The sequence below is a fragment of the Anomaloglossus baeobatrachus genome, unplaced genomic scaffold (assembly GCF_048569485.1).
Source record: "Anomaloglossus baeobatrachus isolate aAnoBae1 unplaced genomic scaffold, aAnoBae1.hap1 Scaffold_41, whole genome shotgun sequence".
Taxonomy (NCBI): domain Eukaryota; kingdom Metazoa; phylum Chordata; class Amphibia; order Anura; family Aromobatidae; genus Anomaloglossus; species Anomaloglossus baeobatrachus.
This window is the reverse complement of record NW_027443435.1, coordinates 255141-315000: the sequence shown is the minus strand read 5'-3', so window position 1 is coordinate 315000 and position 59860 is coordinate 255141. Positions and strand designations below refer to the sequence as shown.

Genomic DNA, 59860 nt, shown 5'->3' with positions numbered 1-59860 from the left:
GCCCCCACAATACGCACCACTGGCCCGCGAGAGCCCCCCACAACACGCACCACTGCCCCGCGAGAACACGCACCACTGCCCCGCGAGAGCCCCCACAACACGCACCACTGCCCCGCGAGAGCCCCCACAACACGCACCACTGCCCCGCGAGAGCCCCCACAACACGCACCACTGCCCCGCGAGAGCCCCCACAATACGCACCACTGGCCCGCGAGAGCCCCCACAACACGCACCACTGGCCCGCGAGAGCCCCCACAACACGCACCACTGGCCCGCGAGAGCCCCCACAACACGCACCACTGGCCCGCGAGAGCCCCCACAACACGCACCACTGCCCCGCGAGAGCACCCCAAACGTTCAGCGTCGCCCTCCGCGAGCCCCCCCACAGACGTGCAGCGTCGCCCTCCGCGAGCCCCCCCCCCACAGACGTGCAGTGTCGCCCTCCGCGAGCCCCCCCTCCCCCCCACAGACGTGCAGCATCACCCCCTGGCCACTGCGAGCCCACCCCAAACATGCAGAGTCGCTCCGTGGCAAGTGCGAGCCGCCCAAAATGTTCCACATTTTCCTCCTGCAAGCCCCCCAAACATGCAGCGTCGCCTCCTGCCTAGAGTAACCCCCACATTCCTTATGAAACCTCCACAGCATCGCCCCCTGCCCTGTGTAACCCCCCATATCCCCCTTCCTTATGGAAGCCTCCACAGCATCGCCCCCTGCCCTGTGTAGTTCCCCATATCCCCCCTTCCTTATGGAAGCCTCCACAGCCCTGTGCTGCAGCTTCAGCCCCTTCCCTGTGATATATACACGAGCTGCAGCCCCCAGTAGTGACAGGAGACACTTTTATTTCTTCCCCCAAAATCCAGTGTGACCTCAGCTCTATAACTAATGAGGAAAAGCTGAATCTTCCCCACCTCAGGGTCAGGATCCGTCCGCTCTGCACAGGAGCCCGAGCACTGCTACTTCCGGTCACAGATCAGGGGAGATGCTAGAGAATACAGGCTGCTTGCAGATTATGACGTCACTTCCGGGGCGTATTCAGGTACTGTTAGGGGGCGTGTCCTTTATTCAGCGCGGCCTGTAGCTCTAGGCTCAACCGATCTGGATTTTGGGGTAAGAAATAAAAGTGTCTCCTGTCACTACTGGGGGCTGCAGCTCGTGTATATATCACAGGGAAGGGGCTGAAGCTGCAGCACAGGGCTGTGGAGGCTTCCATAAGGAAGGGGGATATGGGGGGGCTACACAGGGCAGGGGGCGATGCTGTATATTGGGGGCTCAAGGGGAGAGAATGCAAGTCAGGGGGGACTGTAGGATGGATGGGGCACATTGGGGTTTATAATTCCAGTGAATAAAGACCACAATGTGCGTCAATCAGTGACGTTTCGGTTCTTCCTTGGACCTTTATCAAACTCACACTATAAAGATACATAAGAAAAATACAAAGTGAATATTCTCTGAAAGGTGCATGAATATTAGAGGCAAACATCATACATATTACTTGTGGAAAGATCCATAGAAAAGATTTATCTATATAACAGAAAATGGGCACAATTGGAACATGGCCTCGTCCCCAGCGGCTGCAATATCCCATAATATTCACTTTGTATTTTTCTTATGTATCTTTATAGTGGGAGTTTGATAAAGGTCCAAGGAAGGACCGAAACGTCACTGATTGACACACATTGTGGTCTTTATTCACTGGATTTAAAAAATAATTTTTTGGATATTTTGAGTGCCAGATTTATTTTTTCACTTTATTTTCATTTCATGTCAGATAGTGAGAAAAACCTGCAAATGTGTCTGTATAGAGATCGGAGGGAAAAACCTGCAGATATGTCTGTATAGAGATCGGAGGGAAAAACCTGCAGATGTGTCTGTATAGAGATCGGAGGGAAAAACCTGCAGATGTGTCTGTATAGAGATCGGAGGGAAAAACCTGCAGATGTGTCTGTATAGAGATCGGAGGGAAAAACCTGCAGATGTGTCTGTATAGAGATCGGAGGGAAAAACCTGCAGATGTGTCTGTATAGAGATCGGAGGGAAAAACCTGCAGATGTGTCTGTATAGAGATCGGAGGGAAAAACCTGCAGATGTGTCTGTATAGAGATCGGAGGTAAAAACCTGCAGATGTGTCTGTATAGAGATCGGAGGGAAAAACCTGCAGATGTGTCTGTATAGAGATCGGAGGGAAAAACCTGCAGATGTGTCTGAATAGAGATCGGAGGGAAAAACCTGCAGATGTGTCTGTATAGAGAGCGGAGGGAAAAACCTGCAGATGTGTCTGTATAGAGAGCGGAGGGAAAAACCTGCAGATATCTGTATAGAGCGCGGAGGGAAAAACCTGCAGATATGTCTATATAGAGAGCGGAGGGGAAAAACCTGCAGATGTGTCTGTAAGGAGCGGATGTAAACTTCTTGTTTTCTTACCGCCTCCTCAGCCCTGGTGTGGAGGTAGTCACTGTGGAGGTATCATACAGTGCTTGTATTATACATTATGGGGCAGTGAAAGGGGAATCTTTGGGCTTTAAGAGGAAAATTACTTTGTAAGGGCTGTAAAGTTGTGAGAGGTTCTTATATGACCCAGTTGAATATTAATTACATTTTTATTTTTTGGGGGAGGGGTACCAATTAGAACTTCCGCTATGGGGGCCAGTGGCGTACAGTCAATAGAGGCAGGCCACGCGACTGCTATGGGGCCTGTGAGCTAGACGGGCCCGTGGACGGCTGCCCGCGGTATCAGCTCCAGCACCGCCCCTCCTCCCTGATCGCACTTTCAAATGTATCAGCATCTGAAAGCGACGGTGACAGAGTGCAGCGCGCCCTCTCATCATTGTCCCGCTGTGCTCTGACAGTTCTTCAACACAGCGGTGATGTCACTAGTAAGCGCCAGCCGCCACTGTGTTAAAGTACTAATCAGAGCACAGACATCTGTGAACTAGGAGCAGCGGCGGGGGACCGAGGTGAGGTGAGTATGCAGGAACAGCGGGGTATCCACCGGAGGGCCCCGGGTCCTCAGTGAGGCCTCCCCCGTGCTTCATACTGTATGGGGCTGGTTATCTGGCCTCTGCTATTGGCTGGCTGGGCTAGGGCAGGGGGCCTCATGCGGCTTCACATGTCGGCCAGATCTGCACTGCACCTTCAGATGTTCTTCTGGAGCCCCAGGAGTGTCACGGTTAACAGACGCTGCCGTGTCTGCACGCTGTGCGCCCTGGACTCCTGCTCCCTGCCGGAGAGAATCAGTGGAGCCTGCAGACCAAAGACAAGCCAGGGGAAGGTAAGAACTCTGTGTGTGTGTGTGTGTGTGTGTGTGTGTATATATACAGTTTATAGCTCTATTGTGTGTGTGCGTGTGTGTGAGATGTGTATATATACAGTTTATATATCTATTGTGTGTGTGCGTGTGTGTAATATATATATATATATATATATATATATGTGTGTGTGTGTCTGATACATATCTAGTTTGTGTGTGTGTGTGTAATATACTGTATATTTAGTGTTTGTAATATATTCAGAGTGTGTGTGTGTGTAATATCTGAGTATATATGTGTGTGTGTGTGTATGTATGCATTATATATATATATATGTGTATGTATGAGTGTATATGTGTGTGTGTTTATATGTTTGTGTGTGTATGTATGCATTATATATATATATATATATGTGTATGTATGAGTGTATATGTGTGTGTGTTTATATGTTTGTGTGTGTATATTTGTCTGTTTTTGACTTTTTTTGTATGAATGAGTATGTATCTGTGTACATGTGTGTATGTACAGTATATGCCTGTGTGTCTGTGTATTTGTGCTTGTCTGTGTATGTGCCTGTCTGTATTCTGTGTGAATGTATGTGCCTACGTTTCTGTGTCAATGTACATATATCGCATACTGTCCACATACACACACCACATACAGTGTGTGCAGGCTTGTGCCTGTGTCTACATATGTGTGCGTGTCTTTGCCCTTCTGCATGTCTACATATCTTTGTGTGTATCCGTGTGCAGGTATGTGCCTGGCTGCATTCTTGTGCATGTCTGCATATGTGTGTGTGTGTGTGTGTGTCTGTGTGCGTGCATGTTACTGGCTGCGTTCTTGTGCGTGCGTCTGTTTGCCTGATTATTAGTGTGTGTCTGCATTCATGTGTGTGTCTATGTGAATATGTGCATGTGTGTCTACATGCACCTGTCTGCATGTATGTACATTTTTCTGTATGTGTGCATATGTGTGCCTGCCTATGTGTATGTGTGCCTGTTATTGTGTGTGGCTACATATAGAAGCGTATTTGTGTGTATGTGCACATTTCTTTGTCTGCATATGTGTATCTGAGTGCATGTCTTTGTGTGTTCAGGCCTGTGTGTTTACGTATGTATGAGTGTGTGTGCTTGTCTGCATGAGTGTTCATATCTGTGTGCATTTGTATGCATCTGTCTGTGTGCCTGTCTGCATGCATTTGTCTGTCTTTGTATATCTGTTTGTCTATGTATGTAAGCGTGTGTGCATGTATGTGTGTCTACATAAGTTTGCATGTCAGTGCATCTTTGTATGTGTGCATGTCTGCATGCATGTGTTAGTCTGTGCCTGTCTGCATGTGTATGCATGTATGTGGGCCTACATCACATCTTTAAACATCGCTGCTATGCGCCGCACTCAGATGTCATTGCATGGTTTCGGATGGGTGGGGTGGCCATTTGACCACACAGGATATGAAGCCGTAGGGTGGAGGGGGGGGGCGCAGACAGGTGAGAAGAATCTTGTTGTTCCTCCCTCTGTGAATGGACAGAGTAGTGCATATAGGATCCCAGGATGGGGCAATTTAGAGGGCCTGGGATGGAGGAAGATAGGGGCCCAGGATGGGGCAGTTTAGGGTCCTGGCATGGAGGAAGATAGGGGCCCAGGATTGGGCAGTTTAGGGTCCTGGGATGGAGGAACATAGGGGCCCAGGATGGGGCAGTTTAGGGTCCTGGCATGGAGGAAGATAGGATCCCAGGATGGGGCAATTTAGAGGGCCTGGGATGGAGGAAGATAGGGGCCCAGGATTGGGCAGTTTAGGGTCCTGGGATGGAGGAACATAGGGGCCCAGGATGGGGCAGTTTAGGGTCCTGGCATGGAGGAAGATAGGATCCCAGGATGGGGCAATTTAGAGGGCCTGGGATGGAGGAAGATAGGGGCCCAGGATTGGGCAGTTTAGGGTCCTGGGATGGAGGAACATAGGGGCCCAGGATTGGGCAGTTTAGGGTCCTGGGATGGAGGAACATAGGGGCCCAGGATGGGGCAGTTTAGGGCCCAGGGATGGAGGAACATAGGAGGCCAGGATGGGAGACATTATTAACTATAGGGGGCCAGGAAGGTAGACATTATTAAATAAAGGGGGCTAGGGTTGGAGAGACATTATTAAGTACAGGGGGCCAGGATGGGGGACATAATTACTATATGGGGCCAGAGTGAGGAACATACATTATTGGTTTATGCTGGCAAATAGTAGAGATAATTACTGTCGGGGCAAATTAGGGGACATAATTACTGATGAAATATAGTTTATTTTTTATGATACTATCTTCCATGGTGGGAACAAAAGTCTGATGTAGTGTAGAAATTGGGGAAACAGTGTGGAATATGCTCTGGGAGGGATCAGCTATAGTGACTGTGTGTTATATTCTGCAGAGGCATTTTCTGGCTGGAAGAAATGATGGCGGTCAGCGCCAGATGGAGAGGAAAAGCGAAGGTGAACAACGTCAGCTAGAGACATCACTGGTAAGTCAGTGTATTACATGTCCAGACACACACTATACACTATATACAGAGCTCCTGTGTATAATGTCACTGGTGATCACTGTATTACCTATATACAGATCTCCTGTCTATAAAGTCACCAGTGATCACTGTTTTAGTTGTACCCTATATACAGAATTCCTGTGTATGTCACCGGTGATCACTCTGTTACCTATACACATACACTATATACAGAACGTCTGTGTATAATGCCACTGGTGATCACTGTATTACCTATATACAGATCTCCTGTCTATAAAGTCACCAGTGAGCACTGTTTTAGTTGTACCCTATATACAGAATTCCTGTGTATGTCACCGGTGATCACTCTGTTACCTATACATATACACTATATACAGAACGTCTGTGTATAATGCCACTGGTGATCACTGTATTACCTGTACACTGACACTATATACAGAGCTCCTTTTAATGTCAGATAGATCTTTTGCCAGAGGTGCTAAGGCTGTTTTGAGTATTCTGGTAATAAATGCCTGGAGATTGGCTTGTCTGGGCTATCAAGCAGTTCTATTTCTGTGTCAGAGACATCTGAATTGTGGTTAGGTGTATGTTTTCCTCCTTTGCTCTGCTCTGTGTGTTGTTTATTTTTCTGTTGCTTGTTAACGAATTTGTCCATCTTTCTTGTGGGGTTTGGATACGTGATATACCTCTGTTGATGCGGATTTCTGGCCAAACTTACCGTATTTCTCGGACTATAAGACGCACCAGACTATAAGACGCACCCTGGTTTTAGAGGAGGAAAATAGGAAAATAAAACTTTAAGCAAATAAATCTGGTCATGACACACTGTTATGGGGCGAGGATCTGCTGCTGACACTGTTATGGGGGTAATGCCCCCAAATTCTCTACTAAGGTACCCCATCCTGGTAATGATCCTCCTGCCTTGTATATGATCCTGCTATAAACCCCCATCCTGCTCATATACCCCCATCCTGCTTATATACCAGCATCCTGCTCATATTCCCCCATCCTATTCATATACCCCATCCTATTCATATACCCCATCCTGTTCATATACCCCCATCCTGTTCGTATACCCCCATCCTGTTCGTATACCCCCATCCTGTTCGTATACCCCCATCCTGTTCATATACCCCCATCCTGTTCATATACCCCCATCCTGTTCATATACGCCCATCCTGTTCATATACCCCCATCCTGTTCATATACTCCCCATCCATCCTGCTCATATACTCCCATCCTGTTCATATACTCCCATCCTGTTCATATACCCCCATCCTGTTCATATACCCCCATCCTGTTCATATACCCCCATCCTGTTCATATACCCCCATCCTGTTCATATACCCCCATCCTGTTCATATACCCCCATCCTGTTCATATACCCCCATCCTGTTCATATACGCCCCATCCATCCTGTTCATATACCCCCATCCTGTTCATATACCCACATCCTGTTCATATACTTCCATCCTGTTCATATACTTCCATCCTGTTCATATACCCCCATCCTGTTCATATACCCCCATCCTGTTCATATACCCACATCCTGTTCATATACTTCCATCCTGTTCATATACCCCCATCCTGTTCATATACCCCCCCATCCCTCCTGCTCATATACTCCCATCCTGCTATATGCCCCCATCGTGCTCATATACCATCCTGGTATATGGCCTGTATCCTATAGCACAGAGAAAAAAACCCAAACGTTTATACTCACCTTTTCCTCACTCCCTGCAGCCGATCATCTTCCTCTCTGCGCCACTGACCTGTGTGTGTGTGTGTGTGTGTGTGTAGCCGCTCCCCTGCAGCACGCGATGTCTTCCTGTCTGTGCCGATCAGCTGACCGGCACAGATCAGCTGAGTGGCACAGACAGGAAGACATCGCGTGCGGCAGGGGGACGGCTCCACACACGGGGACGGGTGAGTGCACTGATTTACTGCACCCCGCGCTGATGATGACGCGCGGGCAGTGAATACAGCCGCACATGATCACTCCAGGCTGTAATTGCCAGGGGTGATCATGCAGCCCGGATCTTTTCTATTCGCGCGTCCCCGCTCGTCCTCCCGCCCACCTGTCAGCGCCGGCTTCTACGCTGGGAAATGGGTGGGAGGATGGGCGTGCATATGTAATGAGCGGGCACACGTGGTCACAGCAGGCTGCTACAGCCTGCTCGTGCCCCCGATGACCCGCTCCACCGCAGCACCTCATTCCCCGCAGCCACAGTCAGACCATAAGACGCACCCCCAACTTTCCCCCAACATTTGGGGGAAAAAAAGTGCGTCTTATGGTCCGAAAAATACGGTAACCATGTTTTATCCTGTTCATCTGTAGGTTGAGCTGGGGTTCTCCCAGGTAGCAGAGAGATTGATTTATTGCATTCCTCTAAGACCCAGTACCTGCTAGTCTGTTTAAGTTAGGTGCTTGGTTCTGGTGTATGTATGAACCTGGTGTCCCAGGGGGTATGTTCAGTGACCAGGCCTCCTGAGACAAGCAGTAAAGAGATCTATGTAAGGGGATATCTTCTTCTTATGATCTACTTGCTAGGATGTAGGTCGTTTCCCCTTCACAATATAATCAGGTGTGTCCCCTTTAAAGCTAGGTTCACACATAGCGACAGCGACAACGACATCGCTGTTACGTCACCATTTTCTGTGACGTAACAGCGACCTTGTAAGTCGCTGTAATGATCGCTGATTAGCTGTCAAACACAGCGACGCAGCAGCGATCATAATGTCGCTACATGTGCAGAGAGCAGGGAGCCGCGCACACTGCTTAGCGCTGGCTCCCTGCTCTCCTAGCTACAGTACACATCGGGTTAATTTCCCGATGTGTCCTGCAGCTACATGTGCACAGAGCAGGAGCCGGCACTAGCAGCGAGAGCGGCGGAGGCTGGTAACGAAGGTAAATATCGGGTAACCAGGGAAAGGGCTTCCCTTGGTTACCTGATGTTTACAGTGGTTACAGCTTTCCGCAGCTGCCAGACGCCGGCTCCTGCTCCCTGCTCGCTTCATTTCGTCGCTCTCTCGCTGTCACACACAGCGATGTGTGCTTCACAGCGGGAGAGCGATGACGAAAAAATGAAGCAGGACATTCAGCAACGAGCAATGACCTCACAGCAGGGGCCAGCTCGTTGCTGGATGTCACACACAGCGACAGCGACGGGACGTCGCTGCAACGTCACAGAAAATGGTGACGTAGCAGCGACGTCATTGTCGTCGTCGCTGTGTGTGACACCACCTTTAAAGGTCCAGTCACACTAAGCAACTTACCAGTGATCCCAACAACGATAGGGATCGCTGGTAAGTTGCTAGGAGGTTGCTGGTGAGATGTCACACTGCGATGCTCCAGCGATCCCACCAGCAACCTGACCTGGCAGGGATCGCTGGAGCGTCGCTACACGAGTTGCTGGTGAGCTCACCAGTGACCAGCCCCCAGCGCCGCGTGGAAGATGCTGCGCTTGGTAACTAAGGTAAATATCGGGTAACTAACCCGATATTTACCTTGGTTACCAGCACACGCAGCTACACCTGCAGAGAGCAGGGAGCAGCGCACACCGCTTAGCGCTGGCTCCCTGCTCTCCTAGTTACAGCACACATCGGGTTAATTAACCCGATGTGTCCTGCATCTACATGTGCACAGAGCAGGAGCCGGCGCTGACAGTGAGAGCGGCGGAGGCTGGTAGCGAAGGTAAATATCGGGTAACCAAGGACAGGGCTTCTTGGTTACCCGATGTTTACCGTGGTTACCAATGTCCGCAGAAGCCGGCTTCTGCTGCCTGCACATTTAGTTGTTGCTCTGTCGCTGTCACACACAGCGATCTGCGCTTCACAGCGGGAGAGCAACAACTAAAAAATGGCCCAGGACATTCAGCAACAACCAACGACCTCACAGCAGGGGCCAGGTTGTTGTTGGATGTCACACACAGCGACATCGCTAGCAACATCACAAAAGTTGTTCGTTAGCAGCGATGTTGCTTAGTGTGACGGGGCCTCAAGAGTCACTGAGTACTGGACCTTATCTATATATATATAATTGCCTTATTCTGTCTGTCTGTCTGTCTGTCTGTCTGTCATGCTCCAAAATTGTGTCCTTACGGTGACATTGTGTCCTTACGGTGACACAAAGCTGATTGGCCGCTGGGCTCGCCATGGCCCCGCCCCCCCACACGGATTGGCCGCTCGCCCAGGCTGCGCCCCCACACGGATTGGCCAGCCGCTCGCCCAGGCTCCGCCCCCCCCACAGATTGGCCTCTCGCCCCGGCACCCTGCAGGCATTGGCAACTCGGCCCCGCCCCCCTCACGCAATGCACGCTAGCTCTGCCCCCCCCCCCCGCGCATTCCCCGAACTGACACGGTCACGGAGCCATGACTCCCAGGTGAGTACTGTACTCCCCCCCCACCCCCACCCCCCCACCCCCCCAACGGGAGGCCACATCAGCGTACGCCGCCAACCCAGCCGACACTTACCCTCGCATTGCTGGCCTTGCCGCCGTATGCTGGTGTGGGCTCCCGTGCGAGCGGGGGACGAGATGCGCTGGTAACCATGGTAGCATAGTTACCAGCGCATCAAGGTCCTGCAGCGGCGGAAGATCCACACGCACACACATAACAGCACATACACACACATACACACACATCAGATCACACTCACTCTCACAAACACCTCACACACACATCGCATCCACACACTCACAGCATCCGGCGATATCGCTTGCTTCTCGGCCTCGATACTGTGCTGTTGTGACCTTCCAGGACCTGTCGGAGGATCACATGGCCAGAAGCATGTGGTATCTCCGGATGTTGTGAGTATGAGCGCGTATGTGCAATATCGTCAATGTGTGTGTGTGTGAGTGTATGCGATCGGGTGTGTGTGAGTGTATGCGATCGGGTGTGTGTGAGTGTATGCGATCGGGTGTGTGTGAGTGTATGCGATCGGATCTGTGAGTGTCGGCAGAGGAGCATGGCGTGCTGGAGGAGGCTGGGAGGAGAGAGGCTGATCCTGGGAAAGGCTGGGAGGGGGAGGCTGATGCTGGGATGAGAGAGGCTGATGCTGGGATGAGAGAGGCTGATGCTGGGGACAGAGAGGCTGATGCTGGGGACAGAGAGGCTGATGCTGGGGACAGAGAGGCTGATGCTGGGGACAGAGAGGCTGATGCTGGGGACAGAGAGGCTGATGCTGGGGACAGAGAGGCTGATGCTGGGGACAGAGAGGCTGATGCTGGGGACAGAGAGGCTGATGCTGGGGACAGAGAGGCTGATGCTGGGGACAGAGAGGCTGATGCTGGGGAAGGCTGGGATGGAGAGGCTGATGCTGGGGACAGAGAGGCTGATGCTGGGGACAGAGAGGCTGATGCTGGGGACAGAGAGGCTGATGCTGGGGAAGGCTGGGATGGAGAGGCTGATGCTGGGGACAGAGAGGCTGATGCTGGGGACAGAGAGGCTGATGCTGCGGGGAGAGAGGCTGATGCTGGGGACAGAGAGGCTGATGCTGGGGACAGAGAGGCTGATGCTGGGGACAGAGAGGCTGATGCTGGGGACAGAGAGGCTGATGCTGGGGACAGAGAGGCTGATGCTGGGGACAGAGAGGCTGATGCTGCGGGGAGAGAGGCTGATGCTGCGGGCAGAGAGTCTGATGCTGCGGGTAGAGAGGCTGATGCTGGCACAGCATGGCGGATGGAGCACGTTTGGGAGTGCGCAGCATGGGAGATGGAGCACGATGGGGGGTGCGCAGCATAGGGGATGGAGCACGATGGGGAGTGCGCTGCATGGGGGATGGAGCACGATGGGGAGTGCGGAGTATGGCGGATGGAGCACGTTTGGGAGTGCGCAGCATGGCGGATGGAGCACGTTTGGGAGTGCGCAGCATGGCGGATGGAGCACGTTTGGGAGTGCGCAGCATGGGAGATGGAGCACGTTTGGGAGTGCGCAGCATGGGGGATGGAGCACGTTTGGGAGTGCGCAGCATGGGGGATGGAGCACGTTTGGGAGTGCGCAGCATGGGGGATGGAGCACGAAAGGGAGTGCGCAGCATGGCGGATGGAGCACGTTTGAGAGTGCGCAGGATGGGGGATGGAGCACGATGGGGAGTGCGCTGCATGGCGGATGGAGCACGTTTGGGAGTGCGCAGGATGGGAGATGGAGCACGATGGGGGGTGCGCAGCATAGGGGATGGAGCACGATGGGGAGTGCGCTGCATGGGGGATGGAGCACGATGGGAAGTGCACACCTCCCCCCAACACACACACGCGCGCGCACTGCACAACACACCACACACACACACACACACTGGGAACCACAAACAACTGCCCTACACAGACACCCACACACAGACAACGCTGCACACACAAATATACGCACATACCGCACAACACACACATTGCACAAAACATACCTCCCCCCAAAACACACCACACACACACAAACCACGCAACACACACACAACGCTACAGACACACAGCGCTCCACAAACAACGCAACACACAAACAACACCGCTCTCACCCCCCATCACACCCAGACAACACCCAGAACATGTACAGCCCCTACACAAACACTTGGTAACTACACACAACAACATCTATATCTATCTATATATATAATTGCCTTATTCTGTCTGTCTGTCATGCTCCAAAATTGTGTCCTTACGGTGACATTGTGTCCTTACGGTGACACAAAGCTGATTGGCCGCTCGGCTCGCCATGGCCCCGCCCCCCCACACGGATTGGCCGCTCGCCCAGGCTGCGCCCCCACACGGATTGGCCAGCCGCTCGCCCAGGCTCCGCCCCCCCCCACAGATTGGCCTCTCGCCCCGGCACCCTGCAGGCATTGGCAACTCGGCCACGCCACGCCCCGCCCCCCTCACGCAATGCACGCTAGCTCTGGCCCCGCCCCCACGCCCCCCCCCCCCCCCACCCCCGCGCATTCCCCGAACTGACACGGTCACGGAGCCATGACTCCCGGGTGAGTACTGTACTTCCCCCCCCCCACCCCCGCCCCACCAACGGGAGCCCACATCAGCGTACGCCGCCAACCCAGCCGACACTTACCCTCGCATTGCTGGCCTTGCCGCCGTATGCTGGTGTGGGCTCCCGTGCGAGCGGGGGACGAGATGCGCTGGTAACCATGGTAGCATAGTTACCAGCGCATCAAGGTCCTGCAGCGGCGGAAGATCCACACGCACACACATAACAGCACATACACACACATCAGATCACACTCACTCTCACAAACACCTCACACACACATCGCATCCACACACTCACAGCATCCAGTGATATCGCTTGCTTCTCGGCCTCAATATTGTGCTGTTGTGACCTTCCAGGACCTGTCGGAGGATCACATGGCCAGAAGCATGTGGTATCTCCGGATGTTGTGAGTATGAGCGCGTATGTGCAATATCGTCAATGTGTGTGTGCGTGAGTGTATGCGATCGGGTGTGTGTGAGTGTATGCGATCGGGTGTGTGTGAGTGTATGCGATCGGGTGTGTGTGAGTGTATGCGATCGGGTGTGTGTGAGTGTATGCGAAAGGCTGGGAGAGGGAGGCTGATGCTGGGGACAGAGAGGCTGATGCTGGGATGAGAGAGGCTGATGCTGGGGACAGAGAGGCTGATGCTGGGGACAGAGAGGCTGATGCTGGGGACAGAGAGGCTGATGCTGGGGACAGAGAGGCTGATGCTGGGGACAGAGAGGCTGATGCTGGGGACAGAGAGGCTGATGCTGGCGACAGAGAGGCTGATGCTGGCGACAGAGAGGCTGATGCTGGCGACAGAGAGGCTGATGCTGGGGACAGAGAGGCTGATGCTGGGATGAGAGAGGCTGATCCTGGGGAAGGCTGGGATGGAGAGGCTGATGCTGGGGACAGAGAGGCTGATGCTGGGGACAGAGAGGCTGATGCTGGGATGAGAGAGGCTGATGCTGGGGACAGAGAGGCTGATGCTGGGATGAGAGAGGCTGATGCTGGGATGAGAGAGGCTGATGCTGGGATGAGAGAGGCTGATGCTGGGGACAGAGAGGCTGATGCTGGGGACAGAGAGGCTGATGCTGGGGACAGAAAGGCTGATGCTGGGGACAGAGAGGCTGATGCTGGGGACAGAGAGGCTGATGCTGGGGACAGAGAGGCTGATGCTGGGGCAGAGAGGCTGATGCTGGGGGCAGAGAGGCTGATGCTGGGGGCAGAGAGGCTGATGCTGGGGGCAGAGAGGCTGATGCTGGGGGCAGAGAGGCTGATGCTGGGGGCAGAGAGGCTGATGCTGGGGGCAGAGAGGCTGATGCTGGGGGCAGAGAGGCTGATGCTGGGGGCAGAGAGGCTGATGCTGGGGTCAGAGAGGCTGATGCTGGGGTCAGAGAGGCTGATGCTGGGGTCAGAGAGGCTGATGCTGGGGTCAGAGAGGCTGATGCTGGGGACAGAGAGGCTGATGCTGCGGGGAGAGAGTCTGATGCTGCGGGTAGAGAGGCTGATGCTGGCGCAGCATGGCGGATGGAGCACGTTTGGGGGTGCGCAGCATGGGAGATGGAGCACGATGGGGGGGTGCGCAGCATAGGGGATGGAGCACGATGGGGAGTGCGGAGTATGGCGGATGGAGCACGTTTGGGAGTGCGCAGCATGGCGGATGGAGCACGTTTGGGAGTGCGCAGCATGGCGGATGGAGCACGTTTGGGAGTGCGCAGCATGGGAGATGGAGCACGATGGGGAGTGCGCAGCATGGCGGATGGAGCACGTTTGGGAGTGCGCAGCATGGGGGATGGAGCACGTTTGGGAGTGCGCAGCATGGGGGATGGAGCACGAAAGGGAGTGCGCAGCATGGCGGATGGAGCACGTTTGGGAGTGCGCAGCATGGGGGATGGAGCACGATGGGGAGTGCGCTGCATGGCGGATGGAGCACGATGGGGAGTGCGCTGCATGGGGGATGGAGCACGATGGGAAGTGCACACCTCCCCCCAACACACACACGCGCGCGCACTGCACAACACACCACACACACACACTGGGAACCACAAACAACTGCCCTACACAGACACCCACACACAGACAACGCTGCACACACAAATATACGCACATACCGCACAACACACACATTGCACAAAACAAACCTCCCCCCAAAACACACCACACACACACAAACCGCGCAACACACACACAACGCTACAGACACACAGCGCTCCACAAACAACGCAACACACAAACAACACCGCTCTCACCCCCCATCACACCCAGACAACACCCAGAACATGTACAGCGCCCTACACAAACACTTGGTAACTACACACAACAACATCTATATATATAAATATATATATATAACAAAAATCATACATGAACTACACAATACGTAAATTCTAGAATACCCGATGCGTAGAATCGGGCCACCTTCTAGTCTGGTTAATATTTGTTTAAGCTGCTGCCAGGAGGAGAAGGGGGGGAGGTGTATTCCTGTATATCTGCTCCTCAGTGTCCCAAACAAGCTGTTCAGGACAGCGTTTCCCTGCCTCTAGTCACCAGCTCCTGGACCAGTCACATACAGCAGATAAGTCACCACAGGGGGGAGGATTGTTTGCGGTGCTGCAGGTGATAAGGCCCTGTATGGCCTCAGCAGCCGCTCTCACTAGCAGAAATCCCTGAGACAATGACTCCTGGGCAGTTCAGGGAGATGAGAGGGGTCAGGAGAGTGCTCTGTTTACCTCTGAGGGAGGGAGGAGGTTTGCTGGGAGCTATTCTGTGTCTGGGCAGAGCTTTCCTCCAGGCCGAGGCTTCCTCATGTGGACTAGGCCGCAACTTCTCCTCCCCACAGATACCCCCAGGGCTTGCTGCACAGAGGGTCCCTCAATGCTGGGGTCACCAGAGGACAGGTCTCACCGCTGGGTAAGCTTTAAAAGACTCGATGCCTTCGGATTTTTTCACTTTTTAGCAGAGCTCTCCAGCCTCACGTCTGCTCCTTGCTCCAGTCAGGCCACGCCCCTCCTTGTGTCTATATATACAGAGCTCCTGTGTATAATGGCACTTATGGTAACATTAGTGTTATTAGTATTGTGGTTTTTAATTCATGATCATTATTGTAGTATTATTCAGTCAGTATGTGGTCTGGTCATGGCATGTTGGTATTTGACCCTTGTATGTGGTTGTATTCGGTCACTATGTCGTGTTAATATGTTGTCTGGTCACGATATGGTGGTATTTCTCTTTGTATGTGGTATTATTCGATCACTATGTGGTCTGGTCATAGTGTAGCGGTATTTCTTCCTTTTGTATGTGGTTGTATTCAGTCACTATGTGGTGGTAATATGTTGTCTGGTCACGATATGGTGGTATTTCTCTTTTGTATGTGGTATTATTTGGTCACCATGTGGTTTAGTCACAGTGTGGCGGTATTTCACCCTTGCATGTGCTATTATTCGGTCACTATGTAGTCTGGTCATAGTGTTGCAGTATTTCTTCCTTTGTATGCGGTTGTATTCTGTCACTATGTGGTGGTAATATGTTGTCTGGTCACGGTGTGACAGTATTTCCTCCTTGTATGTGATATTATTGGTCTTGGTATACTGGATTGTGTTGTGTATGGAGGTCACTTTTTCTCTCTGATATCAATATGGGAAATATACTTTCCAATAGAGATTAAATACTTGAATGTTTAACCCCTCCCTGTCCTGTGATTATTACACTGTAGCACATATGCACTTACAGAGGTTGTCTGGTGAAAACAAGTAATCGCCTCTTCATTTTACTATATGGAGGACTATCTGAGGCCCATTATTCTCTTCTAAAGCCCTTGCACACGTTGAGTATTTGGTCAGTATTTTACCTCACTATCTGTAGCCAAAACCAGCAGTGGAACAATCAGAGGAAAAGTAGAATAGAAACACAGGCACCACTTCTGTATTTATCACCCACTCCTGGATTTGGCTATAAATACTGATGTAAGATACTCACCGTGTTTGGGGGGCACTTTTGTTGTCATCAAATTTTATGGCTGCAGTGAAAGGGGAATCTAGGGGCTTCAATAGGAGGAAAATTATTTGGTATGGGCTGTAAAGTTGTGAAATATGCTCTTCTGTGTCCCAGCTGAATATTTTTATTATTAATTTTTTATTTTTTTTTGTGGGGGTAGGGCCGAATTAGAAATTCTGCTATGGGGCCCCATGATTTCTATGTACGCCCCTGATGGGGGCCCATGATTCTATGTACACCTCTGTTCGTCCCCTTAACACTAGTCCCAGAGATGGGTCATTTAACATTTCTACCTTTGGAACCCAGAGAGCTCGACATTTCTGGGACTTCTAGTGTTATAGAAAAACAATTGAATAAAACTAATTTTCCTCAAAAAGACGTTCAAAAATACAACATTGTTGACTAACGCAATTCTCAAATGACGGAAAAATAAGCATTAGGGTGTCCAAATTGTGAAGACAAAACAATGAAGGAAATCCCAATGTCATAATGTACCACACTAAGTGGACCCTGCCACGTCTGCTTCTATCCCTGCTGAACTGACTCTGGGGCAGCACGGGCGATATAGGAGGCGTAGAGGCCTTGCATGGATTAGTCTCAGGGGCCATACGGCTCAAACAGGGGTGGGGAATCTCCGGCCCGCGGGCCATATGCGGCCCGCGATGACCTTTTCTGCGGCCCCCGGGGCAGATTCCCGGAGGCTGCAGTGCTCGGGCAGCCGCTCATCTTGTCTCGTTATATTCGTTATTGCTCATCTTGTCTATGGCCGGCAGACAGCACTGGGGTGGGACTTCCTCCCTCCCTCTGGCTCCTACATGCTCCTCTGTGAGATTGAAGCTAGAAGCAGAGTGATGGGGGAGGGGCCTGTATAGTGCCGTGCGTTCTGCCTCTCACCCTCCCGTTCTGTGCACTCTGCCTCTGTGCTCAGCTATTCAGGTCTAGCACCGCAGAGGAGAGAGAAGACGAGAATGAAGCCAGCCCTTGAGCTGAGCTGCTGCATCCATCTTGTGTCAGGCAGGAACTTGTGCTGCACCTGATCTTACAGGGCAACTAAGCAGCAGGTATTTATATCTGAGTGAAGTGTGTTTATATCTAATATATACCACCATATATCAAATGTATTTGTGACTTCAATGTCCAGTAGGTGTGCGCTGTGTATACGGCGTGTGTGCGCTGTGTATACGGCGTGTGTGCGCTGTGTATACGGCGTGTGTGCGCTGTGTATACGGCGTGTGTGCGCTGTGTATACGGCGTGTGTGCGCTGTGTATACGGCGTGTGTGCGCTGTGTATACGGCGTGTGTGCGCTGTGTATACGGCGTGTGTGCGCTGTGTATACGGCGTGTGTGCGCTGTGTATACGGCGTGTGTGCGCTGTGTATACGGCGTGTGTGCGCTGTGTATACGGCGTGTGTGCGCTGTGTTTGGCAATTAATAAAGTTTCATATTTTAAGTCTTATTGGTATATCTAATTCCTGGTGTGCACATGTTTACATGCAGAGCTTTTCATTCTCCTTATGTGCTGTGTATATGGCTTGTTGAATGCTGTGCATGGCTTCTGTGTGTGCTGTATACGGCATGTGTGCTGTGTATACGACGTGTGAGTGCTGTGTACAGTATACAGTACCTCCTGTGCATGTGTACTGTATATGGCCACTGTGTATCGTGGGCGGTGTACAATATGACCAGTCTGTCAAGGCTGTGTGCAGTATACGGCCAGTGTGTGATTACAATGTGTGGTTTACAGCCAGTGTGCGGTGTGCAGCCAGTGTGTCGGGGCTGTGTGCGGCCAGTGTGTCGGGACGGTGTGCGGCCAGTGTGTCGGGGCGGTGTGCGGCCAGTGTGTCGGGGCGGTGTGCGGCCAGTGTGTCGGGGCGGTGTGCGGCCAGTGTGTCGGGGCGGTGTGCGGCCAGTGTGTCGGGGCGGTGTGCGGCCAGTGTGTCGGGGCGGTGTGCGGCCAGTGTGTCGGGGCGGTGTGCGGCCAGTGTGTCGGGGCGGTGTGCGGCCAGTGTGTCGGGGCTGTGTGCGGCACACGGCCAGTGTGTCGGGGCTGTGTGCGGCACACGGCCAGTGTGTCGGGGCTGTGTGCGGCACACGGCCAGTGTGTCGGGGCTGTGTGCGGCACACGGCCAGTGTGTCGGGGCTGTGTGCGGCACACGGCCAGTGTGTCCGGGGCTGTGTGCGGCACACGGCCAGTGTGTCGGGGCTGTGTGCGGCACACGGCCAGTGTGTCGGGGCTGTGTGCGGCACACGGCCAGTGTGTCGGGGCTGTGTGCGGCACACGGCCAGTGTGTCGGGGCTGCGTGCGGCACACGGCCAGTGTGTCGGGGCTGCATGCGGCACACGGCCAGTGTGTCGGGGCTGCGTGCGGCACACGGCCAGTGTGTCGGGGCTGCGTGCGGCACACGGCCAGTGTGTCGGGGCTGCGTGCGGCACACGGCCAGTGTGTCGGGGCTGCGTGCGGCACACGGCCAGTGTGTCGGGGCTGCGTGCGGCACACGGCCAGTGTGTCGGGGCTGCGTGCGGCACACGGCCAGTGTGTCGGGGCTGCGTGCGGCACACGGCCAGTGTGTCGGGGCTGCGTGCGGCACACGGCCAGTGTGTCGGGGCTGCGTGCGGCACACGGCCAGTGTGTCGGGGCTGCGTGCGGCACACGGCCAGTGTGTCGGGGCTGCGTGCGGCACACGGCCAGTGTGTCGGGGCTGCGTGCGGCACACGGCCAGTGTGTCGGGGCTGTGTGTGTATGTACAGTGTCTACTGTGTGATCTATATGATTTACCAATCTTATTATCATGAAGAGTTGTCTGCGCTCCAGACAAAGACAAACCTGGAAAAGCAGTTGTGAGAAGCAAACATTATTATTATTATTATTTATTATTATAGCGCCATCAATTCCATGGCGCTTTCCATGTGAAAGGTATATACATAATAGGGACAAGTACATTACATTACAGCCGCACCAAAGAGAAGCAGCTCCGGCTGCCACAGTAGGGGTATAGGAGTGAGTTAATTGTTTGACCAAATAAAGCCGGGTCATTTTCAAGTTGATAATTTTTTGTGGCCCCCGAAGGTTGTTAGAATTTTCCAAATGGCCCCCGGCAGAAAAAAGGTTCCCCATCCCTGATCTAGAACCTGCCACATGACTTTTCCTTCTGTCCGTGACTTTTACAATATTTATTTTACAGCTTTGAAATTCAGGGAAAAGATATGCAGAACGCTGCAGACACAATGGAAAAAGGAGAAATGGATGTGCGGGGTGATGAACGGAGTAGAGACCTTTCCACAGGTAACCCTCCTTCGTGAAGAGTCACCATTAAATAACAGAAAAAAATGAAATTCCCAGCTGCAAGGAGAAAATGAAGTTACATTCTCCCTGCTGCTGCTCGTATACAGTCACCGATGCAGTGCGGGAAACAGTAACCCTTACCGCTCACAGGCTGTCAGCCAAGGAACAAGAGGGTTGATTACTGGGCACTCACTATCTAGTGAGTGGTGACTGTTTCAGCCTCTCCCACTGTGCTGGTGACTGGAAGTGAGCAGCTGCTGGGAGAATGTAACTGCATTTTCTCCTTGTAGTTACTATGTCACAATCTCTCCGCTGTCTTAGACGCAGTGAGTGACAATTTTGCCTCCCTATGGAAGCAGGCCATGCCAAGCTGTTTGTTTGTTGAGCAACAGCTCAATTCAATCTGAAACTGAGAGGTGCTTGGTTTCTTCAGCGGTTCCCTGTTCTGAGTGATCAGTTACTTAGCTGACTAGTCAGTCCCAAATAGAGGGTATCACGGAGGTGCAAAGGTACCTGGAGAAGGGACCTCAAAAATGGCCCGCAGACTAGGGTCCGTGTGCTGTTCCTTATCCCACAGGTAGGCTTGATGGTATCCAGGTCTGGACCGCCAGCTTAACCCTAACTCCTGTCCAAACCCTGATCTAACACCCCCTGTCCCACCACCTGGAGTGGAGATGCAAATGCCACAGACACAGGAAGAAAAACAAAACTCATACACACTGCACACAAAAAGGAGACACAGTACGTGTATTGGAGGGAATAAAGTATAAGGAAGGAAGTAAATGTACAACGGGGAAACTTCCATACCACACCACTCCAACATCGGTATACTGGTCACCAAGAATAGGATCGCCAGAAAGACCGGCATCACAGGAGCATAAGCTGGAGGTATCATCTGCAGCAACAAACAGACTCTCAAACCTTAAGTAGGGAGAAGACAGGGGAATAGAAATTAGCCTTCTGAGTCTCAAGGAACCACACACCGCTCCACAGGAATTAACTCAGGACTGGAAAGCAATGGAAAAGACTCAGCTAAGGCTGAACAACTAAGATCAGGTTGCCTGTGAACAGAGTCCGACGCCGCAGCTGCACCCCGCGAATATGGGCCTGAACACCACATGACACGGGGCCTTTATTATCTGTGCTCTGATCTATAGCTGCCAGACCTTGGACCTCCTCTGACCATTCATTTGCCCTGATCCACTATCCTCCTTATAGTCTGACCCCAGACCTGACCATGCGTTTGTCTTTCCCCTTAGTTCACGGCATGCTCTCTTTGTATTTGACCCCAGAACATTTTATAACCCTGCCTCACGGCTTGTCCATGCAGTGACTAGTGTCACACTGTTCCAATAAACCAGATAGATATCACTTAAATGCTAGGTACTCAGATTACCATTATATCTGCAGGTAAATAGTGTTTTTGTAGCTGCCAGGTTTTCCTTAACCCCTTCTCGATATGTAACATATTATTAGATCCTATTACTTCTTGCAGGCTCAGAAGCTGAGTGCATTATTGACAGCAGATGATGCCTGAGTTATTCAGTGGAGGTAAGCTTCAACCACTGCTGTTAACTTTCAATCTTTGACAGCAGCATTCGCAGCACGCAGCCAATGAGGTACAATGTTCCACATATCCAACGCCCCCAGCAACATTTATCATTGGGTGCATATGGGTCGCCATAAAAGCTGGGGGTCTGCTAAAGACCCTTTGCCCTATATAGGAGTACGCCTATAATCACACCTAGATACTTTCCTTCAGTGGTGTAGATTTGAAAATTAGATAATTTGTGGGGTGTGATTCCACTGTTTAGGCACATCAGGGCTTTACAAATGTGACATGGCATCCTCTATTTCAGCCAATTTTGTTCTCCAAAAGTCAAATGGTGCTCCTTCCCTTCCGAGTCCTGGGGTATCTGCGTATACACAAGAAATTGCACAACAGAATTATATGGTCCACTTTCTCATCTTACCCTTGGGAAAATGAAAATTTGTGGTTAAAGGAACACTTTTGTGTTGTGTTTTATTTTTTTCCTTCCACATAGCTGTAATTTCTATGTCGCATTACTGCTGTAGGAATATTACAGAAAATAGATAAATGCATAGCTAATGTGAAAAATGAGTAAAAAGACATAGGCATTGCATTACTGCTTTAGAGATATTTGCAAAGAGAGCTTCTTAGCTTATGTATTGGCCAATCCATGTGAGCCCAATAACCTCGACAAGGTGATCTCATTATATTGGGAACCTAACCTTAAATGCTTCTATGTGTGATTAAAAATCTGCATGTCTGGGCAGATAGGTTCCTGGCTAAATAAGATGGTGGACACACCCTGGCTATAGGGCAGAGTGCTTGGTCAGCTGCTCTTCAAGGTTATCGGGCTCACATGGATTGGTCAATACATAAGCTAAGAATCTCACTTTACAAATATCTCTGTCGTTTTACTCATTTTTCTCATTACCTGTGTATTAATCCCTTTTTCTAATATTTCTACAGCAGTAATACAATGCCAAAGTATCCTTATATTATTGAGTGCCATTGGACATGCTTTTGTAGATATGTTTTATTGAATCTCGTTTTGAGCACTTTGAAGGGTGCAGTTTTTTAAAATGTCATTTTGGGTATTTTCTGTCACATAGGCATTTTAAAGTAGAACACTACACACTTTGGAATTTATATGGATTTATGTGTTCCTATGTATGTTTGAGGTTATATTATTTAAAGCTTATAACTTCAATTTTATTTATGGCAGATGACGGTACCAGGAGTTCAACACAGAAAGCGAAGGGCAGTGAAAGTCACAAAGGAGAGAAGCCATATTCTTGTTCAGAATGTGAGAAGTGTTTTGCTAAGAAATCAAATCTCATTACACATGAGAGAATTCACACAGGAAAGAAGCCATATTCATGTGCAGAATGTGGAAAATGTTTTGCTCTGAAAGCACGTCTTATTAGACATGAGGTAATTCACACAGGAGTGAAGCCATATTCATGTTCCGAATGTGGGAAATGTTTTGCTCGGAAATCAAATCTCATTAGACATGGGAGAATTCACACAGGAGTGAAGCCATATTCATGTGCAGAATGTGGAAAATGTTTTGCTCTGAAAGCAGTTCTTATTAGACATGAGGTAATTCACACAGGAGTGAAGCCATATTCATGTGCAGAATGTGAGAAATGTTTTGCTGACAAATTAGATCTCATTACACATGAGAGAATTCACACAGGAGTGAAGCCGTATTCATGTGCAGAATGTGAGAAATGTTTTGCTCGGAAATCAAATCATGTTAAACATTTGAGAATTCACACAGGAGTGAAGCCATATTCATGTTCAGAATGTGAGAAATGTTTTGCTCGGAAATCAAATCTTATTACACATGTGAGAAGTCACACAGGAGTGAAGCCATATTCATGTTCAGAATGTGGCAAATGTTTTTTTCAGCAATCACATCTCATTAGACATGAGAGAAGTCACACAGGAAAGAATTCATATTCATGTTCAGAATGTGGGAAATTGTTTGCTTGGAAATCACATCTTATTACACATGAGCGAATTCACACAGGAGTGAAGTCATAGTCATGATTAGAATGTCTGTTTTAGTAAGTCTATTAATATTTACTATCTGTTAATAAAGAGTTCATTTTCATGTCATTACAGTTGTGTACTTTTTATGATGGATCATTTACAAACTATTCATCTTTTTACACATTTTTTTAAATTTTTGATGGAGAGAAAAAACTTTTTTTTTTGTTTTGTTATAGCAAAGTTGTACGCTTTTATTCATCCATTTGTGTATTGCTTGAATGAGAGCAGAATTCATTTTGTTAAATCTACACTCCATTTTGTCTTTGTGTAAGAGCCTGTACTGTGTCTCCCCTTGTGTAAGGGGTACTTCTCACATAGCGAGATCACTGCTGAGTCACGTTTTTTGTGATGCACCAGTGACCTCATTAGCAATCTCGCTGTGTGTGACACTGAGCAGCGACCTGGCCCCTGCTATGAAATCGCTGCTCGTTACACACAGTGCTGGTTTATTTTTTGGACTTTGCTCTCCCGCTGTGAAGCACACCGCTGTGTTTGATAGCGAGAGAGCAACGATCTGAATGTGCAGGGAGCCGGCTTCTGACAGCCTGTGGTAAGCTGTAACCAAGCGAAGCCCTTTGCTTGGTTATCTGATATTTACCTTGGTACTAGCGTACGCCGCTCTCAGGCTGCCAGTGCCAACTCCCTGCACACATAGCCAGAGTACACATCGGGTAAATAGACAAAGCGGTTTGCTTATTAACCCGATGTGTACTCTGGCTAGGAGTGCAGGGAGCCAGCGCTAAGTGGTGTGCGCTGGTAACCAAGGTAAATATTGGGTAACCAAGCAAAGTGCTTGGCTTGGTTACCCGATATTTACCTTAGTTACCAAGCTCTTCATCGCTTCCACGCTGGCTGGGGGCTGGTTGCTGGTGAGATCTGCCTGATTGACAGCTCACCAGCAACCATGTAGCGACGCACCAGCGCGAGGTCAGATCGCCGGTGGGATCGCTGGAGCGTCACTAAAGTGTGACGGTACCCTAATGCAACAGAGACCCCTCTGTTTACTTTAGATAAGGACTTGTATAGTTTCAGTTTCTTTGTTAAAAGTGAAGTTTAGGAATATAAAACTAAAAAGTTTATATAGTCTTCTATAAATGAGTGATGATAATGTAATCTTTTATTTGTTTGAGACAAGGGGAGAGCTACTCCTGATACTTTATTGTCTCAGAGGGGCGTCTCCTATACATACATACATACATACATACATGATCTCTCTATAATTTAATTTAATTAGGAATACACACACACACACACGTTATATGTCCCTTGCTGAATGGCGACAACAAAATCTGGTGTCTAAACAGTGACCCACTATTCCTGAGAACCGCTGATCAAACCACCTTGTCTTCTTCAGAAAGGCAACTCAAGCTGTATCAAAAGGTAAGAAGCTGATTCTTACAATATTCGAATTTGATGCGCAGACAATTTTGCTAATTTTCCCACCTGCAAAGAATGGAGAGGGCTATAGTTTGTATTGCAGGTAGCGTCAACTGTGACAGAATAAAAAACAATACAGAAAATTACATTGTATGATTTTTAAATAATTTTACATTTTATTGCGAGAAATAAGTATTTGATACAATGGAAATACAGAACTCAGCATTTGGCACAGAAACCTTTGTTTGCAGTTACAGAGGTGAGACGTTTCCTACAGTTCTTGACCCAGTTTGCACACACTGCAGCAGGGATTTTGGTTCACTCCTCCATACAGATCTTCTCCAGATCTTTCAGGTTTCTGGGCTGCATTGAGTTTCAGTTCCTTCCAAAGATTTTCTATTAGGCTCAGGTCCTTAGTTGCCCTGTCTGTGTGTTTCGGATCATCGTCATGCTGTAAGACCAAGCCACGACCCATCTTCAATGCTGTAACACTAATTCTATTTTGGTCTCACTTGACCACATGACCTTTTCCCATGCCTCCCTGGATCATCCAGATGGTCACTGGCAAGATTCAAATGAGCCTTGATGTGCTGACATGAGCAGGGGGACCTTGCATGCCCTGCAGAATTTTAATCCATGAAGGCATAGTGTGTCACAATAATATTTGAGAATGCAGTCTTTGTTTTGTTCAGGTCATTGACCAGGTCGTCCCGTGTAATTCTGGGCTGATTCTTGACCTTTCTCATTATACTTACCTCCACGAGGCGATATCTTGCATGGAGCCGCAAACAGAGTAAGATTGACAGTCATTGGGGGGCGTGCCTGCTGCAGAGCATTAGGAGCCTGCATGCAACAGCATTGCAAGGGTGCATGCGGCAGGGCATTGCGGCAGAGCATTGGATGGTGTGCGTACGGCAGAGCATTGAGGGGCGTGCATGCAGCAGAGCATGGTGGGCGGGCGTGCGGCAGAGATTTGTTGGCGGGCGCGTGGCATAGCATTGCCGGTACAGGTAGTACAGAGCGCTATTTAAGGAGCACTGTGCAGCTGTCCTTGGTGACACTTTAGACATTAGGATCACTTTGCGCTCACCAATAAAATGGCTCCGCCCTGTGATCCTAAACTTCATTCTCTCATCCTTTTGCAAACACCCAGAACAGGAGGGCGAGGTGACATAACACACATGAGCAGATTACACCCACTTTTACTGCAGTTGTAATGTTAGCTCTTTCTACAGTAGGTCTACAGTAGAATTGCAGCAGCTGCTCCCCTTAATGCTTAAGAGTGGAAAATATCATCTCAGCTGAAGACTTTGCCTCTTTCTTCAAGCAGAAGATAGACAACATCAGAGCAAGCTTTGGTGCACAATCACCACAGCCCCTCATCATAGCTACTCAGCCGCCTTCCTCCAAATCCAGCTTCTCCACCATGACAGAAAACAATCTTTTTACTCTACTCTCAAGATCACATCTAACCACCTGTGCACTTGACCCGCTCCCATCGCACCCCATCCCCAACATCACCGCAGTCCTCATCCCAGCCCTAACCCATCTCTTCAATCTATCACTAACAAGTGGTGTATTCCCTTCATGCTTTAAACATGCCTCCATTACACCCATCCTCAAAAAGCCCTCCCTTGACCCATCATCTGTATCAAACTATCGCCCCATAACCCTTCTCCCCTATGCCTCAAAACTACTGGAACAACATGTCCATCTTGAATTGTCCTCATACCTCTCCTCCTGCTCCCTCTTGACCAGCTACAATCTGGCTTCCGACCACATCAGTACTGAAAGTGCCCTAACCAAAGTCACCAATGATCTACTAACCGCCAAAGCCAAGCAACACTACTCTTTTCCCTTTCGCCCATGACTGCACCACCTGAGAGATAGGTTCCGCCCACATCAGGACAGGAAACCCACTGATAAAAAGGCGGTACCTCTCCTCCACATCAGTTTGGTTTCCTGTCCTGATGGGACAACCCACGGATTCTCCCAGGTCTGACCCGGTGTGGAAGTTTGGTTTCTTACCAAAAGCCGGCATTCGGGCCTGGATGCTCCTCCCCAGGGCTTCGGCTGTCTGCGGTGGTGGGGCGCGGGCCTGGAGCGAGAGCTTGGCTCTGCGTCGCCCCAGGCTATGTGATCCTCACACGGAGCCCGCGAGACGGGCGCCCTGCTGACGGAACACCGGGGTGAAAAGGAAGTGACGCGGCACCCGGAAGTTCATCACCTGTGCATGTGCAAGGTGTTCCAAGATGGCGGCGCCCAGTGAACGGATTTCAGGTGGGAAATTTGAACCAGGGAGGTATGAGGAGTCACCTTCGCTGCATTCTGGTGAGTATGACTTCTCCCCTATTCAGGATGGAAGACAACTCTCCTCCAGAGCAGGATGTGCTGGAACAGCATACAGATTCCCAGGGCAGCAACGGGAGCGCTCCTCCGGCAGGGCTAGTCCCTCCAGTCCGGCAAGTCGACATTCCAGGGGATCTGAGAAATCCAAATCTGGAAGTCATAAACTGCCTCCGAAACTGGTACCAGATCTGCCATCTTGGGGGGTGAGTGTCTGCTGCAGCATTTCATTGTTTAAAAGTCCCCCCTATGTTCCCTTCTTTCTTCAGGAGGTACCTCTAAGAGGAATCCTAGGAATTGTGGGGTTTACAAGGACAGTCTATCCTCATTACCAAGGGGGCCTTGTGCCACCTGTCTCAAAGAGTTCTTCTGTTTTATTTAGATCATAATGTTGAAATTACATACAAAATTAAACATGACCAAATCCTGACATGTTTCAGACCCTAGAACAGGGTCCTTATTCTTAGGTAACATGGACAGATATGTATGCTGAATTTATAAGAGGAAACATGAACTTGTCTCAGGGAATCAGTGTCCAAGTGAAAACATCTGTTGTAGACTGATTGTTCATTTAAGGCAAGACAGGGAGCAAAAAAAAGACACTGCTGAGTGTTGTGGTGCACCTTTAACCCTAGCTATATTGGGAGGCTTGGACTGTTTGTATCACTTGTGATTCTCAGTTCTGGTCCAGATTGTGCTATGTGGATCAGGTGGTTACTGTCCTCTGATGACTGAGGAAGGGGGGTACATAATGTTACCACAAAAAGCTTAATATACCATTTTGACACTCTAGGTGTGATCAAAGATACATAGTTTATAGCAACTGGGACAAGTCGGCTTTGATGCATTAATGCATGGGTCTGGAATTTCAATGGAGGGTAGGTCACCTTTGCAAGTGGTAACTAGCTTTAAATACCTGGGAATACACATACAGAAAGACCATACACTAGACCTGCAGACGAGTATAACACCACTTCTGGAGCACGTTAAACTTAAGTATAACTTGTGGAGCAAGCTACCCCTGTCAGTGGTTGGCAGAATAAATTTAATCAAAATGATATTACTTCCAAAGCTCAGCTATACACTACGACATAGTGCAGTATCAGTACCCAAATCCTTCTTCTCAATGTTGAACTCGCTTACTACTTCTTTCATATGGGGGAAATCCAGACCCAAACTTCGGTTATCCATTTTACAGAGATCCAAAAGACTGGGAGGGATGGCTCTGCCGGAGTTCTTCCTCTACTACCTCGTGGGACAGCTTAGGGCACTGGAGACCTGGATGCCTGGATGTCAGCTGCCAAACTCTGAGCGTCACTTGGCACACGCGGCTGGGACTGATTGTTTAGTGGGTTTTCTCGAATCAGAAGGACTGAGAACACCACGGCAATTACCCCTCCTCAGGTTGGCAAGATTAGTCTGGCGACAAGCCAAGAGGGTGGTACACTTCGAAGGGCTGGTGGCGGAACTCCCATTATGGGGGAATAGCTACTTCCATACTCTGAGAGATCACCCCTCGGCGCAATTCTGGGCCACTCACAGCGTCAGTGCATTAGGTGATCTTTTTGTCCTGGGAACCACAACCTTCAAGTCCTTTGAACAAGTCCAGATTGAATATAATGTTCCAAGATCACAGTTTTTTTAGATACCTGCAGATTCGCACAGCGATTCAATCACACATACAGAAAATTGGAGTGAGGAAATTGATATCACTTCCTATGATAGGTATTCTAAAATCACAAGGACCTCGAGGCCTCATCTCAGCTATATATACTTACCTGTTGTCAGTGGGGGTGGAGTCGGACCCCTTGCCAGCCCAGGATAGATGGAAATCTCTAATTCCCTCTCTACAGGGAGAGGAATGGGAAGAGATATTGGAATCTCCGGCTGCGGTATCCCCGTCGGTTAACAATAAGTTGATTCAATGCTACATTGTCTACCAGGCATACCTTACTCCAACTCGATTATTTAGTATGGGCCGTTCTAGTACATCGGAGTGCCCGAGGTGTCATCTCTCAGGGGCAAATTTCATACATATGATTTGGAGCTGTCCCAATATATCTTCGTACTGGCGGGGAGTGACATCTCTGCTATCATCGATTGTGTCGATTCCTGTTTAGTGTGACCCTTTGATATGCCTGGTTGGGGTGGTGGAGGAAGAGTCCTGGGATCATTACATGACAATATTCCTCAGAGAGGCATTGTTTCTGGCTAGGAAATTAATAGCTCTGAGGTGGATGGGAGATTCGAATCCAACTGTGCGGTCCTGGGTTAAACTAGTCAATGCAACCATAGTCTATGAGCGGGTGGTATATTATAATAGGGGGTGCCCGGAAAAATTTAACAAAATCTGGGGTTTGTGGAATTCTTCTCCAGACACACTTGCGGAGGTTTGAGGGAGATTATGTAGATAATGGTGGTTCCCGTTAGATGTTGGGATATGAAACACTGTCCAATGGTATATTGAGGTATAATAATGCAATGTGGCTGTTGTTGTTCTTTCTTTCTTCCTTTTTCTATTCCTCTTTCTATCTTGTTTTCAAAATATGGTCATGCTGATGAATAGAGCTGTTCTTATGCTCAATATAAAATTATATATATATGCAAATGATAAGAAGTATGGATAATAACATTGTTCTATCTTAACTGCTAAAGATATTATGGACTTTATATGACTGTTTATTGTTATATTTAAATATTACTATCTATATACTGAGCTATCTTTATATGGCAAATGTCAGTTGTACGATGTTTGAAATTGTTAATAAAACGAAGTTAAAAAAAAAAAAGATACATAGTTTATAATTATATCATTCCAGATGTTATAAAGTGTAAATTAGCGAATCCCTCAGCACCGGAAAGACTGCTTCTATTGTTCTCTGTTGTCAGCCATTATACACAACTGTTATTGGTATAGAGAGGCTGCAACTATTATCCCTTGTTGTCAATCTTACAAGTCATAGAATAACTGTTATAATGTGGGAGAACTACTGCTTTTATTCTCTGTTGTCAGCTATTACAAACCAAGAAAAGGATGTTATAATATGGGGGAACCACATCCACTATTCTCTATTGTCAACCTTAACAAGCTAGGTAAGAAACTATTGTAATATGGAAACTAATGTCTATTGTTCTCTGTTCTCAGCCATACAAGCTGGGAGAAAAAAAAAAGAAAAAAAAAACAATGGGGTAATCTTAGTAGAAGGAAACTGCATCTCTTACTCTTTGGTTTTGGCTTGTGTATGGAAGCACCAAGCCTCAAGGCTGAGTTGAGAGATATTAGCTGTGCTGAAGTCAGGGAAACACATAAACAATCCACTAGGAATGATGGGGGAACTTCAGATAAATCAGGCGGCTCTGAACGGGGTTCCAGAAAATTTTCACCTGCCTCTTCCTCAGCCTTGGACTCCTCATCTTCCTCAGATGTGGACGGCAGACTATGCTTCCCATCCTCTGAGGTGACACCCCTAGTGGAAGCTGTCCACTCCACTATGGGGCTGGTGGATGAAAAAGATCCTGAATCCACACAAGACCTCATGTTGGAGGCCTGGATTACAGGTTTGTGGTACCTGGAAGGCTGCAGCAGGAGCTCTTCGCCCGGCGGTAGCAGGTACATGTGTAACAAGGTCCATAATGGTCTGGGTCCAACAATTAGAAGACTAACTTAAGCGTACCGTGTCTAGTAAGGACATTATTTCCTCAATTCCACATATACAGGGGGCGGCAGACTTCTAGCGGATGCTTCCATCGACTCGCTCAAATTATCTGCAAAGGTAGCAGCTCTTTCCAATTCAGCCAGAAGGGCCCTCTAGTTGAAATGCTGGAAGGGAGACGTACAGTCCAGGAACAGACTATGCAGGATACCTTGTGAAGGAGACTTTTTGTTTGGATCACAACTGGATGACTTTCTGTCCAAAGCGGCAAACAATAAACAAGGATTTCCAGCTGTAAGAACTCCATTCCCTCGTAGCCGTCCGTTTCGGAGGAAGCAATTTTCCATAAGGAGCCTCCCAGAGACCAGAACTCCTGGAAGGATAGACGGAAGAGGTCCTCAGGATTATGTTTGATCCATCATCCTCTACCAAGCCACAATGCCCTCAATGACTCCACCATCCCAGTGGGGGGAGGCTCTCCCTCTTCCTTGAGACTGTTTCCTCCAGCCCGTGGATTCTACAGATCATTGCAAAAGGGCTGACATTACAACTGAAGTCGCCCCCTCGGGGGTATTTTATTGTAACATCTATATGACAGGGAGAGAAAAGAATAGTGATCTCCATCCTAGAGCACTTAGGGTGGATCATAAATCAGGAAAAATCTAGAACACAAACCTCAACAGTGTCGGTCTTTCTTGGGGCTGATCCTGGATTCAGTCGCTCAGAAGTCTTTTCTGAAGTCACAATCCCTGGTCACCTTGGCGATTTGAAAAACCAGTCATGACCCTCAGACAGGCTATGTCTCTTGTGGGGACCCTCACATCCTGCATCCCCACGGTTCCTTGGGCTCAGATAGATATGAGATCCCTTCAGATGGAGGTCCTGGTCTGACAGCAACAGTCAGGAGGCTTCTTGGATATGAGAATCCGCTTGGATCCAAAGATGTTGCTTTCTCTGTCCTGGTGGCAGGACTTAACTCTATTGTCCGCAGGGGTGTCCGGGTGTCCCAACATCACGGATATCATCCCAACAGATGCAGGTCACTTAGACTGGGGAGCTTACCTGAGAACTCACCTGTTACAAGGACTATGGGACGATCATGTGAGGACTCAGTCCTCAAACTTCAGTGAACTAACTGCAATAAAATCAGCCAGGGATCATCCCATGACAATAGATGCAATGCCGATCCCCTGGTCACAGGGTCTTCTATATGCCTTTCCACCCCTGGTTCTTCTTCCGGCGGTGCTCAGGAAGGTTCGGGAAGACAAGGCCCTCATTATCCTCATAGCTCACTTCTGGCCAAAAAGAGCCTGGTTCTGTTGGCACCAAAGACTGGCAATATCAGACCCTTGGATACTGCCGGACAGGACAGACCTACTAGTCCAGGGACCAATGTGCCAACCCAATGCTCCTACCCTCCACTTGACAGCGTGGCAGTTGAAAGGCGGCTGCTCCTAGCACAGGGATTCTCCTGAGAATTTAGTAAAACTCCTCTTAAAAGTAGGAAGCCGGTCACCATTGGTATTTAGGCAAGGGTCTGGTGAAAAATCCAGCAAGTTTCCTGGGCACAGATCAGGGGTCCCCCTCTCTTCCCGGCCATCCTGGAAATCCTTCAGTAAGGGTTGGATTGAACTTATCCACTAGCACCTTGAATGTACAAGTTTTGGCCCTAGGAGCCCTCTATGAACATAACCTCAGAGAATAGATGGATTAGCAGGTTCATTAAATCCTCTGCTAGAGTGACTCCTGTCCCTTCTCCTCCCATGCCTCCCTGGGATTAAATCTTGTCCTTGATGCCCTTATAGACACCCCATTGAGCCCCTTTCAGATGTTCCCTCCAAGACCCTGAAGGTGGTACTACTCATTGCTTGACGTCCGCTAGATGGGTGGGTGACCTACAGGCGCTGTCCATTGTCCATCCATATACCCAAATTTTGGTCGATAAGGTGGTATTGCGTACAGATCCCTCATAGCCTAAAGTGGTCAAGCCCTTCACAGGTCCCAGGAATTCATACTGCCTTCCATTGTGACCCTCCTTCCAATGACAAAGTGGACAGGCTCCATAGCTTGGATGTAAGACTTTACCTTATAACCTACTTAGATAGGACCAGGGAATTGCGAGAATCTCAGGCCCTGTTTTTGTTACGTTCTAGGGAAAGTCCGGGGGCTATAAAGTATCTACAAGCACCTTGGCTAGGTGGGCCCGGGATGCTAGGTCGCTGACCTACTCAGCTAAGGGGGTGCCAGTTCCCCTGCAGATTAGGGCCTTTCCACTGGGTCACTTTCTACTACTTGGGCTGAGCGGGCAGAGGTGTCTATTGATCAGATATGCAGGGCCGCCACTTGATCCTCTTCCTCTACCTTTTTCTGTCACTATAGACTTGACTTGTCCTCCACGGCCGATCCTTCTTGGTAGACTGGTATTGCAGGCGGTGGTCCCTCCCTAAGGTGATTGGTCTCTAGAATCTCTCAGGTGGTGCTGTCATGGGCGAAAGGGAAAAATCTTAATTGCTTACCGGTAATGGGATTTTCAGAAGCCCATGACAGCACCCTTAGTTCCCCCCGTATTAACTGGTTATGGGCACCCTTCGGGGAGTGTTAGAGTTAATGGTGTATTCCTTTTGGTGGTGGTGTGATTAACATTTTTGTTTGTGTTTTGTTGGTCCTCTCTGGCTCTGTAAACCTACTGATGTGGAGGAGAGGTACCGCCTTTTTATCAGTGGGTTTCCTGTTCTGATGTGGGCGGAACCTATCTCTCAGGTGGTGCTGTCATGAGCTTCTGAAAATCCCATTACCGGTAAGTAATTAAGATTATCCTCCTCCTCCTGGACCTGTCCTCTGCCTTCGACACAGTAGACCATTCCCTCCTACTACAGATTCTCTCATCTCTGGGCATCACAGACTTGGCCCTATCTTGGATCATCTCATAGCTAACCGACTGAACTTTCAGCGTCTCCCATTCTCATACCACTTCTTCATCTCACTCCCTATCTGTCGGTATCCCCCAAGGCTCAGTTCTTGGACCCCTGCTGTTCTCCATCTACACCTTCGGCCTGGGACAGCTCATAGAGTACCACGGTTTTCAGTATCATCTCTATGCCGATGACACACAGATCTACCTCTCTGGACCTGACCTTACCTCCGCTCTACTGACCAAAATTGCACAATGTCTAATTCATCCTTCTTCTCTGCACGATTCCTAAAGCTTAACATGGATAAACAGAGTTCATTGTCTTTCCTCCTCCTCATTCATCTCCTCCAGCCTTTCCATTAGAGTTGAGCGCGGTTCGCGGTTCTCCAGTTCGCGGTTCGAGTGATTTTGGGGGGGGGGTTCTAGATCGAACTAGAACTCGAGCTTTTTGCTAAAGTTCGATAGTTCTAGTTACGTTTGAGAACGGTTCTAGCACCAAAAAGCAGGGCTTTTTACAGCTACAGTGTGCAGGGAGCCATCGCTGGCAGCCTGCCAGAAGCTGGTAACCAAGATAAACATCGGGTATCCAAGCAAAGTGCTTTGGTTAGTAACCCGATATTTATCCTAGTTACGTGTGCAGGAAGCCGACACTTCCCCGCTCAGCTCGCTCCGCCCCCTCCTGCACGCGGCATGTACACATACATACACACACACACTCACCTGTCCCCAGCCATGCAGTCCACGACACTGACGTCCTCAGCGACACATGACCCCGCTAGGCTCCACCCACTTTGCACTCCGCCGCCAGCACACATGGCTCTGCCCACCTGGCACTCTGCACACATGGTCCTGCTAGGCTCCGCCCACCTGGCACTCTGCACACATCGTCCTGCTAGGCTCCACCCACCTGACACTCTGCACACATTACCCTGCTAGGCTCCGCCCACCTGTCACTCTGCACACACGGTCCCGCTAGGCTCCGCCCACCTGGCACTCTGCACACATTGCCCCGCTAGGCTCCGCTCACCTGTCACTCTGCACACATGGTCCCGCTAGGCTCCGCCCACCTGTCACTCTGCACACATTACCCCGCTAGGCTCCGCCCACCTGGCACTCTGCACACATTACCCGGCTAGGCTCCGCCCACCTGGCACTCTGCACACATGGTCCCGCTCGGCTTACCTGCGGTGATGAAGTCCCGACCTCAGCGCTGTCACTGTCCACCATGGCCGCCGCTTGTCACATCACCTTCTCTCGCTTCCGACCCGAGACTGACTAGCGGTGACGTCACGGGCCTCTCGCGATACTTGGCTGTGAAGGTCATTGAACTCAGTGACAGGTGCTGTCAGCAGTGCAGGAGATCAGCGCAGGTAATGTACCTCGCTGACAGCAGCACTTGTTGTCCCCTGCAGTGACCTGGGCTGACCCATTGATGTTAGCTCAGGTCACTGCACTGCTCTCCCAGCCAATGGGGAACATCCTGCTCTTCATTGACTGGGACAGTGTGGATCGTCATGTGAACCCCTTGGATTACACCAGACCTGGATTTGTTTTTCTTTCTAATTAATTGGATAAAGAGGGAATGTATTGGGGAGTGTTTTTTCAAATAAAAATTTGTTTGTCGTCTATTTTTTTTTATTACTGACTGGGTTGGGGATGTCGGGTATCTGATAGACGCCTGACCTCACCAACCCCAGGGCTTGGTGCCAGGTGACATTACACATCTGGTATTAACCCCATATATTACCCCGTTTGCCACCGCACCAGGGCACGGTATGAGCTGGGGCGAAGCACCAGGATTGGCGCATCTAATGGATGCGCCACTTCTGGGGCGGCTGCGGCCTGCTATTTTTAGGCTGGGGAGAGTCCAATAACCATGGACCTCCCTAGTCTGAGAATATCAGACCTCAGCTGTCTGCTTTACCTTGGCTGGTGATCCAATTTTGGGGGGACCCCTACGTGTTTTTTTTAATTATTTAATTTAAAATAACAGCGTGGGGTGCCTCAGTTTTGGATTACCAGCCAAAGTGAAGCTGCCAGCTGTGGTCTGCAGGCTGCAGCCGTCTGCTTTACCCTAGCTGGCTACAAAAATAGGGGGAACCTTACGTCATTTTTTTTTTTTTTCATTTTTTTGGCTAAATACAAAGCTAAGCACCCCTTAGTGCCACATGAAAGACACCAAAGGGTGCAAAATTACAAAATGCAGGAGAGTGGGACATTATGTGTCTTCCTGCCATTATAATGACAGAAAAGACTGATATGAAGTGTACAAGCGCAGGAAAATCACCAGAGCGCTCTACGCTGTGAAAAGCAGTAGAAAATGGAACTGGAGTGAACATGTGACCGCCTCATGTAGGATGAAGCTATGGATCCTGGGTAAATTTATGTATTTTCCCTCCTTCAGTTTTTTTGCAGTACGCAAAAAAAACAGAAGGCACACAGATGACAAACAGATGACATACGGACCGTCTACGGAAGGGAAACGGATGCCACACGGATGCACCCGTGTAAAAAAACGGACTGTTTTTTGCAGACCACAAAAATGGATCGGTCGTGTTAATGTAGCCTTATTCTGATCTGCCGTTTATAAACAGCAGGCAGAAATAAGTGAATAACGCCCCCCAGCGTCAGAAAATCTCCGGGGTTTCAGGCGTAGCTGAGACCCTGGAGATCCTGATTCAGTACGTTTTTTCCGGTCCCCGCTCACGTGATCACCGGTATACACCGTACACCGATGATCACGTTACAGTAAATGACAGTGTTGGTAAAAAATTATTTATCTCCTATCTGGCATGAACAAACATGATAAATCTCCTACCCGGTCCCCTCCGGTCCCCCGATGTCGCAAAAGTGCCCCCCCTGATGCCCTCCCAGAAATCCAAGATGGCCGCTCGCACAGCAGCGCGCTGGCCGCATTCACCCTACTCCTCTGATTTCTGTCTCATGTGCCATGACACATGCGACAAAACTCCTCCCCAGGCCCTGCCTGGTCACCCCCTATAACCCCACCGGTGTTCCCCGGTGTCCCACGGTACCTGTGCAGCGTTGATCCCCCGCGGCCCTCTCCTTCACAATAGACGCTGCCGCATGCACAGAGCGGCTGTCAGCTCAAGTTCCTGTGTTCAGACACAGTGAGTGGTGGTTATGCATCTGTAAGCTAAATGGGCGGCATGGTGGCTCAGTGGTTAGCACTGCAGTCTTGCAGCGCTGAAGTCCTGGGTTCAATTCCCACCAGGGACACCATCTGCAAGGAGTTTGTATGTTCTCCCCGTGTTTGCGTGGGTTTCCTCCCACACTCCAAAGACATACAGATAGGGAATTTAGATTGTGAGCCCCAATGGGGACAGTGTTCCCAATGTATGCAAAGCGCTATGGAATTAATAGCGCTAAATAAATGAATAAATTATTATTATTACTGCAATGCCCTGCTCATGAGGTAAGGAACATAGTTGATCAGGAGAGCTATATACTACATTTCCAAATGGAGGCATTTGATTTTATAGTTGCCCTGCTGAACGACTACCAAACATGAGAATCCGTTATACGCCACAAGAAAACACATCTAAATAGCGAGCTCTGTTGTTTAGTATTCATTCAGCTGGATAACTGGACTTAAAGGGGTATTCCATCTCCAAGATCCTATCCCCAATATATAGTAGGTGGAATAGCAATAATATCAGCAAATACCAATATTTGGAAATGTAGAATAGTTCTCCTGATTAGGCATGCCCTTACCTCATGAGCAGGGCATTGCAGCTTTGGTAGCAACCGTTACGACATGGACTCTGCTGCTGTGGACCCGGGGAGAGTGGGTGCAGATTCATTGCACCCACACTCCTCACATGGAGGGTCTGCACTCCTAGAAAATGGGGGATACGTTCCCGTTTTTTCCTTACAATAAATTTGTGAAAGAGGGAATGTTTTGGGGAGTTTTCTTTCAAATACATTTTTTTTGTCGATTTTTGTTTTGTTAGTACTGACAGTTTGTGATGTTGGGTATCTGATAGACACCATGACATCACAAACTGCTGGGCTTAATGTCAGGTGACTTTACAACTAGTATCAACCCCATTTATTACCCCGTTTGCCACTGCACCAGGGCACGGGATGAGCTGTGGTGAAGCACCAGGATTGGCGCATCTAGTGGATGCTCCACGTCTGGGGTGCCTGTGGCATGCTATTTTTAGGCTGTGAAGGCCCAATAACTATGGACCTTCCCACCCTGAGAATACCAGACCACAGCTGTCCGCTTTACCTTGGCTGGTGATCCAATTTGGGGGGGACCCTACTTTTTTTTTGTAATTATTATTATTTATAAAATAATTATAAAAAAAGAGCCTGGGGTGACCTCCACATTGGATCCACAACCACGGTAAAGCTGCCAGCTGTGGTTTTCAGGCTACAGCCGTCTGCTTTACCCTAGCTGGCTATCAAAAATGGGGGGACCCAACATCATTTTTTTTTTAACTATTTTTTAAATAAAAAAAATTAATGGGCTTCCCTGTATTTTGATTGCCAGCCAAGGTAACGCCAGGCAGATGGGGGTGGCAACTCATAGCTGTCTTCTTTATCTGCACTGAGAATCAAAAATACCGCGGAGCGCTACGTCATTTTTTTTAAAGATTTATTTTTACAGCACTGTCATGTCAGGCAATCAAAATACAGGGAAGCCCTTTTTGTTTTGTTAATTAAATAAATAATTAAAAAAAATATATATATGGGCTCCCGCTGCATTTTTTGTATTGCTAGCTAAGGGTAATCCAAGCAGCTACTGGCTGCTAAACCCCCACTGCTTGCAATGGAAAATCCAGGGAAGCATTTTTTATTTTTTTTGCCAAAAAACTACAAAAAAAATGACGTGCGCTTCGCCATATTTTTGTATGCTAGCCAGGTATAGCAGGCAGGTACGGGCTGCCCGTAACCCCCAGCTGCCTATTTGTACCCGGCTGGGAACTAAAAATATAGGGAAGCCCTTTTTTTAATTAATTCTTGAATTTTATGAAATAATTAAAAAAAAAGCAAAAAAAACCTTCGACCCATTTTTGTGTCCAGCCGGGTACAACTAGGCAGCTGGGGATTGGAATCCACAGCACAGGTTAGCCCGAAGAATCTGGGCCCCTCTGCGAATTGCAGTCCGCAGCCACCCCAGAAAATGGCGCACTCATTGAAGCGCCATCATCTGGCGCTGTATCCAACTCTTCCAACAGCCCTGGAGCCGGGTGGCTTGTTGGGTAATCATGAGTTAATACTGGCTTTCTTTTACTAGCCAGTATTAAGCCAGAGATTCTTAATGTCAGGCACGTTTGACCCAGCCATTAAGAATCTCCAATAAAGGGTTAAAAAAAAAACACCACACAGAGAAAAAATACTTTAATAGAAATAAATACACAGACACATTAGAGACTCCATCTTTATTATCCCTTGTCAGCCCTCCACGATCCTGCTCTTCTGTCTTCTTTCCCCTTCAACACATGCAGCTCTGCTCCATCAGACAGCACAGCTGCATGGGGGAAGACGCTGTGCTCCGTGCAGAAATCACTCTGTGAGAGTGACCACAGGCTCCCAGCTGTAAGCGGTGGCACGGGTTGCCATAGCAACGCTGCTCCGATCACGTGAGTCCGGTGCCGCTGCGTGCTGGTAGCGGGACGTCCCCGTCACCGCTACCAAGCGCGTTGCTATGGCAACGGTGATCTCCGTGATTGACCGGCTGTGTCAGCCGGTCAGGAGCCGCCTTCTGCGGACTCTGGTAACTACGGTAAACATCGGGTAACCCAGAAGCCCTTTCCTTGGTTACCCGATGTTTACCGTAGTTACCAGCGTCCGCCGCTCTCACGCTGCCAGTGCCAGCCCCCTGCACACATAGCCAGACTACACATCGGGTTAAATTAACCCGATGTGTACTCTGGCTAGGAGTGCAGGGAGCCAGCGCTAAGCGGTGTGCGCTGGTAACCAAGGTAAATATCGGGTTGGTTACCCGATATTTACCTTAGTTACCAAGTGCAGCATCGCTTCCACGCATGCTGCTAGCTGGGGGCTGTGGTCACTGGTTGCTGGTGAGATCTGCCTGTGTGACAGCTCACCAGCAACCCGTGTAGCGACACTCCAGCGATCCCTACCAGGTCAGGTTGCTGGTGGGATCGCTGGAGCGTCGCTTAGTGTGACGGTACCTTAAGGGAACGGGGAAGCAGAGCGGGGAGTCGAGCTAGAGCATGTCGCCGGTACACGGCGATACACAAACGTGCACCGTGTAACAGAGAGATGCAATGACAGGTCCTACATGACGCGTCATAATCATGTGACCAGTCTGTAGCCAATGAGATAACAGGCACGTGACTGGTCACATGGCTATTTTTCACGTCACGATAGGTCCTGCATCACTGCTGGCAGTGCTGGTTACCGGGAGGATGGAATAGTGGCAGGAGACAGAGTGCAGGAGGGATCGCGGGGACCGGTAAGTGTTATGGCAATGTTTATTAACTGTATGTGTACATTTATAATGTGTTTTTATGTGTTTGTGATTGCCTCCTATTGTTTCCTATGCAGTTCGAGTGGTTCGCTGAACCGGTTCGCCGAACCGAACTCGAACGAGACCTCCGTTCGGCGAACCGAACTCGAGCCTAAATGGAGTTCCAGTGGTGCTGGATGACCGCCTTGGCAGCCAGAAGAAGATACCTTGGAATTGACTTCTTATAGGCCTTTTCTGGCATATGAAACATATGAAGCAGGGTCGCCTCTGGTTGTTTGGGTACTTTGATTCCTGTGACCTTGAGAATCACGTCCAGGACCCCACTCCAGAAAGTCGCCCGGACTGTTATGGTCAGGAGACCACGGCAAATGATCTTGCAAAAATCCCATAAGAGGTAGAAAGTAATGCACAAGAGTAGTTGGAAACTTAGTTGGCTGCAATCCGCTGACTATACATACACAACTAGGAGTAGCAGTGGAGCGTTCCTAACCATCCTAGACTCCTCATCACCGCCTGAGAACTAACTAGCCTCAAAGATGGAATGAGGAATCCTGACTTGCCTCAGAGCAGCCCAAAAAGATAGAAAATCCTCCAACATATAAAAACGGTGATGTAAGAAAAAAGACAGCACACAGATGGGTGATAGAGAGTTAAGCAAAGTGAGGCCCTGCTAGCTAGATACAAAAAGGATAGAAAAGATTACTAGCTGCAGCCAGTGAAAACTCTGAAAAAATACCAACAACTGATAATCAAAAATGCCTTAACGATCACACGATTTTTCCACCCACTATATCAGGAACTCTTGTGCAAGTACAAACTCCAAATCAGACTGGGAGTAAAGACTCCGTTCTTGCTGGGAATAAATCGTCCTTAATAAATAGTGCAGAAAGAACGCTTATTCCTATGCAAGAAACAAAGAGAATTTTCTCAAACATTGAATTAGGAATAGACTTCAAAAGTTAAGCAGAAATGCCCATAAATACAATTCAGCCTAAACCAAGCCCAGACTAAGAGAATAAACCCTCACAAGGAAAAATCTCTGATATTACACAATTCCCACTAATTGCAAACAAAAGACAGAAAAATGAATGAGAACGAATTAATCTCAGGAAGAATAAACAAAATACTTATCAGGCATAGAATAAAACTGATGCAAAGGAATGAAAAAACTGCTGTAGAAATCATTCCTGGAGAATCCAAAAAAGGAGCAGAAAAAAAACAAAAAACAATTCTACATGGAAAGGTAAAAAAGCCTAAAGGCAGGAGGACGACTTCAGGACATCTTTTCTTGGAGCAGAAACAATAATCACCTGGAAAGGTTAGACAAAAACTGCCTTCCTATATTCCCCCAGACTGGACACCATTGGCTTTCCTGGAACAGCAATCATTCTCCACACCTGTCTGAGTGACAGATGTAGAATCAGACTTATTACCAGCACTAGCCACCAGAGGTAACTTAGAAACACTCCCAGGAACCGCATCAACCCTGATCATATTCTCAACACCGGACAGCGCCACCAAATATGCACCATATCACCTCCAGGGGCACCACATCGCCAGCATACGTCAGGCATGTTCGGACACCATTTATGAAGCAGTGCTGGGACCCGATACCAATGGGAGACTATTCTGTAACAGGTTTCTTGGGACCTTGTGGCCACTGCTGATTTATGGGTTAGGCGTAAACAACTGTCTGAAGCTCCGTCTCCAATGCACTGCAAAAGTGAGGGAGAGCAGTTAGGACCATTGCGGTCAGAATTTTGTAGACACAGGACAATAGGTGTCGGATGAGAGTGCTGGACATACACAGAGATTCGAAGGTGGAGATTGTGGGCTCCAGTGACTCAGCCCGAACCTATGAGTTTCAGAAATGTCGAAGTTGAGCATATGTGAATGTATGTAGCCTGAGGATCTAGGCTTTGTCATAAAGGTACTTTACGCGCTGCGACATCGCTAGCGAGCTCATTAGCGATGTGAAATTCTAGATCGCAAGTGCGATCTTTCGAGATCGCACATGAGTAAAATGACCTCGAAAGATGGCACTTGCGATCTAGAATTTCACATCGCTAATGAGATCGCTAGCGATGTCGCAGTGTGTAAAGTACTTTTTAGCTGAGATAAGTCTGTGCTGCACTACAGGGAAGGGTAAAAAGTAACCACACTCAGAAAGAAGGAAGGCCACACTCATCTCAGAACTGCTAGAGTGAACAGGATAACAAGATTAAGGTCATTACTTCTTAAAGCATATTTAAACTCTCAATAAACTGTGCATAAATCAATAGTCCAGTATACTGTATGTCCTCTCTGTATGCTTGATGCTTGTTTTTTCTTTGAGCTCATGTACTTTTGGGAGGATAGCTTCTATACAATATACATACAATATACAGGGAAAATACAGCAGTAGGATTGATGAGGACTTATATGAGGACTTGTATAGGTATAGAAGCCAAAACATCAAGTTATTAGCTCTGTTATCAGTTTCTTTGTTCCTGGAGAATATATGATACACCACAAACTTGCTCCCTCCCTCCCCCCCTCTTCATAGACTGAAGCAATCTGATGTGAAACATTTAGTGATCTGTACCTAAGAAAAGCCTGAGATTGGAAATTCAAAGTAAAGCGATCTAATGACAGATTTTGCAAACTCTATATTTATTTGTCATCTGTACTATTGATTTGTGCAAAGTTTGTGTTATTGCTATCTAAAAATATATAGTGGGGAAAATAAGTACAGTGCGGGCCAAAAGTATTGGCACCCCTGCAATTCTGTCAGATAATACTCAGTTTCTTCTTGAAAATGATTGCAATCACAAATTCTTTGGTATTATTATCTTCATTTATTTTGCTTGCAATGAAAAACCACAAAAGAGAATGAAACAAAAACCAAATCATTGATCATTTCACACAAAACTCCAAAAATGGGCCAGACAAAAGTATTGGCACCCTTAGCGTAATACTTGGTTGCACAACCTTTAGCCAAAATAACTGTGAACAACCGCTTCCGGTAACCATCAATGAGTTTCTTACAATGCTCTGCTGGAATTTTAGACCAGTCTTCTTTGGCAAACTGCTCCAGGTCCCTGAGATTTGAAGGGTGCCTTCTCCAAACTACCATTTTGAGATCTCTCCACAGGTGTTCTATGGGATTCAGGTCTGGACTCATTGCTGGCCACTTTAGTAGTCTCCAGTGCTTTCTCTCAAACCATTTTCTAGTGCTTTTTGAAGTGTGCTTTGGGTTATTGTCCTGCTAGAAGACCCATGACCTCTGAGGGAGACCCAGCTTTCTCACACTGGGCCCTACATTATGTTGCAAAATTTGTTGGTAGTCTTCAGACTTCATAATGGCATGCACACGGTCAAGCAGTCCAGTGCCAGAGGCAGCAAAGCAACCCCAAAACATCAAGGATCCTCCGCCATGTTTGACTGTAGGGACAATGTTCTTTTCTTTGAATGCCTCTTTTTTTTCCTGTAAACTCTATGTTGATGGCTTTTCCCAAAAAGCTCTACTTTTGTCTCATCTCACCAGAGAACATTCTTCCAAAACGTTTTAGGCTTTCTCAGGTAAGTTTTGGCAAACTCCAGCCTGGCTTTTTTATGTCTCGGGGTAAGAAGTGGGGTCTTCCTGGGTATCCTACCATACAGACCCTTTTCATTCAGACGCCGACGGATAGTACGGGTTGACACTGTTGTACCCTCGGACTGCAGGGCAGCTTGAACTTGTTTGGATGTTAGTCGAGGTTCTTTATCCACCATCCGCACACTCTTGCGTTGAAATCTCTCGTCAATTTTTCTTTTCCTTCCACATCAAGGGAGGTTAGCCACATTGTCATGGGCTTTAAACTTACTGAAAAGTGCAAGTTCAGACATTATGGATGGAAGTGCGCTAAGTGGGTTTGTCAGGTAAATTAAGAGGTCATCTGCGAATGCCGAACATTTGTACTCTCGATCCAATATCCTACCCCTTGTATGTTGGGGTTAGATCGGATCGCTACAATGAGGTGCTCTATGACTAAAGCGGGCTTTTTACGCTACGATATTGCTAATGTTTTATCGTCGGGGTCACGCCGTTAGTGACACACATCCGGCGTCATTAACGATATCGTAGCATTGTGACACTTTTGTGCGATCTAAAACGATCGCAAAAGTGGCAAAAATCGTTTGCCATGGAGAGCTCGTCCTAAAACCAAAAATCGTTTATTTCTAATTAGCGATGTTGTTCCTCGTTCCTGCGGAAGCACACATCGCTGTGTGTGACACAGCAGGAGCGAGGAACATCGCCTTACCTGCCTCCACCGGCTATGCTGAAGGAAAGAGGTGGGCGGGATGTTTAGGTCCCACTCATCTCCACCCCTCTGCTTCTATTGGACGCCTGCCGTGTGACGTCGCTGTGACGCCAAAAGACCTGCCCCCTTAGAAAGGAGGCGGATCGCCGGCCAGAATGACGTCGCAGGGCAGGTAAGCCGTGTGACGGGGGAGCGCGATTTTGTGCGCGACGGGCAGCGATATGCCCGTGTTGCACAAACGAGGGGGCCGTTTCACACGATAGCGATATCATTACCGATATCGCTCCCGTTTAAAGCCCACTTAAGATGTATAACAATGGGGAGAGAGGGCAGCCCTGCCGCGTCCCATTACCAATGAAGAAGGAAGACGACAAGGTGTCAATGATTTTTAATTGTGCAGATGGCAAGCGGTAGAGGGCGAGGATTTTTTACCTGAAAATAGGACCCAGTGCTATATTGTGCAGTGTCTGTAAAACCGAGCTCCAAAATGTCCTGTCGAAAGCCTTTTCGGCGTCAAGCGACAGGATCATCATGGGGATTTTCTGAGTGCGTGCATGCTGGACCAGTTTTCAAAGTGTTGTGTCTGGCCTCCCTGCCAGGGAGAAAACCCACTTGATCCGGGTGTATCAGACCAGGGAGGAGAGGGTTCAATCTTTTAGCGAGGAGTTTGGCATAGACGTTTTAAATCTACATTAGGCCTAAAACACACTTCCGCAAAAAAAAGTCCGCATGACACGGTCTGTTTTTCGGGTCCGTGTTCTGTTTTTTTGGTGCGTTTCTCTGGTACGTATGGCATCCGTGTGATGGCGTATGCGAGCCGTGTGTACGTGTAAAATGTCCGTGTTTGTGTGTAAAATGCCCATGTATGTGTACGTGGAATGTCCATGTGGAATGTCCGTTTGTGTGTTGCACAATGTCGTTGATACATGTCGGCTGACAGCAGACAGAGTTGCGAGATGAGAATGAACTCGGGTGAACTTCACCCGACTTCATTGTCATGCCGCGGCTCTGTCTGTGTGCCGCGTACTGATTAGCGGGCACCTGTGAAGGATTCACCAGTGACCGCTAATCCCCCGAGTGACTGAAGTGAGCAGCCCTCTCTCATACTTACCGCTCCCCGATCACCAGCGTGGCGAGGAACAGCTGTGCAGAAAATACCCGGCAACATTTACTTTGAATATGCCGGCTGCTCATTAATCAATCTCGTATTCCCTGCTTTCCCCACCCACCGGCGCCTATGATTGGTTGCAGTCAGACACACCCCCCACGCTGAGTGACAGCTGTATCACTGCACCCAATCACAGCAGCCGGTGGGCGGGTCTATACTGTGCAGTAAAATAAATAAATAATTTAAAAAAACGGCGTGCGGTCCCCCACAATTTTAATACCAGCCAGATAAAGCCATACGGCTGAAGGCTGGTTTTCTCAGGATGGGGAGCCCCACGTTAGGGGTGTGTGTGTTTATTTACTGTAATTTACAGATTAATCATGGAAGAAATCTCGGGGAGACGCCTGACATGATTAATCTAGGACTTATTGGCAGCTATGGGCTGCCATTAACTCCTTATTACCCCGATTTGCCAACGCACCAGGGCAAATCGGAAAGAGCCGGGTACAGTCCCAGAACTGTTGCATATAATGTATGCGGCAATTCTGGGCGGCTGCTGACTGATATTGTTAGGCTGGGGGGCTCCCCATAACGTGGGGCTCCCCATCCTGAGAAAACCAGCCTTCAGCCGTATAGCTTTATCTGGCTGGTATTAAAATGGGGGGGGACCGCACGCCGTTTTTTTAATTATTTATTTATTTATTTTACTGCACAGTATAGACCCGCCCACCGGCTGCTGTGATTGGGTGCAGTGAGACACCTGTCACTCAGTGTGGGGGGCGTGTCTGACTGCAACCAATCATAGGCGCCGGTGGGTGGGGAAAGCAGAGAATACGAGATTGATTAATGAGCAGCCGGCATATTCAAAGTAATTGGTGCCGCGCATTCTCTGCACAGCTGTTCCTCGCCGTGCTGGTGATAGGGGAGCGGTATGAGCCGGGGGAAGAAAAAAAACGAGCGCCAATGTAAGTATGACTGAGAACAGCAGAAAAAAAGGTAAGTATACTGAATTTAATTAGAAAAAAAATAAAAATAAGATCGCTAGTGTAAAAACGCACACGCACGAAACGTGCTGAACACGGACATACTCCATGTGCGGTACGTGCAGGCACGGACCCATAGACTAAAGCGGGTCCTTGCCTGCGTGCTGCCGGCCAAAAACGGACATGTCGTCTGTGTAGAGAAGCGCACACACGTACTTACGACAAGGACGCACGTTCCGTGTGATTTTACGTGTGTGTGCCATCTACCATTGATTAACATGGGTCTCCGTGTGTACGTGTCTCCGGTACGTGCAAATACGTACCGCACACGTACAAATTAAACGGATGTGTGTTGCGGGTCTTAAGCAAAGAAATTGGCCTGTAGCTGCTGCAGCAGTTGGGGTCCTTCTCGGGTTTAAGAATTAGAGCTATGTGTGCTAATGTAGAGTCAGCTGGGAAGAGTATGGATTCTGAGATAGAGTTAAAAATTTGCAGCATGATGGGCGCTAATTGTTCAGAAAAAGATTTATAAAACTTGGCCAGGAAGCCATCTGGACCAGGGCTTTTGTTTCCGGGTGAGTCACGGGTTGCAGACTGAAGTTCCTCCAATGTAAAAGGACTCTCCAGCTCATCCACCAGGACCCCATTGAGCTTTTTGAAGGGGGAGGATGGGGCAGGAATTATATTGGGGTTTTGTAAGGGGTCTGGGGGACAAATTCTAAAGTTTAGTGTAATATGAGTGGAAGGTGTCTGAAATGTCAGGGGTGGCGTAAGACAGATTATCATGTGTTTTTTAATACAGGGGATCAGGGTCTGGGTTCTTTTGGACCTCAAGGCATCAGCCAGCATACTGCCCGGTTTGTTCCCAAACTCATAACATTTACCCCTTCCCGACTGGAGTAGGCGCTGATAGGAGAAGCCCAGCAGCTGTTTTCTCATATGGTTGCGGGCAACAAGGCTTTTTTACAGCTCTAGGTTGGTGACCAATTGTAGAGCCACCTTAAGGGCAACAGCCCTGTCCTTCTTAATACGTGATCCATATTTGATAAACGTACCATGAAGGACGCATTTAAGAGCCACTCATTTATAAGCATGCACCATGTCGTCCCGCGAGTGATCAGTGATAAAGTGGTCAATTGTAGCCCGAACATCCGCCACACAGAGTTCATCCAGGAGCAAGGACTCATTGAGTCGCCACGACCCCCTCATGTTTGGCAGGGAGGGGACTTTAATGGCACAATAGGCTGGTGGGTGATCAGATAATATAATGTTACCAATCCCCAGGGCCAGATTAAGGTTGGTGGGGGCCCCTGGGCAGAAAATCTGGTGGGGGCCCCATAAACGTTAACATTTTTAGCCATAACAGTAGAGTACGAACTGTAGCATTTAGATATAAATCCAATGAACATGTATCTTATCCTGTTCTGCCACATTCAGATTTACAGTACTACAATACAGATACAGTCCAGGATCACTCACATCCGTCACTTATACACAGAAAGTAGAGTTACTCACATATTTTTTTATTCATCCCAATGTTAAGGCAGCAAGGGCCAGCTACAGGTTTTTGTGGTCCCCGGTTGAGTCTCAGTGGGACCCATCCACATGCAGACACGCACATACACATACAGGCATACGTACATATACATATTTGAAGACAAATTCACAAAAATACATTTAAACAGACAAATATATACACAGTCATATACACTGACACACATGCAGACACAGAGACACAGATGCATTAGAGGTATTAATATGGAGAAGTCACAAGCAGCATAACTCACCTCCCCCCGCCTGTTTCCGTCCAGCTCCTCCAGGACATATGGCTGTGTTGCATGATGGCTATCACTAACAGACATGACTGCACACCGTGCACACTGACACAGCACTGCTATATATACACATCACAAGAGGGGCTGGGGCCTACAATATATACATTATAGGAGGGGCAGGGGGCATACACTTTACTGGGGGGGGGGCATAGATGTTACTGGAGTGGCAAACAGCTCTGGTGGCGTACACATTACTGAGATGGGTGGCTTAGCACTCTGGGGGACCCATATAGTTCTGGGGTGCTGCACAGACTGCTCTGATTCATATATACACACACACAGCTCTGCTTCACACACACACACACACACACACACACAGCTCTGCTTCACACACACACACACACACAGCTGTTTCACACACACAGCTCTGCTTCACACACACAGCTCTGCTTCACACACACACACACACAGCTCTGCTTCACACACACACACACACACACACACACAGCTCTGCTTCACACACACACACACACACAGCTCTGCTTCACACACACACACACACACACACAGCTCTGCTTCACACACACACACACACACAGCTGTTTCACACACACAGCTCTGCTTCACACACACAGCTCTGCTTCACACACACACACACAGCTCTGCTTCACACACACACACAGCTCTGCTACACACACACAACACTGCTACACACACACCTTTGCTTCACACAGCTCTGCTTCACACACACACACACACACACACAGTTCTGCTTCACACCACACATATTTCTTCAGCTCTGCTTCACACACACACAGCTCTGCTTCACACACACACACACACACACACACACAGCTCTGCTTCACACCACACATCTTTCTTCAGCTTTGCTTCACACACACACACACACACACACACACAGCTCTGCTTCACACACACACACACACACACACACACACAGCTCTGCTTCACACACACAGCTCTGCTTCACACACACATACACACATACACACACACACACAGCTCTACTTCACACACACAGCTCTACTTCACACACACACATCACACCACACATCTTTCAGCTCTGCCCTTACCTGCTCTGATGCCATCCTCCTGTTGCTCCGGTGTAGGCCGCCGTCCTCCTGTTGTTCCGGTGCCGCGGCCATCCTCCTGCTCCGGTGAGTCTCTTCTCCTGGCTGCGGCGTCGGTCTTCTCCTCTGCGACCGCGGCATCGGTCTTCTCCTCCACGGCGTCCTGCTGTGATGTCTGCAGCATTGGACGCCACAGCACTGCAGGGAGCAGGCACACCTCTGACCCCGGAAGTGCAGGCGCTGGTACTTCCAGGGTCATTCAGCGTCCTGCGCCCGCAGTTTGTTTTTGCGTCTTAGAGACGCAGATACAAATAAATGTAGGTGCTTCCCCCCCCCCCCCTAAAACACAGCTGATTTATTACACTGTCTTTACAGAGAGGGAGAGGGTGTGAAGAAAAAACAAATTGCTGACGGGTGGCAAGTATGGCACTGGTGATGGGGGCCCCTTTGGAAGCACTTTTGGTGGGGGCCCCAGGGCTGGAGCCCCGCCTGCCCCACCTATAATCCGGCCCTGCCAATGACAGTGGATGAGAGCCAAGGGAGTGCACTGTGCTGTATAAGGATATAATCTAATCAACTGTACGAGTCCTGTGGGTGAGTAAAAACTGTAGTCTTTATCGGATGGGTGCTGGATTCTCCAAGTGTCATAGAGTTGTAATTGTAATTATACTTTTTTGAGTAGCCAAGAGAGAGAGGATGCACCACAAAAGCCAATATATTAATCAGAAGGGGTGCTGAATGCAATGGAGTACATGGGGAATTAAAGGAGAAAAGACATTGCATATATCGCACAACCCATGATGTCATGTGAAAAAAGAACCTTTATTAACAGTGCACAATAAAGTTTAAAACCAATTAAAACATATAATATAGACAGGATCCTGTACCCACAGGTGAATAGTAATAGATAATAGTACAATATTACAATAATGCAGTCACATAGCCCCGCCACAAGGGGAAAAATTTGTAGCAGCCTAGTATACCCTAATCCAAGCACAATAGAAAAATGTCACATATAAAGAAGGTACATAACCAATGACAATAGTGAAGGCTAAAGGGTAGTGACCAGGCATGGAACCATAAAGAGAGGTCTATAAAGGGACCAGCCAAAACATGGTAATCTCCCCAAACACGCAATATAAGTTGTTATATGCCCCTGAGGACATCATCACCCTGCTGGACAACAAGGAATGAAACCCCCATTAGATACCTGGCAATCCAGGAGTATGGTCAATTCGGAGTGGGAGGCAGCACACCTAAAGTAGGGTGCAGAGGAGCGGTTATGGGGAGGCAGTGTAAGTCCTGTGGAGCAATAAGGAAATATCAAGGGGACAACACTGCAAGGTCCATTAGAGAGCCAGTACTCAATGTGGAGGGGCGCATACCCGGGGTACAAAGGATCACCCCACGCGTATCGCCGCCGCTGCGGCTTCGTCAGGGAAAGTACAGTGCACTGTGACGACAGGCTCCTATATAAGGAGATAGGTGAGGGTTACTCACGATCAGCTGGATCATCGCTGGCGCGCGGTCCGGACCATAATTAGGAGGGCGCAGGTGCGTACGCAGGCGCAGAGCACACAAGCCGGGCCTCGGCATAGTGATGTTATCCCTGGGCTTATGCGCATGCGCCAGAGCCAGTACGGAGCGACGAGAGGCTCAAAAAGGTGCAACAGATGCACAGACAGTGTTAGAGCTCGAAATGAGCATGCGCAAGGAGCAATATTATTACATGTACATAAATGGTGATCGGAGCCAAAAGATCAAGAGGCCCCGGCTACCAAAAAGGACAATCACATGTATGTATATAGGAAACGAAGAATAAGGAAGTCATAAGCCCAGCATGGATGCAAGCCCGAAATTATTATTGTGTACGGTGTAAAAAAATATCATATTTCATTCCCAGTTTAGCAAAACCACATGAAGCAGAACAGCATATAATAAATAGTGAAAATGTAATTTGTCCACCAAACACGTAGCCTGATGTGTGTCGGATATGTACAGGTAAGCACACCCAAGCTAACCATGGAGTGACACTGATGTGTCCCAGCAGCATGTCATGCACATATATAAACCACATATGTGTACACATGTATAGCGTGATGAAATCCCGCCCAATAAGGGCCCATAACACATGATAACACATGTGTAGATGGGAGATGTGTTTTTTTGGGAGGGGGGGCCAATTTATAAATAAGGACACGGCCTATTGTTGTCCACCCGTCCCCAAGGGGAGGGGGTGGCAACAAGGCCGTGTGTCAAGGACCCCCAGGGCCCGGGGAGGGAGGGAGGGGAAGGGGGAAAGATTTCGTGCTCGTGGCTATCCTGGGAAGGTGCTGTCCAGGGCTTACCAGAGAGCGCGATCTGAGTCACAGGCCTCTTTGATTCAACCATCTCCAAAGCGTACTGACAGTAAGGTGAGATTTATCACTACTTTTAATGACCAATGGGGTAGGATCAGGGAGATACTACAGAATCGCTGGTCGACGCTAACTCTGGATTTGCAAACTATGGATATAGTTAACCCAACTCCGCAGATCACAGCACGACGGGCTCCAAATCTAAGGGACCTCATCACTAGGAGCCACTTTGTAAGGCCCACAACTAGGCTTAACAGGGGTATAACCTTGAGGGGTTCATTCCCCTGCGGTGAATGCAATATTTGCAGTTTTATGCATCCCGTGTCCAACTATTTTATCAATCCGCAGGATGCTAAGAATTATACTCTCTCCAGCTATATAAACTGCAAAACTAGAAATGTTGTGTACTGCTTGATATGTCCCTGTGATCTTGTGTATGTGGGACAAACAACACAGGAACTTCGCAAAAGAGTCCAAAAGCACTTCTCAACTGTTAATCTTGCCTCCGCAGACCTTGAGAAGGGTAGATCCATCACCCCTGTCGCCACCCACTACTTGAGGCATCACCGTGGACGGACAACGAATACACGCGTACTGGGTCTACAGAAATTTGTTGGTCATGGCAGAGGTGGTTCCTGTTCCAAATGGTTACTGCAGCAGGAGTCAAAATGGATTTTTAATTTGAACAGTGTTTCACCATTCGGGCTCAATGAGGAGCTGCTGTTTACAGGATTCCTTGGATGACTGTGGTTTCCTTTGGACCATCCTTTCTGAACATCATGGATGAGTGGACTGCATTACTATTGTACTTTTGGTGCCATGTTTTGGTTTACCACCGTCGGCCCCTGATTTCTCACCTTCTGGATTCCAGATTGACTTTAATGCTAATTCCATGTGCTCCTTTTATCTTCTGTGAACCCCATTTGGGTCCATCCTTGCATCATGTTACCTCGGTGATGCACCATTGAATTATTGATGCATCATCATGATAGTCTCTTGCTATTACCTTGGCCTCATGACCTCTTCTAAGTCCTGTTTTGTTCTATAGTATTTAGATGTTCTGTTTTTTAGGCTCCACCCTAACATTTACCATCTGTGCCTCCTTATACCCCCATATAATCTTTCCCCCTTCCCCTCCCTCCCTCCCCGGGCCCTGGCAGTCCTTGACACACGGCCTTGTTGCCACCCCCTCCCCTTGGGGACGGGTGGACAACAATAGGCCGTGTCCTTATTTATAAATTGGCCCCCCCTCCCAAAAAAACACATCTCCCATCTACACATGTGTTATCATGTGTTATGGGCCCTTATTGGGCGGGATTTCATCACGCTATACATGTGTACACATATGTGGTTTATATATGTGCATGACATGCTGCTGGGACACATCAGTGTCACTCCATGGTTAGCTTGGGTGTGCTTACCTGTACATATCCGACACACATCAGGCTACGTGTTTGGTGGACAAATTACATTTTCACTATTTATTATATGCTGTTCTGCTTCATGTGGTTTTGCTAAACTGGGAATGAAATATGATATTTTTTTACACCGTACACAATAATAATTTCGGGCTTGCATCCATGCTGGGCTTATGACTTCCTTATTCTTCGTTTCCTATATACATACATGTGATTGTCCTTTTTGGTAGCCGGGGCCTCTTGATCTTTTGGCTCCGATCACCATTTATGTACATGTAATAATATTGCTCCTTGCGCATGCTCATTTCGAGCTCTAACACTGTCTGTGCATCTGTTGCACCTTTTTGAGCCTCTCGTCGCTCCGTACTGGCTCTGGCGCATGCGCATAAGCCCAGGGATAACATCACTATGCCGAGGCCCGGCTTGTGTGCTCTGCGCCTGCGTACGCACCTGCGCCCTCCTAATTATGGTCCGGACCGCGCGCCAGCGATGATCCAGCTGATCGTGAGTAACCCTCACCTATCTCCTTATATAGGAGCCTGTCGTCACAGTGCACTGTACTTTCCCTGACGAAGCCGCAGCGGCGGCGATACGCGTGGGGTGATCCTTTGTACCCCGGGTATGCGCCCCTCCACATTGAGTACTGGCTCTCTAATGGACCTTGCAGTGTTGTCCCCTTGATATTTCCTTATTGCTCCACAGGACTTACACTGCCTCCCCATAACCGCTCCTCTGCACCCTACTTTAGGTGTGCTGCCTCCCACTCCGAATTGACCATACTCCTGGATTGCCAGGTATCTAATGGGGGTTTCATTCCTTGTTGTCCAGCAGGGTGATGATGTCCTCAGGGGCATATAACAACTTATATTGCGTGTTTGGGGAGATTACCATGTTTTGGCTGGTCCCTTTATAGACCTCTCTTTATGGTTCCATGCCTGGTCACTACCCTTTAGCCTTCACTATTGTCATTGGTTATGTACCTTCTTTATATGTGACATTTTTCTATTGTGCTTGGATTAGGGTATACTAGGCTGCTACAAATTTTTCCCCTTGTGGCGGGGCTATGTGACTGCATTATTGTAATATTGTACTATTATCTATTACTATTCACCTGTGGGTACAGGATCCTGTTTATATTATATGTTTTAATTGGTTTTAAACTTTATTGTGCACTGTTAATAAAGGTTCTTTTTTCACATGACATCATGGGTTGTGCGATATATGCAATGTCTTTTCTCCTTTAATTCATTATGCTTTTTTGATGCGCTTGATGGTCACGTAAGGGGTGCTGGATTCACCTTTGGAGTTGTCAAGCATCAAGTCTAGGGTAACATTTAGGTCCCCGCATAGTAAGACTATGCCTTGTACCAGGGGGGGGGGGTTACGGTACATACTAATTTGGAAATAAAATGGTCATGGTGTTGGTTGGGAGCGTAGGTATTAATAATTGGAAAAGTTTGGCTACCAACAATTAAAGAGAGGATAATGTATCTGGCCTCACTGTCCACCCTACAATCCAGCACCTGGTGGAGTAGTAATTTGTGTTTGGCTATCGCTACACCCTTGGAACGGGAATCAGGGTTGTTTGTTAAAAAACTAGGTTGTGTAATATTTGTTCTTGATTGCGGGTGGGTGTCCCTGTTTAAAGTGAGTTTCTTGGAAGCATATCAATTGAACCTTATGTTTGTGAAAGTGGTAGAGGATTTGCGCTCGCTTCTCTGGTGTGTTGAGGCCTTTTGTGTTAACATAGTAACATAGTTTGTAAGGCGGAAGGAAGACATTATGTCCATCTAGTTCAGCCTATTTTTAGTGCAGCTGTTCTGCAGTGCTGAACCAGGGGAAGGTAAAAACCCACAGCGTAGGAGCCAATTTTCTTCATAGGGAAAATATTCTTTCCCGACTCCTAAGCTGAGTCAACTATCTACCTGTAATATTATGTTATTCATAACCTTCTATACTGTTGCTTTCAAGAAAAGCATCCATTCCTCTCTTAAATTCATTCAGTGAGTTGTCCATAACCACTTCCTCAGGAAGAGAGTTCCAGAGCCTCACTGCTCTTACCGTGAAGAACCCTCTTCTATGCTGATGTAGACATTTTCTTTCCTCCAAACGAAGAGAATGCCCCCTTGTTCTTGTCACAGTCCTTGGTACAAAAAGATCATGGGAAAGATCTCTGTATTGCCCTCTGATACACTTGTACATATTTATTAGGTCTCCTCTAAGTCTTCTCTTTTCTAGAGTAAATAGACCTAATTTTGATAACCTTTCTGGGTATTGTAATGCTCCTACTCCATTTATTATTTTACTTGCCCACCTCTGAACCCATTCAAGTTCAGTAATGTCTTTCTTGAGCACAGGCGCCCAAAATTGCACACAATACTCCAAGTGTGGTCTGATGAGTGATTTATACAGAGGGAGAACTATGTTTTCATCTCGTGCCCCCAGATCTCTTCTAATACATCCCATGACCCTATTTGCTTTGGTGGCAGCTGCCTGACACTGGGCACTCCAATTTAGGTTCTTATTCACTAAGATGCCTAAGTCTTTTTCCATGTCTGATTTCTCCAGCAGTTTCCCATTTAGTAAGTAATCGTAGCATCTGTTTCTCTTTCCCATGTGCAGAACCTTACACTTATCTGTGTTACACCTCAGCTGCCATTTTTCAGCCCAATTCTCCAATTTACTCAAATCCATCTGTAGTTACAAACTGTCCTCCTTTGTGTTAACTATCTTACATAGTTTTGTATCATCTGCAAATACTGATATTTTACTCTGTAATCCATCCTCCAGATCATTAATAAATATATTAAATAGTAGGGGGCCCAATACAGACCCCTGTGGCACCCCACTAGTAACCGTGGCCCAATCTGAGTATGCACCATTAATAACCACTCTGTTTTCTATCACTAAGCAGCTACCTACCCATCTACACACATTTTCCCCGAGCCCAAGCTTTCTCATTTTACTTAGCAGTCTTTTATGTGGGACAGTGTCAAATGCTTTACCGAAGTCGAGATAAATGACATCTAATGATTCTCCCTGGTCCATGTGAGAGCTTACATCCTCATAGAAGCTGATCAGGTTAGTGTGACAGAAGCGATCCTTCATAAATCCATGCTGATATGTAGTTAAACAGTTATTAACATTGAGACATTCCATAATAGTATCCCTTAAAAACCCTTCAAACATTTTACCCACAACAGATGTTAAGCTTACCGGCCTATAGTTTCCAGGTTCCCTTTTAGATCCCTTTTTGAATATTGGTACCACATTTGCTAGCCGCCAATCCAGTGGAACAGACCCGGTTTCTATAGAGTCTTTAAATATAAGGAATAGAGGCCTGTCTACCACATTACTTAACTCCCTTAATACCCGAGGGTGAATGCCATCAGGGCCTGGTGATTTGTCAATTTTAATGTTACTAAGTCGGTTCTGCACTTCTTCCTGGGTTAGGCAGGTCATACTTAATGAAGCGTTTACATTATCACTCTGCATTTCCCCTGGATTATCCTTTTCCTGTGTGAACACAGTTGAGAAAAAAGTATTTAAAACATTTGCTTTTCCCACATCGCTCTCTATGATTTTACCCTCATTGTTCTTTAAAGGGCCGACACCATCAATTTTAATCTTTTTTCTGTTTATATAATTAAAGAATAGTTTGGGATTTCTTTTGCCTTCCTTAGCAATGAGTCTCTCAGTTTCCACTTTTGCTAAATATATTTGTTTTTTACACATTTTATTTTTTTCTCTATATCTTTTTATTGCTTCTTTGCTGCCTTCTTGTTTTAGCTTCTTCACTGCGTTCTTATTATTTATTGCCCCTTTTACATCCTTATTTAGCCACATTGGTTTTCTCTTGTTCCCCGCCCTTTTATTTCCGTATGGTATGGCTCGCTCGCAGTGGGTGTTTAATACGGATTTAAAAATTTCCCATTTATTTTCTGTGCTCCTATTTTTGAGGACATTGTCCCAATCAATTCGGCGAAGGTCTTCTCTTACGCTGCTTTCACACTACGTTTTATTAACATGCGTCCTGTACATTTTCTTAATGCAAAAACGGATCCAGTGCAAATGCGTTTTCATTTTAATGCATCTGGCTTCCGCCCTTTACACTCAACAGAAACTGCCCTTGTCAAAGTGACCAATGACCTATTGACAGCAAAACGTAATGGTGACCACTCTCTGCTTATCCTTCTTGACCTCTCTGCCGCCTTCGACACTGTTGACCACCATCTCCTTCTCACTATGCTCCATTCTATCGACCTAAAGGACACTGTGCTCTCGTGGTTCTCTTTCTGGCCGTTCATTCAGCCTATCATTTGCTGGCTCCACATCTTCTCCTCTTCCTCTCACTGTTGGGGACCCTCAAGTATCAGTCCTTGGCCCTCTTCTTTTCTCCCTCTACACTGCCCCAATTGGAATGACCATCAGCAGATTTGGCTTCCAGTACCATCTTTATGCTGATGACACCCAGCTATACACCTCATCCCCTGAGCTCACCCCCGCTGTACTACAGAACACAAGTGACTGCCTGACTGCAGTTTGCAACATAATGTCTGCTCTCTATCTGAAACTTAACCTTTCCAAAACTGCCCGCTCATGCCGCTTGCACCTCAAGAACATCTCTAGAATCCGTCCCTTTCTCACAATGGAAATGACAAAAACACTCACCGTGGCCCTGATCCACTCTCGCCTTGACTACTGTAACTCTCTATTAATTGGTCTCCCCCTAACTAGACTCTCTCCTCTACAGTCCCTCCTTAATGCAGCAGCTAGGGTAATCTATCTGGCTAATCGTTACTCGGATGCCTCTGCTCTGTGCCAGTCATTGCACTGGCTGCCCATATATCACAGGATCCAATTCAAACTGCTTGTTCTCACCCACAAAGCTCTCCACAGTGCGGCACCCCCCTACATCTCCACCCTCCTCTCTGTCTATCACCCCACCCATTCTCTATGCTCTGCAAATGACTTTCGACTAACATCCACACTAATTCGAACCTCCCACTCCCGAATCCAAGAATCCAAGACTTCTTTCGAGCTGCACAAAACCTCTGGAACGCTCTACCCCAAGAAGTTAGGACAAATCACAACTTACTCAGCTTCAGACGCTCCCTAAAAACGCATCTTTTTAGGGCGGCCTATCACACTCCCTAGCCAAACTAATTTCACCTAATCCCTCTACAACTTCTCAGAACATAACCCCACGTCAAACTCCATGGCACCCAAATGCATCTCAAGGCTCTGGCCTATTGGTCCAGGAAGCCATTATCTATCCCCCATTTCCTTGAGATGGCTGGATTGTTATTGTAAATAAGCACTTGTACCATGCCCCTCCCCCCATCTCATTGTAGATTGTAAGCTCTCATGAGCAGGGTTGCCTTTTTTCCCTTTAAATATTGTATCTTCTATAATTGTTACTTGTTTGTATATGTTTATATATATGATATGTATATGAGCCTCCTGAATTGTAAAGCGCTGCAGAATACGTTGGCGCTATAGAAATAAAGATTATTATTATTATTATTTGCAATGGACTCGCATCAACATGCGTTTACATGTGTTTGCGTGCAGTTTAGTCAAGATCCAGCGACTTGCAGCTTTTTTAACTTTTTTCAAAAACTCTACTTGTAGCTTTTTTGAGCTGCGTCCAAATATACAGTGTTCATTTTAGGACTTGATCATATATCAGTGTCAAACATTAGAAATACCTTGTTTGATCACTGACAACTGATATCATTGAGAACTGATACCAGATCACTGACAACTGATACCTGACAACTGACAACTGATTTCTCATACCTGACTTTTTTTTCCTATGATATATTTCTACCTAAATATGAAATCCTATAAATAATGAACCTAGAGCTTAATGGTAAGACATCAGTGTCACACACAGCATTATCCTTTCAAATAAAAAAAATAATACACCCATCCACTAGGGGGGCTACAACCCAGAGCTCTGGCCTTTCCCACTTTTTGCCAAATGTACCGTATTTTTCGGACTATAAGACGCACCCTGGTTTTAGAGGAGGAAAATAGGAAAATAAAATTTTAAGCAAAAAATGTGGTCATGACACATTGTTATGGGGCGAGGATCTGCTGCTGACACTATTATGGGGGTAATGTCCCCAAATTCTCTACTATGGTATCCCATTCTGGTAATGATCCTCCTGCCTTGTATATGCAGTATATGTCCCTCATCCTACTATATACCGTCATCCTGCCATATGGCCGCATCCTGCTATATAACCCACCATGGCATATGGCCCCATCCTGCTCATAATATAGCCCCATCCTGCTCATATACCCCCATCCTGCTCATAATATACCCCCATCCTGCTCATAATATACCCCCATCCTGCTCATATACCCCCATCCTGCTGATATGCCCCCATCCTGCTCATATGACCCCATCCTGCTCATATGACCCCATCCTGCTCATATACCCCCATCCTGCTCATATGACCCCATCCTGCTCATGTGACCCCATCCTGCTCATAATATACCCTCATCCTGGTCTATGGCCGCA

At 48.1% G+C, this 59860-nt stretch overlaps 1 protein-coding gene across 3 annotated transcripts; it reads left to right on the top strand.

Moving 5' to 3' along the window:
- Nucleotides 1–1029: 1029 nt before the first annotated feature.
- LOC142277325 (uncharacterized) lies at nucleotides 1030–23626 on the top strand. Of its 3 annotated transcripts, XM_075332637.1 has the most exons (5): nucleotides 1031–1107; nucleotides 5655–5744; nucleotides 19874–19974; nucleotides 21470–21525; nucleotides 22728–23626. In XM_075332637.1, exons 4-5 carry the CDS (start codon nucleotides 21501–21503, stop codon nucleotides 23549–23551), a joined length of 849 nt encoding a protein of 282 aa, XP_075188752.1. In that variant the 5' UTR covers nucleotides 1031–1107; nucleotides 5655–5744; nucleotides 19874–19974; nucleotides 21470–21500; the 3' UTR covers nucleotides 23552–23626. The 3 variants fall into 3 exon arrangements, with proteins under 3 accessions (XP_075188751.1, XP_075188752.1, XP_075188750.1); XM_075332635.1 differs by lacking the exon at nucleotides 21470–21525; XM_075332636.1 differs by lacking the exons at nucleotides 5655–5744; nucleotides 21470–21525 and having other exon boundaries at nucleotides 1030–1107.
- The last annotated feature ends 36234 nt before the right edge of the window (nucleotides 23627–59860 follow it).

Bases quoted from the DNA above. Each gene is read 5' to 3' on its own strand.
- LOC142277325 (XM_075332636.1), top strand. From the start codon at position 19,896: ATGCAGAACGCTGCAGACACAATGGAAAAAGGAGAAATGGATGTGCGG. The intron at 19,975-22,727 runs GTAACCCTCCTT...TATTTATGGCAG, and splicing joins GAGTAGAGACCTTTCCACAG to ATGACGGTACCAGGAGTTCA.